Source organism: Lactuca saligna, chromosome 1, assembly GCF_052625555.1.
Source record: "Lactuca saligna cultivar CGN05327 chromosome 1, ASM5262555v1, whole genome shotgun sequence".
Taxonomy (NCBI): domain Eukaryota; kingdom Viridiplantae; phylum Streptophyta; class Magnoliopsida; order Asterales; family Asteraceae; genus Lactuca; species Lactuca saligna.
In genome coordinates, this window is record NC_136417.1 from 425,838 (window position 1) to 497,926 (window position 72,089).

Sequence of the window (72,089 nt, forward strand, 5' to 3'; positions counted from 1 at the left end):
TTTCAGTATTAGTAGAACATCATGCTAGTATAGAACTAAGGATCTAGGAGGATGCCTTATATGTCTGCTTTATGTGTTTCAGCCTTATAAAAATTGCATGCTAACATATAGTAGTCAGCAGTAGGATAGCCTGTTTAGGTTATGCCTGATAATATGAACTTAGCATTGTATGCAAGTATAGTTTCTCTCTTATAAGGATAGAACTGTTGGAGTGGTCTCCTATGTCTGAATGCTGCTTGCTTTGTGCTTTGTGGGACTCTAAGTGATGGGAGTTAGCCATCAGGTGAATGCGTCACGTCACATGTGAACAGGGTTGAATAATCTCACAGTGCTAGATTTAGCCCTATTACGCAGCTCTTGTCTGAGTATAACCGTTATAGGGATGAATTATTTACTTGAAGGATTATCTGAGCCTCACCGCATGTGATGGTATTCAGGTGATGACTAACTGGCATCACAGGGAGGCTCTTATCAGCTGAGGACTGGATCGGGTATAGTCAGAGAATTCCCTACGGCAAGCCTAGGATGAGAGTAGCAGAGACTATTAGCAGTAATAGTGACTTTGTGGAGTCAAGGCAGTACTTGAGGAAAGTACGGATAGATGTGGAAGGTAGTATGGGCCCATACTACTGGAAGCAGCGGATCCGTACTCAAATCAAGGAAAGTTGAGATGAGACCGGGAAACTTGTGGTAGTAGTGATTCCTCGAGATATATCAGTGTTCCTGATGTTTATTATGTTGTGTTTCAGAATGGTGGTATTACACCCTAGACCAACAGTCGGCAGTTCAGATGCCGGAGTAGGATCAGGATCAGGCCCGGAGGCCGGGCAGATGGATGAGCAGACTAGGGAGTTCCTCTCTTCAGAGATTACTCGCACCATACTTGAGCAGACTCCTGTGATCTTCGGTTCAAACAAGGAGGGTATCTTAGAGATGATGGACGAGAGGTTGAGCACCTTCCGTGTTGAGGTGGCGGCCATGATAGGGTCACGCACGCTCACTTTCAGGGAGTTCCGGGCATGCGGGGCTCCGGATTATCATGGGGCGCGGGACCCCATAGCGAGCACCAGATGGTTGGCAGATGTGGCCAACACCTTCCGCACTAGCAGATGTCCCGAGGGGGACAAGGTCAGATTGGCATCCTGTCTTCTGAAGGACAGGACACGAGATTGGTGGGAGGAGATTGGTCAGGCTATTGGGGATGATGCAGCCTTGGATGCCATGACCTGGGTAGACTTTACTACCAGATTCAGATCTGAGTTCGCACCGGTTATTGAGGTGCAACAGTTAGCACGCGAGTTTTAGGATCTTACCCAGACTATAGAGACGGTGGCGGAAATTACCGCCAAGTTCAGGGAGAGGGCACTTCTCGTTCCTCAGTACGCGACTGATGAGGAAATGAAGAAGGCTCGTTATAATGAGATGTTGCGGAGTGATATCCGCCAGTTCGTGAGCCGGTCCAACTGTAAAACGCTGGATGACATGATTACTAGGGCTCAATAGAGAGAGATTGACCTTGAGATGGAGAGGAAGAGGAAGCCGGAGGCGGCTCCAAGTACAAGGAATGCGGGCAAAAAGCCCAAGGGTTTAGATCATAGAGCTAGGAGTCAGCAGAGCCACGCTCGGTGTGGCAAGTGTGGGAGATTCCATGATGGGGTGTGCAAGGCAGGGAGTGCCGGTTGCTACAAGTGCGGTCGGACTAGGCATATGAGCAGAGATTATACAGCCACTACCACCGCCGTTACAGCATCAGATATGATTTGCTTCCATTGCAATCAGAGGGGACATAAAAAGTCCTAGTGTCCGAGTTTAGCTGCTGTAGGGAAGGTGTCAGCACCAGCTCCTGCTACTTTGAGGATTTCAGATGGCTGTTAGGGCCGAGTCAAGACGCCAGTGGCGAAGAGTAGGGCCTTTCAGCTAATAGCAGAGGAGGCGCGAGCGACTCCTGATGTGGTGATGGGTATGTATTTTTCCCCTATCTCAGTATCTATTTCTTCATCGTTTCTTATGGTTATATGTTTTGTATAGGGTCGTTCTCGATGAACGGCATCTCAGCTACAATATTGTTTGATTCGGGAGCTACCCGATCATTCGTCTCTCTTGCACTTAGCAAGAGGTTTAGCAAAGCTCCAGGGGAGCTAGATTGTCCACTTGAGGTTGAGATAGCGGTTGATAGGACCATTAGGGTGGCAAGGGTGCACAGAGGGTGTTCTCTACAGTTATTCGATGAGCAGTTTCCGATGGACTTGGTCCCTATTCCCCTGCGAGGGAATAAAGTCATAGTAGGAATGGATTGGCTGAGCCCTAATGGCGCGGTGATAGATTGTGAGTTGCAGTTAGTGAGAGTACACACTCCCAGTAGGGGAGAGATAGTGATTCAGGTAGAGAAGCCACAGCGCGGGCCAGTTCTTTGTTCAGCAGTGAGGGCAAGACACTACTTTCAGCAGGGTTGTGTCGGCATTATTGCCTATGTTTCAGATGCCCGGGAGAAGGGCAAGATGACAGTTGATGATGTTCCGGTGGTGCGAGACTACTCGGATGTATTTCCGAAGGAATTACCAGGGGTACCTACTGAGAGACAAGTTGAGTTCGGGATTGATCTAGTCCCTGGTGCAGCGCCGATAGCCAAGGCACCGTATCGGTTGGCTCCCCAAAAGATGCAGGAGTTGTCTACGCAGCTGCAAGAGCTGCTGGACAAGGGATTTATCAGGCCAAGCAGTTCGCTCTGGGGTGCACCGATTTTATTCGTGAAGAAAAAGGACGTGTTGCACCGTATGTGTATAGATTACCGGGAGTTGAATAAGGTAACGGTAAAGAACCGTTACCCACTTCCGAGGATAGATGATTTGTTTGATCAGCTGCAGGGAGCATCTTGGTTTTCCAAGATCGATTTACGCTCCGGGTATCACCAGATGCGGGTCAGAGACGAGGATGTGCAGAAGACCGTCTTTAGGACCAGATATGGTCATTATGAGTTTGTGGTGATGCCATTTGGGCTCACTAACGCTTCGGCCGCGTTCATGGACCTCATGAACCGCGTGTGCAGGCCGATGCTGGATCGGTTTGTGATAGTATTCATAGACAACATCTTGGTGTATTCCAAGACTCGGGAGCAGCATGAGGAACATATGAGAGAGGTGCTAGAGGTTTTGAGGAGGGAGAGACTTTTCGTGAAGTTCTCCAAGTGTGAGTTTTGGTTGCGCGAGGTGCAGTTCCTTGGTCACCTCGTCAACCAGAAGGGTATTTTGGTAGATCCGGCTAAGATTGAGGTCGTGATGCAGTGGGAGGTTTAGAGGTCTCCATCCGACATTTGGAGTTTCCTAGGATTGGTGGGGTATTACAGGAGATTCATCCAGGACTTCTCCAAGATAGCAGTACCGCTCACCCGATTGACCAAGAAGTCGGTAGCGTTTCGTTGGGGGACTGAGCAGCAGGTAGCATTTGAGACCCTCAGGTAGAGATTGTGCGAGGCACTGATTCTTACCCTGCCAGAGGGAGTGGAGGATTTCGTAGTCTACTGTGATGCCTTGATCACAGGTATGGGAGCAGTGTTGATGCAGCGAGGTCGTGTGATAGCCTATGCCTCGAGACACTTGAAGCCTCACGAGGCTAATTATCCTACGCATGATTTAGAGCTGGGGGAAGTGGTGTTTGCCCTCAAGATTTGGAGACATTGCCTTTATGGGATCCGTTGTACCATTTACATGGATCACAAGAGCTTGAGGTACCTTATGGATCAGCCGAATCTGAACATGATGCAGATGAGTTGGTTGGATGTGTTGAAGGATTACGACTGTGAGATCCTTTATCACCCGGGGAAAGCCAACGTAGTGGTCGACGCCTTGAGCCGCAAGGCAGTAGCGGCCCCGATCAGAGACATTTGTTTGAGGATGACGGTGATTGCTCCATTATTGGAGCAAGTTAAGGAGGCAGGGGTAGAGGGCCTCAAGGAGGAGAGATAGAAGTGTGAGAGGATCTGTAGGGTTTCAAAGCACTCCATGGATGATGGCAATGGGCCCCTTTGATGAAGTGTAGGTTAAAAGCCCAAGACTTGTCTTTTCCCTATAAATAGTCATGTATTATTCACAATTAGGGTTAAGAGTTAGGCAAAATGTAGCCGCCACGTTGTGAGGTTTCTTGTAGAGTTAGATTCTTATTTCTTAAGTGTAATTTGTTCCTCACAATTCAATAAATCAAGTGATCATTCGACATAATCTTCATATTTGTGTTTGTTCTTATTTTCCGCATCTTGTTCATCAAATCTCAATTAGGGTTTTAATCCCAACAAGTGGTATCAGAGCGGGTCTTTAAAGATCTATTGATTTTTAAAGTATCGGTTCTTGATTTGATGATTTTCTACACAAGATTTTGAAGACTTTTGGTGTTTTGGCGGTATGGAATCAAGATTTTTGTTCAATCTACTGTTCATGGGGGTTTATGTTGTTCATCTACTATTCATCCGGTATTTTTTTTAATCTGATTCATTTTTCTGTTCGTTTGGGATCAAATCATTTGCCTAATCCCAAATCAATTAATTCCATTGCTTTAAGCCGTTGAATCCGATCATATTTACTTTTGTTTTGGCCCAAAAGTTCAGTCCGTCACTGTTCAAAAAGCGTGTATTTGGTGATAATCCACGTCTCTTTTCTTTGGCCCATCTATCGTGTTCTCTGAATTCGCTTATTGCAATAGACTAAACTGGGTTCTGTGATCTTCTTTTCTTCAAAGCCATTTTTCTTCTTAAGTCGATTTTTATGATCAATTCCTTTATCAAGATCGATTTTTGATTTTATCTGATCGATCTGAGTCGGTACATTCATTCATTCAATATCAATTTTTGTTTCTTGTTTGTATCATTCGTTAAAGTTGATGATGATATGGAGATTCGGTGTCTTAAGGATTTATTAAATACAGATAAGGATGGTAATGAACTCAATTGAAGCACTTTTTGATCTTGAAATTGATATGAGAAGATTATTTAGTGTTTGTCGATAGTCAACGCTAAAAGTCAAAATTGAAATTAAAGTTTTTCTTTAAGCGACGTTCTCACTATTCACAATGGGTATCGAAATTAGAACTTAACTGAATTGTTTTGAGGACATGTTCGTAATTTCTGGTCTCGTAATTGTATCTTGAATCACCAATTGGAATTACTTCTATGTTTGGAATGCTTGAATTAAGGGATTGTCTTTGATTTGCACCGAAATCGTTTGACTCGGAATGAACCATCTTGGATTCGGAGTTACTATTGATTCGCGATCGGATCTATGATTGACTGATTTGTAGCGAAAGGTGTAGGTATCGGGAATTGAAATCGGGCTCAGACTTGTTCTTCTCCCACGATTGATCGACTGAGAACTTGTGATTGGATGTGGTTTTGATTCGCGTCGTGTTTGTGATGGATTGATTCAGAACGAAAGGAGTCTAAGAATTGGAAGTTGGTCGCGGATCGTAACTGGAGCATGGATAATCGGGAAGAACATTGGTCTAACGAAAAGTCAAAATTGTGAATCTTTTTGGAACAAATATCTTACTTGTGAACGTTCGCACTATGGATTCATGGTTGACATTGATTCCAGCGAACCCGTGATTGGATTCGGTTTTACTGGAGATTCGCATTGGATTTGATTGTTTCGGAGCGAGGGGTCAAGGATTCGGGGTTACATCGGCTCGATTGGTATTCACACATGTGATTGGATTCATTTTGTGGAGATTCGCTTTGGGTGTTGAATCAGCGAACTTGGAACGAAAGGTGGCACTAAACTCGGATTCGGAGTCCCATAGGCACGAATGACTGAAAACAAACCTTGTGCTCGGAGCGAAAGTCCAAATCAGTGTTGGCTCGAATTCGCTTTCATAGAGGTGTGCTCGGAACGGAAGTCTACACGGAGTTATTTTATTAATTGGAATTGGTTTTTGGCTTTTCGTTTACAAACGTTGTTATTAAGTCGCCGTTCCAGTGGGTCTTTTAATCGTCCGTCAATATTGGGGAAGAAGATACAATGTTACATTTTTGGTCCTTGCAACTTCATAGAATTGAGACTTTTGGTCCCTCTTGCTGTCACAGCTTGGCGATTATGGTCCAATTCCAAAAACTGTTACAAATGAAGGGAAATATAATGCAGATTTATAACTTTAATCCCAAAATTCCAGCAAGTGACAATTTCAGCCCATTTTTTTTTGAAAAAGTTTGCAATTCTAAAGGCTGGTGAATAGTTTTGAATTCTTTAACGCACATATTTTTTTTTGTGAAGAGAAAAATAAAGATTCCATCAAGTTTTGGCGATTCGGAAAGTCGTTTTTCGTGATAACGTCAAAATTTTCACGAGTTTTTCGGATTTTATACTTCATTGTGTATATCATTTTGTCGCGGGGGAGCTTAGTAAATTTTTATCCATTCAAGATCATTCTCATGACCATTTGAAGGCTTTATAATCATGTTTTTGATTATAAATCGGGGGAGAATTTGGTATGGCCATTCGAAATTGGATTTGTGACTTTTCATAGTTGAAGATTTTTTATAAAGCTTGTGGTAGAATTATGAAGGTAGCTTTTACAGCGGATGTTCTTCATTGAGCTCTGCTAAAGCTTTTACAGAGAAGTATCCTTTACAGCGGAAGTTCTTTATCGAGCTCTGCTAAGAACTTGTTATATCTCCGACTTCTTGTATTTTCTCGATCAAGTGGCGTTACGAATCTTAAAGTTTGGGTTGTTACATTATATTTTTCATGGATTATATCATTAGCTTATTTAAAGATCATTGTGACTTGGAAGGGGAGCTCTTCAAAGACAAGAAGTGATTCAGTTTCTTTGTTCTGAAATGGGTTTTTATGGCGGGTTTGGTTTTCATGAAGATTCTTTGGGATTACATTCGAAAATGAAGTTTAAAGACATTACTTCAGTGCTTGATTTACATATCCTAGAGCCCGTGTTTGAAGACTATTGAAGAATCAAGATTCGTGGATTGCTTCATCTATTCCTCGTTGCAAGATCTTTTTATTTGCTAGATGCTTGTTTTGGAAGTTAAAGCATTGTCATCCATTCCATACTTTGAGGGGGAGATTGTAGGGTTTCAAAGCACTCCATGGATGATGGCAATGGGCCCCTTTGATGAAGTGTAGGTTAAAAGCCCAAGACTTGTCTTTTCCCTATAAATAGTCATGTATTATTCACAATTAGGGTTAAGAGTTAGGCAAAATGTAGCCGCCACGTTGTGAGGTTTCTTGTAGAGTTAGATTCTTATTTCTTAATTGTAATTTGTTCCTCACAATTCAATAAATCGAGTGATCATTCGACATAATCTTCATATTTGTGTTTGTTCTTATTTTCCGCATCTTGTTCATCAAATCTCAATTAGGGTTTTAATCCCAACAGAAACGTGGGCCGAGTAGCTTCTTTTGACTATGATAGTAGAGGATTGTTGACCCTTCACGGGAGAGTTTGGGTGTCGTACTGGGGCGGAGTACGGCAAGTGTTGATGGATGAGGCCCATAAGTCTCGATTTTCCATTCATCCAGGGGCTACGAAGATGTATAGAGATCTTCGACCCTATTATTGGTGGCCCTACATGAAGCGGGATGTCGCCTGGTATGTGGAGAGGTGCCTGACATGCAGGAAGGTTAAGGTAGAACACCAGAGACCTCACGGCAAGATGCAGCCGTTAGACATTCTGGTGTGGAAATGGGAAGACATTACCATGGATTTCATCACGAAGCTTCCCAGGACTGTGCGTGGAGTGGATTCTATATGGGTTATTGTGGATCGGTTGACGAAGAGTGCTCATTTTATACCGACCCAGGAGAGCATATCAGCAGAAAAGTTAGTTGATATTTATGTGAGGGAGGTAGTGGCACGTCATGGAGTGCCTGTTTCAGTGGTGTCAGACCGAGATGTCCGTTATACTTCCAGATTCTGGAAGCGGTTTCACGATGAGATGGGTACTCGTCTCCATTATAGCACCGCTTTCCATCCTCAGACGGACGGACAGAGTGAGAGAACGATTCAGACTCTTGAGGACATGCTGCGGGCATGTGTTCTAGACTTCGGTGGTAGCTGGGATACGTACCTTCCGTTAGCGGAATTTTCGTATAACAACAGTTACCACGCGAGTATCGATCGACCTCCTTTCGAAATGCTCTATGGGAGGAAGTGCAGGACCCCGATTTTTTGGGGCGAGGTCGGTCAGCGAGTCATTGGAAGCACCGAGGTGGTGCTTAAGACGACAGAATTGATCTAGCAGGTTCATGGCAGACTACAGACAGCTCAGAGTCGGCAGAAGAGTTATGCCGATAGGAGGCATTCAGATTTGGAGTTTCAGGTGGGCAATATGGTCCTCCTGAAGGTATATCAGGTTTCGGAAGAGGGGCAAGTTGGGCCCCAGGTTCATTGGTCCTTTTAGGGTTTTAGCCCGGGTGGGTCGGGTTGCTTATCGGTTGGATCTTCCGTCAGAGCTTAGCCAGATCCACAACACTTTCCATGTTTCTCAGCTGAGGAAGTGTTTGGTGGATGAGTCAGCAATAGTGCCCATTAAGGATATTCAGGTTGATAGCAACCTGAATTATGTCGAGAAGCCAGTTGCGATCTTGGATCGGAAGGTGAAGACCTTGAGGAACAAGGTGATTCAGTTGGTAAAGGTACAGTGGCAGCACCGGAAGGGTTCTGAGTGGATGTGGGAGACCGAGGAGGAGATGCGGGGGCATTACCCCCAAGTTATTCTTAGATTTAGCAGCAGCAGACTTCGAGGACGAAGTCTGAGACAAGTGGGGGAGGGTTGTAACACCCCAATTCTAGTATGATATTTATATTGTTATTTATTGTTATATTTCTTCAAGTTTTTAACTCGAGGACTCAGTAGTTGGACTTGTCGAGTAGGGTCGCGCTTTCGAGCACGTTTAAGTTAGCGACTCGGCGAGTCCATATTCCGGAATCAGCGAGTCTGCCAGTCTGGATGAAACCCTAATTTCAAGGGTTTGCACCCTATTTAAACAACTTTTGGGGCCTCTAGTCAGCCCCCATCACCCCTTAGAGCATCATTCTCGAAACCCTAAAGTCCTTTTTGCATTTTGTGTGATTTTGGTGTGTTCTTTGAAGATTTTGAGAGATAAAGGAAGGTAGATCAAAAGGAGAAGAAGGAGATCCTAGATCCTTGAGGAATTTCAAAAGAAAGTAAGGTATATCTTGGCCCTTTTCTGTTTCTATGCTTAAATCTCCTTTGTGAAGCCATTAAAGTCATTCTTGAACCATTTCTTAGCTTAGTAGTAGCATAGAGGACTCATGGAGTTGATTAACCTTCAGATCTAGCTAAATTTGATTTCCAGGAGCTTAGATCTAGCTCCTTTATGGATCCATTTTGCATGAAAGCTCTAGATCTACTATTATAGTGTGCTTTTAACCTTAAAACCTTCATTTGATGTTATTTACACGTAAAGTTGGAAACTTTACGTGTAAATCAAGTCCCAGGAACCCAGATCTATTAATAGCATGGACTAGTTTCAAGCAGAATTGAGTGTATAGTATTTGCATGAATACGACTCGGCGAGTCGAGTCGCGAGTCCCCTGTGTTTCCTTTTTCGAGTTATGTCGAGTAGAACCAGTGAGTGAGAGGTGGATTAGGTGAGCTAGAGGGTTAGACTCATTCGTGGAAGAACTCGGCGAGTCAATGCCCTGACTCGGCGAGTCCAAGGCCATCTTCATACTTCAAGAACAGACTCCACGAGTTGTTCATACAACTCGGCGAGTCACAGCTAGAATGATCATCTGATGAAGGAGAACTCGACGGAGTTGTTTATACAACTCGACGAGTTGGATGCAGATTGTTAGAGTGTTAGTAGCGAAGAGGAACTCGCCGAGTTTGCACCAAAACTCGATGAGTAGTAGCGAGTGGAATCAAGGAAGTAAGAGTAAGGACTCAACGAGTTGGCGGTCCAACTCGACGAGTCAGGTCAACTGAATGTTGACTTTGACAGTTAGGTTGACTTGGACCAAGGGTAGGAGAGTCATTTTACCCTCAGTATTATTATTATCAGCATTTGATTGATGGTGCTCATGGATATTGTAGCCGGGGTGAAACCGGAGACGCAACAGACATATTCCAGAGCAGTACTTTCAGCAGCTAGGCTACGAGGTGAGTTTCCTTCCAGTAGGAATGGGTCTAAGGCCACAATGCCGGCCCGTTTAGTTAGTAGCAGTTTCCGGACTTCGGTCTGATGCAGTTGTTAGTGTGTTTGATGCCTTCGTGGCTCAGACAGGATTTATGTGTTATGTGTTCTGGGTTACGGCCTGACGTAGTATGCAGTATATGAGTTTATGATGATGTGTGTTATGCTAGTTGATATGTGTTTATGCTATGCTATGATCAGTTAGTTTCGGACTTCGGTCCGATGCAGTCAGTTCCGGACTTCGGTCCGATCAGTTAGTTCTGGACATCGGTCCAATGCAGGGGACAAGGTCCCAGTCAGTTCCGGACTACGGTCCGATGCAGTTTTCGTGCTTCGGTCTGATGCAGTGGGCAAGGCCCAGTACGTGTTTATATGTTATTGTATGGTATGTGGTAGTTTGGGGGAACTCACTAACCTTCGTTCTTACAGTTTCAGTTTTGGTTTCAGGTACTTCCGCAAGTAAGGGGAAGAGCTCGGGATGATGGCATCGCACACACCACAGCTTCAGTCTTTATCATGGGAGTTTGTTTTGATTCGTAGTTTGATTTGATACAGTTGTTTCATGACATTTTATTATGAGTTGAGATATTTGACGTATGGTTTTTATGATATGACAATCAGTATATGATTTTTATTACTATTTAAACAAAAAAAATTGGGTCGTATTTTGGGATGTTACACGATGGCACACGCCCTCATCATGTCCTCGAGGTTCTGAATAGTCCACTCGCTCTGGCCGTCTGTCTGAGGGTGGAATGTTGTGCTGAAGTGCAGTTGGGTGCCCAGCTCCTGGTGAAACTTCTGCCAGAAACATGAGGTAAACCTGACATCCCGATCTGAGACAATGGAAACGGGAATCCCATGGCGAGACACGATCTCGTGAATATACACCTCGGCCAACTTATCGGCCGACGAACTCTCCCATGTGGCCAAGAAATGGGCACTCTTGGTCAATCGGTCCACGATGACCCAAATGACATCAAACCCATTTGCCATCTTTGGCAGCTTGGTGATAAAGTCCATCGTGATCTACTCCCACTTCCACATGGGAATCTCCAGGGGCTGTAGCTTGCCATGCGGCCTCTGATGTTCCACCTTGACCATCCTGCAGTTCAAGCACCTTTCGACATACCAAGCGATCTCGCGCTTCATACCCAGCCACCAATAGCTCAAACTCAAATTCTGGTACATCTTGGTGGCCCACGGGTGGATGGAGAAGTGAGACTTATGAGCCTCTTCCATAACCATCTTCCTGATCCCGCCAGACATCGGAACCCAAACCCGATTATACCTGGTCAGGAATCCCCGACTATCCTGCACAAACTGGTGTTTTCACCCTTAATCCTTTCCCTCTTCAAATTTTCTGGTCGCATGCCCTCTATCTGGGCATCCCTGATCAAGCTCAAAAGCAGGGAGTCCACAACTATTTTCCTACTCGTCGAGTCACTCCTTTATCTTTAGGTTTTCTTTCCTTTTTAGGACTTATGAATTCAGGGTGTTACAATTTGAATTACTTCATGGGTTTTATCACGAGTGATCATGAGACGATTATATCATATATTCTTCAAACGGAGACGTGTGAGTTGTAGTTGCGCGTCGGTTGCACATTGACATATGTAAACGTACCAGTAACTTGGTTGTTATAAAACATATCGTTTTGTGTAATTTGATGAGTAAGTACAAGCAAGCATTTGGGTCGAAGTTTATCCATTCCTTTTACCCTATGTGTATAAAAGTGATATATGTGGGCCCCTCGATGATTTAGTGATGACAACCCTAAGTGCTCGGCCGGGACTGGACTGATTTGATTTGTTCAATTAGTCGGTCGTCATAAATTGGAAATTGGGAAACAACAGATGGACAGAGAGAATGATTATAATACATATCTCACTCCATATGATATGTAGAATGGAGGAATATATGATCCCTTATTTAATGGACACGTCATTGACTAGGTTAGAGTTCGACAACGACTTTTAAGAGCTACGATTGCTAGTTAGGATCTTGGAGTCGTATTTGTAATAATAGTTTTAAACTTATCTAAGTGGGAGACTGTTGGATTAAATGTCTAAGCCCATAACTATTATTGGTATGTACTCGACCCGAGAGTAGCATGGTCTATTTGGGTTGCATATCATCGGGACAATTTGTTAGGATGGACTTTTGAGAAAATAGGTTATTTATTATTTATTAATATATATTATAAGTTATAATATATTAATATGAAATCATATGATTTAATTAGTATTGATCATGAATTAGTTTGGAATTAATTTAGTGATCAAAAGAGACTAATTAAATCTATGGGGACTAATTATGATAATTAGTTATATTTATATGTGTTGGGATTATGATCCATGTTGGACCAAGTTTGTGTATGGATACATAAAGAGTTGGGCCACATGAACCATGGATCATAATACCCATGGGTATGTTTTTGGTTTATACCCATGACCCTTGAAATCCAAAATATAAATACACGCTCTTAACCTAAAAAACGGCTACATGATTGTTCTTGAAGTTCATGGGTGGTTTTAGGTGCATGGAAGTATCTCTCAAGTTCCAACTTTGTCCATGATGTGTTGTGACTTCATTTGAGGCTTTCACACTATTAGGGCTAAGGTCTTTAAGTCCAAATTCATCAAGTTCTACAAGCTACACAAAGAGGTAAACTTCTAACTAGTATTTTATGTAGTTTATATCATTTTTATGCTAGTTGTAGGCTTAAAGCTTTGGAAACCATTTGCATGTATAGTTAGTGAAAACATAGATCCAAAGCTTCTAGGGTTGTATGTGCATCATAGGATGTTGTAGTATACTAAACCCAACAGGATCCCCCCGGGGTCTTCCATACAATGCCATATTAACATAACGCATAATCCATCGACAATCCACATATCACAAAATGGGTCAGCCTTGGTTCCTTATACCCATTGATATAGTGAGAAGACTCACCTCTCGAATGTTGAACTGATAAGCTAAGATTATATATATCCCACATACTGCTCCTCTTCAACTTCCTGTAGTCATCATGCGATTAACTTGTCATAATCCCATAAATACCCTCAAAGTCAACCCTGGTCAAAGTCAAGGTCAACAGTTGTCACACCCCAAAACCGAGAACGACGGAAACGTTCTGGGGCGGAGGACGTCATGTAATGTATCACAACAATGTAAAGTAGTAAACAAGCAACAACATCATCCATTGCATTAATAGTATACTTTTAATTACAAGTGTGTTCTTTCATAGTATAAGACAACATAATGAATAATCAAAATAAAAGACGAGTCTTGACTGTTCCGTCTTCACAAAACCTGGTCGTCATACCTGTCTATTTGTGACCTGAGAATACAAGTTATTTTGAAAGCGAGTATCAACAATAAAGCTGGTGAATTCATAAGTATAAATATGTCTTTGATTTGTAAAACTGTGAACTAAAGATTTGTAAACATTTGGAGAAAAGTTTGTATAAGTATGAAAATGTTTGTAAGTAATTGTAAACATTTGAAAATCTTAGAAAATCCCTGTGATTCCTACTAGTATAGAAAGTAGTCTTCTACCAAGACCTAACTGCTTTGAAAGTAGTCTTCTACCAAGACCCGACTGTTTTGAAAGTAGCCTTCTACCAAGACCCGACTGTGCGACCATTATTATTATTATTATTATTATTATTATTATTATTATTATTATTATTATTATTATTATTATCATCTAATCTACCTCATTGATTATGTGAATATGACACATGGTAAAGGTATTAATAATTTGTTAACTGGAGTTTTATCCTGTTGTAATTGTCGTATATACAGTGTAAGTACTGTAGTATTTGTAATAAGTGACTACTTTTGTACTAATTTGCCTTAATTGAGGGTTAAGACATAATGTGATGGCTAAATCCCATACTAAACGCTCCCTGTCAAGAGATTTTGGGAACCAAACGCGACCCCTGCATGATTGCAAGCCGTGAACATCCACATTACTATGATCATGTATACCCAATATAACTATCATAAAGTATTAGTGATTCATTGGTATAGTTAGATCCTGAACTTGTTCCATGCTACAGTACCTTATTATGTCTGTTTTGTTATCGTGTATTGTAAACGTATTTATGTAAGTGTATCTATGTAAACGTATTCATGTAAGCGTATTCATGTAAGCGTATCTATGTAAGCGTATCTATGTAAGCGTATTCATGTAACATGTAATGTATTAGTATAGACTCATGAATGAACTGACTCTTGTGTGATTTCGTGTGCTTGGAATGGTAATTAGTATCTCCTAACTACACATATTATAGTTACTAGTAATGTACATGTATTACCGAAAGTATGCCTTTGCTACCCAAAGGTACTAAACTGACTGAGGGAACTTTTATGTCTATATACGTATACATGATATATAATTAATATTTAGACGACATTCAGACGAGCAACCGATGCCCCACGGCCACATCCCAACGAGGGAAAGGAAATAAAGCGACTAACCGTCCTAAGTCCTTTAAACATTATTTATATAACTATACATATCTAGGCATGCATTTGACAATATAAAAGCATAAAATAAGTTTTGTAAAACCTTTGAAAAAGTTTAATACTAAGAAACAATGACTTGATTTCAGTTTATAAAATGATTGAAAGTATTTTGTTTAATAAGACAGTTTAAGTATAAGGAAAACCTTTGTTTGAAACACATTTGTGACAGAGTTTGAAAGGAAACATACAGTATGTAAGATAGTTTGATAAAGAGTTTTAAACATATAAAAACGTTTAAGAAAGTAATTTGAAGAAATATGTTTGGTAAAACCGTTAACGTATAGTAAATCCATTTGCATGCTAGTTATTAATCATATGTGATTGATATAACAACTAGTATGATTTAACTTGTATCCCCCCCATAAAGCATTTAAAAACATTTAAAAGATTAATTAAGGGGTATGAACTCACCTGCAGTGAGTGGATCGGATGGAAGTGCCAGACAAGTGTTCGGTGTCAAGTGAAGACTTAAACACACACAATGATCCTAATGACATATAAAGACATATGTATATATATAATTAGTGATTATAACACTAATTAGACATGTATAAACATCCTAATGTGAGTAAAACACTCTGGTCAAAGTGTTAGGAGGCTATTAGGTTGCAACAAAGGAGTGCAAGGCCTTATAAGGGAGTTTATGGTCAATGGACCATGCTTGTTGGAGTTTACGGCCTAGGGGAGTTTACTCCTGGCCGTAAACTCACAATTGGGTCACCAAATGAGGCTTAAAACTATTATGACTTAATTGGTTAAGTGTTCTAAGGCTTAAACAAGAGGTTCAGTGGGTTTAAGGTCCAAGAATGGCCTTGTATGGTGTTTACGGCCTGGGGACCACTTCCCCATGAGTTTACGGCCATAAACTCATAGTATGACGTACCATTTCGTGTATTGAAGTCCCTAGTTCAATGGTGTAAGGTTCTATGTTAAGTTCAAAGGCTTACTAAGGTGTTAGGGTGTCATTTGCATTCTTAAAAGGGGTTTACGGCCCAAGAACATGTCTTGGCCGTAAACTCCTTTGATCACATGCTTCTTTGTGATTTCTAAGCCCTAAACATGTTAAACCTAGTGTAGAACGAGTTGGAATAATAGTACTTACGATCTAGGAGCTTGAATGGTCGTTTTTGGCCAAGAACACTAGTGTGTGTTCTTGGTGAAACTTGAAGATCTACAAAATGGAATGATTTCACGAATGAAATCATGGAAGATTACTAGTTCATGTAAGATATCAACTAGTTAAGACAATAAACTTATGAGATTTGAAGATCGGGGACGAAGATCGGGATGATGGTTGAGAGGATTTGGGCCAAGAGGAGGAAAGGAATGAAACAAATGGCCAGAACTTGACCTTATATGAGGAGTTTATGGCCCACATGGAGTTTACGGCCGTAAACTCCCATGTGGTGGCTGTGAACTCCTGGTCAAGGTGTTCCAGACTTGTTCTTTGAGCTATAGATTCAGCAGATAAACCCCGACACTTATTCCTTAAGTGTACAAGGCTCAAAACGCTCAAATAAACTCCTAATTGTGCTAAAAGATAACAACAAGGAGTTTGACTTTTAATGAAGTGTTTGACTGAACTAGATGGAAAATTTCAGGCTGTCACAACAGTCCATATTGACCTCAACTCGCCGAGTGCATCCAACAACTCGTCGAGTTCCTCCCGAGTTCATTCCACTGAATCCTGAGCCAACTCGCCGAGTTACCTTTTTGACTCGTCGAGTTCATCAATGTCTAGGAAGCCTAAAGTCCATACAGATCCAAACCCTAATCCTTCACTACACTCAATCAGAAGCTTAAAACGTGCAAACCCCACCTCGACTCGTCAAGTCAACTAAGGGACTCGACGAGTTCCTTCAGTCCATTTCATGTTCAGCCCTTTCCAGTGGGATCTAAGGTCCCAAACTTCAAATCTAACCTCCCATAGTGTAGATACCACGTAAAGTTGCAAACTTTACATGCATGCAGGGCCCTTCAAGGCCATAACATCAAAACTAGGCTTCTTACAAGGTTTTTGTGCATGGAAAGGGGCTAGACTATATAAAGTGAGCATCTTTATGTCATTAGGGACCTAGAGGGGGCCAGATCTAGAACCATATCCTTGTGATAGGTCTAGATCCAAGTTTGACTCCATTTTGCCCCAAAAATGGTCATTTACTTGCAAGCGAAGGGATCTAATCAACTAGAGATCAAGGTGACAACTTTATACCTCAAGATGATGGCTAATACAAAGTATATGTTGGATCTACTACTTCTCTCCTTGTTCATTCCTCCTCAAGCTATAGAATCCTTCACAAATACCCCAAAATTGCTAACAAAAGCTCTTACTCTCACTCAAGAAGGTACAAGGACGAATTAGGGTTTTCTCTGGCTAATAGGGTGATAAGGGAGGCCACAAGAGGCGGATTATGTTCTTTAAATAAGGTGCAAACCCTAAAATTAGGGCTTCTCTTTATAGCTCCTACTCGTCGAGTCGGGGCCTTCCGACTCGCTGAGTAGATCCCGAACCCACTTTCTCATAATAGTCACTACTTGACGAGTTAGAGCATCCCAACTCGCCAAGTCCATGCACAAATCCCTAAAAATCCATATAAATTAATCAATACCTGGAACATGTGTTACAAGGAATGCCGATTCTTCGGCCCAAAGATCTTGTAGCACATGACTCAAAAGTTTTGAAAGAAGTTGCATTTAATCCAACATCTGGATTTCCATTCCTTCACCGGGTATGTAATCTTTTGTAAATTTTATTATCCATATTCTTTATATAATCAATATTACCTTTTTAACCAACACACATGTATAATAAATGTGACACTAATCTATAGATAAATATTACCTTTGTGACACCGCATATAGCAACACATGTGGATTTGTGGCTCCCTACCGCAATACTAGGTATTGGTTAGCCGATTTTCTAAGAAACAAGGCTTTAAACTAAGGAAGAAAAGTTCAATCATGCTCATGCACAACTTATAAATGTTATTGAACGTGCATATGGTGTATTAAAGGCGAGATTCCAAATCTTAAAACGAATTACTCCTTATTCATTTCCAGTGCAAAGAGACATAATCGTTGTGTTTGTCGTTGTCCATAATTTTATACGAAAATTCAATATTCAAGATGATTTATTTACAAACTTTGAACAAAACAATATGGATAATCCTAACGTGCAAGATGGAGGAAGTGAGCGCTAACATGTATAAGCATACAATGGAGTTTAGAAGCTGTTGAATATATGGTTACTTTGAGTAACTAGATTGCTAATCAATTGTTTTTAAATAGTGAACATTAAATATATAGATGCAAAGTATTATGTTGTTTTTTATTTGTATTTCAATTTGTATTTGGATTTTGTATGAGAATTTGTATTTAGATTTTTAATGATGTATGTTTTGTTTAGATTTTATATGACAATTTGTATTTGTATAATTATTTTATCTAGCAAAGCATAAGAGTAAGTCAATCTGATAAACAATAAAACATCATAACTTAATTAGATGTGGATATAGTTATAACTTCCAAACCAATGAACTTCTAACCCAACTAACAACGGCCCCCCCTTTTTTTTTTTTTTTTTGGATCGATGTAGTGCAGGTCTAAATTGTTAGCTACCTAGACGAGTTCAAGGATCTAATAGTCGAATTTGATAGTTGGAGGACTCTGAGTTTACTTTTATAAAAGTGGCCCTTATTTGCATACCTAGACTGCTTAATATACCCTCGTCTAACGATACCGGCATTTTCTCCAGGGAGATTAGGGTTCAAGGAAAACGGCGGAGATGCTCGAGTTCTACAAATGTCGTAGTAGCTCAGTCGAATGGAAACCTTCCCCGATAGTTGCTCTAGCCACCAGCGTGGACGAATCTCAAGTCGCTGCCGCTAGGGAAGATGGCTCCCTTGAGATATGGCTGGTATCCCCTGGCGCCGTTGGTTGGCACTGCCAACTGGTATGGTCATTGCTGGTCTTCTTCCTCTTCTTATTATTCATATACCTGTTATCGCTACGGAATTAGGATTTTGAATTTGTTTCGTTGTTGTAGACGATACACGGTGACCCTAATCTGAGAGTGTCTTCGCTCGTATGGTGTAGTTCGGGTTCCTGTGGCTTAGCGGCTGGCAGGTTGTTATCATCAAGCATTGATGGATCAATATCGGAGTGGGACTTGGACAACTTGACACAGAAGGTTTGTCAGTATACATATGAATTTTGACGCTGTAAATATAAAACCTTATTTAGTGCCATGAAGAGATTAAATGGTCATTCACATGGGTAAATTATTGGCCGAAGAACTGATTGGAAGGTGATGGCTAAACCAGTTTTGTAATGCCGTAACAAATATTTAAGCTGTTAAATGGTTGATAATGGCACCTTGTTTATGTTACTTTTAACGACCTTCCGCAGTAATAATAATGCATAATTTGAGGTTCTGAAGTGGAGCTTTGAGACCGATGCATTGACATAGTTAAAATGACATATCACATAAAAAGTTATCAAGCAGTCGTTTGTAATTATTGAGTCTTGTTACTTGTTTAGTCTGGTCCTAAGGTCTTATTTAAGGTGTAGCTTATCTGATCTGTGCAGGTTGTGGTGGATCCTATTGGTGTTTCCATTTGGCAGATGGCTACTCATCCTATGTGTAATAATACAAAACAGGATTTGGGTTATCTAGATAATGGACATGCAGCTATCGGTGATGGTGATGGTGATGTGACGAGCGACAGTGAAGTGGAAGGTGATTCAGTTGAGTTATATGAAGAGCCGATTACCGGGAATGCATGTATAGCAATTGCCTGTGATGATGGATGTGTGCGTTTATATGATATATCAGACTCAGATGAGGTCACTTACCATAAATCGCTGCCAAGGGTCAGTGGTGAGATAGCATGGCTCACTCCTGTTCCTATTGCTACTTTTCATTCATTCATGGTTTGTTATTAATTTCATTTGTTGTTTGTTGTGCAGGGCGTGTATTAAGCGTCACTTGGAGTCCAGATGCAAGAAGGATATATTCAGGGAGTAGTGATGGGTATGTGCATTTCTTTAGTTATAATCTAGTACATATGTTATTTAATAAAAGGTTGAGTGGGAATTTCATTCAGGTTCATAAGATGCTGGGATGCTAAATCGTCTCATGAAGTATACAGAATCACTGTTGGTCTTGGAGGGTTAGGCGGTGGGTCTGAACTTTGCATATGGTCTTTGCTTGCGCTGAGGTAATTGGGGATTTGGGTGTGTGTGTGTGTGTGTGTGTGTTTGAGCTTATTAGCAGTTTGAATGCGGTTTCAGGTGTGGGACCCTTGTGAGTGGGGACAGCAGTGGCAGCGTTCAGTTTTGGGAGAGTTCACATGGTACTCTGTTGCAAGCACATTCTTGTCATAAGGGGGATGTGAATGCTTTGGCGGCTAGTCCTAGCCATAGCAGGGTGTTCTCAGCTGGATCAGACGGTCAGGTACTACCTGAATACTAATTATTTAATTTTAAATTGTACTTGGTTGGATGTTGTATGATATATATATATATTTATGTTTCAGGTTATCTTATATAAGGCCTCTGGTGACAAGTCTTGTGAAGCAATAAAAAAGAAGTGCAAGTGGGTGTATGTTGGTTATGTGAGAGCCCATACACATGATGTGAGAGCCTTGGTTGTTGCTGTACCCATAAGCCGCGAAGGTATGCGCATGCGTATGCTTCTCTGGGAATTTTGTTTCCAATTAATTACTTAATAAGGAAGGACTTGTGTTGCAACAGATTTATTGGTGTCGGGTGAAGAAAAGGTAAAAAGAGGTCGTGGCACTGGTGTTGACTTGAGCATGAGCTACAATAAGTGGGCTCATACGGGCATTCCCATGCTTATATCAGCTGGAGACGACACAAAGCTTTTTGCATATTCAGCCAACGAGTTCACCAAATTCGGTCCACATGATATCTGTCCTGCACCACAAAGACCAGCCATTCAGTTGGTGTGCAGTAGTAATACTAGTAATATGCTTCTGGTCCAGGCTTCAAAGTGGTTGGATATCTTTACGGTTGATGTGAAAAGAGGAGATGCTGTTTCAACTACTGATATGGTGGCTCGAGTGAAGAGCAAGAGCAAGAGGAAGATCATTTGCAGCTCCATGTCCTCTTCAGGGAGATTTTTTGCATACTCAGATCATGTGAGACCTTGCCTATTTGAGCTGATGAGAAAGGAGGAGGGAGGGTGGTCCATAAGTAAAAGGAAACTCCCACCATGTATACCTTTTGCCCATTCCATGATATTTACTTGTGATTCTTCTCGGTTAATGATATCCGGACATGACAGAATGATATATGTAAGCAATCCTTCTGTTTCTCTCGACTGTTGAGTTATGTCATGACTCATGAGAATGATGTGTATATATATATATATATATATATATATATATATATATATATATATATATATATATATATATTTCTTTTCAGGTTGTAGATGTTGGAACCCAGAAATTAAGTCATCGATTCACCCCATGTTGTAAGGAGTCAGATTCAGAATTACCACCTACTCAGCCTCCAATTACAAAAATGTTTGCTAGTTTGGATGGACAGTGGCTAGCTGCAGTCAACTGTTTTGGAGATGTCTATATATTCAATCTAGAGACACAGAGGTAATAATCTACTACTCTAGGGTCTAGCTAGTGTATGATGTATGTAGGGCTAATCTGATGTAATTTTGTTTTTCTGTTTGTGGAGAGCAGGCAACACTGGTTCATTGCAAGATTGGATGGTGCCTCTGTTACAGCTGCAGGGTTTAGTCCTGGAAATAGCAATGTGCTAATAATCTCTACATCTTCAAACCAAGCCTATGTTTTTGATGTGGAGGCTAAGAAACTAGGGGAATGGTCTAGACACAACACATTTATGTTGCCTCGAAGATATCAGGACTTTCCTGGAGAGGTTATTGGGCTCACATTTCCGCCATCTTCAAATTCATCAACTGTCATCATTTACAGTGCCAGGTTTCTTTCTTTTTTTTTTTTTTTTTTTTGTTTTTCTAACCGATTATTTGAGAGTGTTTGCTGATTGTTTTTGTTTTAATGGTTTGGTTTGTAGGGCAATGTGCTTGATTGACTTTGGGATGCCGGTCGGGTGTGATGAAGATCCTGATGAGAAAGCAATAACATTAAAGAAGAAGTTATTAAAACGTAAGCTGCATGAGTTGGAAGGTAAAAAGGGTGGTAGGAAGAATTTTGAATTTTGTGCGTTTAGAGAACCGGTTTTATATGTTGGCCATCTTTCAAAAGGTTCTGTATTGGTCGTAGACAAACCATGGTTGGAAGTTGTTAACAATTTTGATGCCCAGCCAGTTCATAGACATATATACGGGACATAAACCAAATCCCAAACCCAAACCCACTCTTTAATGACAGACAAAACAAATGGAGGGTAGGGGTAGGGGTAGGTAACTACTACTACTACTACAATTGGTTAGGTAGAGGGGCAGAGTTCAATTTTGATCGCTTTATTTCATATGGTCAATCATGTTGTGTAATGAATGTATTGCTTAAATCTTGTTGCCTTTGATAGTAAAATTCTTTTGCATGTGTACATTGGCTTTTTCATTATATGGGTTTCTTTTTCTGATTAATGCTGGGTTATCCATATTCTTCTTATTCGGGCCGTGATAATCATGGACCTAGCGAACTCATCAACAAGCTATTTTTACATGATTTTAGATAAAATATGTTTTAATGACATTTATTAATGTTTTCTGGCCGGAGAACTAATTGGATTGTTGCGAGCGGAACAAATGCGAAGTGCTTTTGAAGAAGCAATCTGTTACCAAGTTGTCTTATTGGGAATAACAATAGCATCTATGAATACTCAAAGTTTCATATCCAAAGCTACCTTTCAAGAAACTGTTTTAAGAGTTTTAGAAAAATCAACTCTTAGGCTGTACAATGCTTTAATGAGAAATAAAAGATATAATTTAAGTATGTTGCTATTTCTTGCATATATGTATACAAAATCACAAAGGTTGTCTTAGAGCTATAGTGGAATTAATGTTGACATCCTCTGTTATACTCATAATGTTCATCTCTATTAGAAAACTCGAAAACTGCCATTAATAATATTTTCATTCTGCTTTGTGCATTTTGTTTTCTTTTGACATTAAAAGTCCTTTTTGATATCTTTCTTGAGTGTATATAAAACAATTGTTGTATGTTCATATATTAAAAGTTGTAATCTTGATTCATTTACATTTTGATAACGCACGAAAGCGGTAAACATAAATCAAGTATTGTCAAATGTTGATTCACCTACTATCTGAAGCAATGTGGTGGGGTCTCCTATGTATTTTGTTATCACTAATGTAGGTCCTACACAATGATGCACCAACATATGTTAAATGCAAAAATAACAACATACTTTCATTTGTTTAATTCTTACAACATCTTATTTTTATTTACAACATCCATTGTTCTTAAGAAAACAGGTAAATTTGAATATTTGAAAGCTTGAAAACTTGATATTTTTGACAACATCCCATTGTTCTTAAGAAAATAGGTAAATTTGAATATTTGAAAGCTTGAAAACTTGATATTTTTGACTGATTAGGCTGTCTAGCTCCGACTTTGATCAACTCTGATTAAAATGGCTGACTAGCTCTAATCCTAATTGGTTCAAGATCGTCTAACGATTAATTCGCAATTAATCAGTCATCTAGATCGACTTTTGCAACATTGACTCTACTTCACAATAAAAGATACCAAAATGTGACTAGTAGCTCGTGGTTTTTCAACTTTTGACTATGCATTTAAAATAAAGAGATTATTTTAAGAGAAAATGACATTCCTGCCCTACAAAATCTTGGCTTCTGTTTTACAAGATGATTAAAATATAATTTACCTATTAAAAATTTCATTCACTTGAAATAATCGGTTTATACTGCCACATAAGCATTATGTGACATTAGGAAGGCCACATCCTTCTAAATGGCTAATATATGTTCTTTTAGTGGAGCAACATGTGAAATTTAGTGTTTAACACAACATCCATATGGTTATTCTTCCATATTCCCATATGGTAAACATGTATGATTATAAAATATAATTTAGGTATGCAAACTTCATTATAAAGTTAGAAAAATTAAATTAAGTAAAATGATTAAATCTTAAGAACATACAACCATACATTTTAGGAACATACAACCCAACATTAAGATTGAGTAAAAGGATTAAATTATTAGGAACATACAACCCTACATTAAGATTGAGTAAACTATCTAATAATCTAAAGTGCACATACTTCAAACAAAAAAGCATCAATACATAACAAATATATTCCATTGTAATTTTTAAAATATTAGATATTTTTTTACGATATAACTTATACATATAAGTTGGCTAAAATATCCAATAAGGCTCAATACACCATTAACCATCCTTAAAACCAACAAAAGTAAATAAATTATAAAGAATAATAAATATGATTTATAACACTCAATAATCACAATAATTTAAAATTTTCAAAAAATCCACCATTCATCATCATTGTTTACAAAAATAGTCATTGTATCAAAAGTATTATTTCAAATCAGAGTTTTCCCCCAAGATCCAGCGACAAAACAGGAAGCTGTGTACGATCACACATTCACCTTCACACAATCATCAAAAGTACCTGAAACCATAAACTAAAACTGTAAGCCAAAACTTAGTGAGTTCCCCCAAAGTACCACCACACAAACATATAAAGAAACAGATAACGGGTCCACAAGCTCGTGGTTGGATTACCCATGGCCCATAATCTTTCAGTTGCAATGCCCAATACATAACGAGTCCACAACCTCCTGGTTGGATTACCCCCGATCCACAACCTTCCGGTTGAAATCCCTGGCCTACAATCTTTCAGTTAGAATTCCCCGTTCTATTGACTTACAACACAAAGCAGTACAGTCTCTACCCCACCATACCATGGCGACATGCACATATCAAATAACATATATCCAACAACATATAATCATATAACCAGTTAACAGACTAGCAGACAGATCTACATATCACTACCACATAACAACATCCTATTTACCAGAATACCAATATAGTGGGCCGGGATTGGTGCCTTCGACCCACTAGTATAGTGAGGAAAACTCACCTTACAGTCTGACGAATAGTTGAACAACACACTGCTCCAAATACCGGCTCTATAGGTCACCTATTCAACAGATAGAGACCAAGGCTTAACTATAGCTCAAAATACCCAAAATACAATCGAGTCAAACTTGGTTAACAATGGTCAAAGTCAAAGTCAATGTCAACAGGTCAAGGAGTCAACTTGGTCCACTCAGCCGAGTATACGGGGCGTACTCAGCTCCTACGTTGGGTGTAATCTTGCTTTGACTGGAGTTGGGATTTTAACCATGTACGCATGACATACGCTGAGGTACGCACGCCGTACACTCAGAACCTCCTTTCCTCAATAAGAGCTTAATGCATTAAGCTCTCACGTCTAAATTTAAGATCCAAGGCCAAAATACCATTAAGAGTCATAAAGTTTCCAACTTTATGACTTTACATGCCCATTAAGTGCTTAATACATAAAATCCCAACTTCTTAACACCTTAAGACCTTCTAGAGCATGCATGGGGAAAAACTAAGCATCAAGACCACATTTTTTTTTGACTCAAGACCCCTCATAAGATTTGAAAGGACGAATTATTTGGCTAAGAGCATGCCATGCTCAAGAACCACCATAATTGGGACCAAAAGTGCCCTAAATGAATAATGGCTAGATTTACAAGATATGGTGATCAAGTTATGAGTTTTTTTTACCTCCTGGAGGTTGCTATCAAGGAGATAATCTTAGATCCAAGTTGCTTCCAAGCTCCAAGTTATTCTCACCATCTTCTTATTCTTCAAGAATACCACAAAACACAAAGATGAGCTCAAGATGCACTCTTCTCACTTAGGGTTAGCTAGAGGGTCATTTTCTTAAATGGAGGCTGATGAGGGAATGAGGGGATAATGGTACTTATATATGGACCAAACCCTAAAAATTAAGGTACATACGCCCTCCGTATGAGGTATACGACGAGCGTACTAAGGTCCTCCCCAGTATGCCTAGCGTACACAACGTACGCTCAACGTACTAATCTCTTGGCCAAAATTACCAAAATGCCACTATGGGCCATTCTTGCAATTTTTCTCAACCCCAAGGGTCAAAATGAAATATTCTTTCATACATAGGTTTAAAATTGAAAATATCTCATTATCATGATGTTATAGGTGTTGGATTAGTGTCTAAGCCCGTAACCATATTTGTCAAGTACTTGACCCGATTGTGCATGGTCCTTTTGGGTTGCCTTCACCAAAGCAACTTGACTGGAGAAATAATAGAGAAAGAGGTTATTATGATTTATTAATATGTTATAAGAATAATATATTAAAGGAGAAATCATAATTGTTTAATTAATATTGGTCAATAATTAATTAGGAATTAATTTTGTGATCAAGTGTAATTAATTAAACTAGAGGGGCTGAATTGTAATTAAGTGATAGTTACAAAATATGGTAATGGTTATCCTAGATATGGGTTAGAAAAATTCAAGGGATAAGATATCCTTGAAATCATCCAAAGGATAAGGATAAGGGTTTTCAAGGCTTATCTTATGGTTACTTGGTGGGCAAGCAACTAGATAAGGATAAGGACTGAAACCCTAATCTCTACACCTATATAAAGACCCCTAAGGCCATAAGAATTCATCCATGCCTTATCTAGGTTTCCTAGGAACGAATTTCACACCTCTTCCCTCTCTCTATTACCTCTCCATTTTCTCTTGGTGTTTGTGAGCCATTAGAGGTATTACACTTGTGGTACTTGCTTTCAAGGACAAGAAGGGTCAAGATTTAAGTTGTTATTACAATATAACAACAAGAGGTATGTGTTTCATCTTTCCTTGAGGATTTTGAAATTCTTAGAAGCCTTTTAGGGTTCTTCAAGTGTTCATAATGTTGTGTATCTAATAGTGAAAACGTAGATCCAATTCTAGGGTTGCATGCACACATATGATTGTTTGTACAAAACCCATCAGTGGTATCAGAGCCTTAGGTTAAATTGTTTTTAGTTAGTATTATACAATTATATGAACTTGACATATTAGGGTTTATAGCCAATAAACCCTAGGAGGCTAGAAATTTCGAGATTAGGGTTTCTATACCCTAATTTGCGAAAATTTGAAAGGGTTTTCAAATCCTTTCCTTAAGCCTCAAGAATTCGAAATCTAGGGTTTGCAAAACCCTATGATTTTCGAAATTAGCCTCCTCCCCATGATAAGATCCTAAATTTTAGGGATTTGGATTATCCTATATCTTGTAATTATCCTTTAATGGTTATATATGGTAATTAAAGATTTTGAATTATCCTATCCCATGATTTTCGAATTTTAGAGGGATTAAAAGGATTAGGATAAATTAATTGTTTAATTGGTAATTATCCTTCATGATTTAAATAATCCATTATGATTTAATAATTATCTTGAATTAAACTATTAATTTAAATTATTAAATCAAGAGTTTTAATATTTAAAATTTTAATTTAAATAGTATTAAATTTCGAAAATTTTAAAGTGAGATTAAAACCCAATTGTTTTGAAAAGTTTCAAAACTTGCCCTCAAGTTTTGGAATTTAAAAATTGATTAAAAGTTTAATTTAGGAATGTTAAATTCTAAAACCCTAGTATTGTTTTGAAAAGTTCAAATCACACCCTTATGGTTTTATTAATTAATTAAGGTGTATAATTAAAAGAAGTTTAATAAAACCATAAAAAGTTTTTGTTTAAAATTAAAAGTATAATTGTTATATTTGACCACCTAACATTTTAAAAGTTTAAAATACACCATATACTATATATAACATTAAAAGTCTAACATTGTATATATGTATGAGTAAAAGTCAGTCTTACCGTTAGTAGGCCTCATTCACGAAACTGGTCTATAAGGGGTGTTTAAGAAAATTGCCTATAAAATGGCGATTGAATGAGTATCCACTCTTACCCACCGCACTCTTGACTAGTGGAGGGTCGTTAGCCAAACGGGTAGGATAGGACAAAACTTTCCATTATAAGTATAATGAAGTACAAAAGTAACTAAATGTTTTACAAATTCCCAATCTTAGTTACTTAGGAAAAAGTGAATTGATGCAATTCCATGAAATTACACTTTGTGCCCTTGAGAAGACGTTAGTGGAGCGTGTGTGGTTTACCGGCACACTAAATGGTTCTAAGAAAAGGTAGCAAAGGGTGACTTAATGTTTTTCATAGTTCGGTGGAGCGTGTGTGGTTTACCGGCACATCGAATAGGTGACTATAACATGTGAGGGCACCATGTAAGTTTGCATGGTTATTCACACCCGCTTTGTGATCCTCGGCATCCCAGTCACAAACAAGAGGGGCATATCGAGATTTAAACGTGCCATTGAAAGTTCAATGAATCTCAAAGGATCTAGGAGTTTTCATAGATTTAAAACTTAAATTTCTTTTTCGTTTTTCGTGGTGGAAATTAGTGAATCGTCATTCACTTACCTTCAAATATTCTGCAATTAGGGTTACGACATCTCTCTCCCGAGTTGGGGAATATTGTGTTGGGTCCTAGCCTTAGTATTTCATTTGGGTGATTTACTAAGGACTCAATCAATCAACTAACTTGAATTTGTTTCTCCCGTTTTGTAGATGTCAAAGTTCGACAACTATGGTCTTCCCAAATCCCGTGGAACAAGCATTCCACATGAAGATGGTATTCCACGATTAGATCGAGGAACAAGAAATCATGCTTCACTTCATCCACCTCCTCCAATTGTTCTCCCTAACCCACAAGATCGAAGAATTGAAAGGTTCAATATCACTAAGGCCCTATTGGAAATGAAACATGAAGATGGTAAATCCGTGTGTGCTCACATTCTAGGAATGAAAAAACACATCGATAGGTTGATTATGTTGGGTGTGTCATTTCCCGATGAGTTGGCTGTGAACTGGGTTCTGCAGTCACTCCCTGAATCATATAATAAGTTCAAAAGAAAGTATTATATGATGGATCATGACGATAACCTCATTGACCTAACTTACATGCTCATTGCTGCTGAATCAGAAATGATTTGGCGAAGCAATGGAGCGTATTTGTTGGGAAAGTCAACCGACCATGCTTCCGAGGACGTTCTAAGATAAGCGACCTGCGTTTGCTGCCAAGAGAAAGGGCGTTGGATAGAAGTCTGCTCCAAGATCCCGAAGATTCCAAAGATGGGAGAGTCAAAGAGTATGGCTGTGCTTCAGGTAAAAATCCACTATCTAACTCCATTAAGTTCCTATTCGTTGATTCTTAATACATGATGTGATAAGATTGCATTTGAATGTTTTGCAGGATCGGTGAAAAGAAAGGAAGCTTGATGAAAGAGCAAGATGAGTCTAATCACAAAGAAATGGATCTCGATCGCATGGACTTGAAAATTAGATTTTGAGCTTATATATCTATGATAGAATTGTTAGGAATATTCGACTACATAGTTTTCAATGGATTTTGCATTGTAAGGACAAATGTTTTCCGTTGCTTTTATAAATAAAATAAATTTTGTTTGACTTATTTATTTATTTGTTTATTTCCTTGCAATGAAATCGTTATGAAAATTGATGTTTACATATTTCTACAACGAATGGATATGATTCTTATTTATGGAAGTGTCGAGAATTTACCAAATAGGGAGAGTTTCTTATCACCCAAATTTCAATTGGACAAAAATTTGGAATCACGCAACTTGGTTGCATGATGAATGAGAAATTTCATATTTGGAAATTAGACTAATTCGTTGACAAAGTGTCAAGTGAAGGACTAGGAGATCGAGCACACAAAGTTGTGTGTTGATCAAGCCCACCATAAGAGTAACAAAGATATTCGTTATGATTTACTAAAGGTTTAGTAAATATGATAAGATTCAATGTAATTCAGAATTGATTAAAAAGGTTTAAATCAATGGAAGAATGAATAAGAAGAATCAAGTAGGCAGAAAGATAAAAGGTTCTCCATTCTAAGAAGAAGGGAGAGTACCTTTTATGTTTTATAATAGGTCTTAATGATTAAGAACCATATCTCAAATGATCCTCTAAGTGAGTCTTAGTACAATTGTATGTTTAAGAAGAGGAATCAAGAATTGAAGAAATGGTTAAATCAAGAAGTCAATCATACTTCGTTCCAAAAAAAGTCTTAGAGTTAAGATTGTGACAATGAGTGACAAGTATTAAAAGGTTTATAATGTTCATTAAATGTGGAAAGTTGTGATGTCTTGGATAAGACAAAGACCGACTAGGACCAATTTATGAAGTGTTTTGATAAAAACTACACTAACTCTTGAATATTTGTTTGTCACGAAATGTTTATTGACAAGAGAATCTTATATGTAAAGGAGTCAGTAGGAGTCTTAATGGTCTTGAAAGGTTTCAAGAACAAATCAAATAAACCTTATCGATCATCACTAGCACACGAGTTGAGGTTAACAACCTATTGTGTTGACATTATTTTGTTTCCGTGCTGTTCCAATTGAGTTAATTATGCATGTGAGTCCTATGAGTTCTCATTTGAATGCATAACAGCCAAGGACCTTGATCAATGGAAAGTACATTGATAGGAAAAGGTGAGTTGCTTAACTACTTGGAAGACATGGTGGGCAGTCGTGCTACCATAAGGCAAGAAATCAAGATTAATAAAGTTCGGTCCATATGAGTTTGAATTTGTCATAAAACTTGGTTTTAACAAATTCACATGGATAGGAACACATACACCGTTTAAATCTAAGTGTCATAAGATTTCCTCCTTCATGAAAATGATTGTGAGAAAATGCTTTCACTAAGAAAGATTTTAAGAAGATAGTGATTGTAAAATTGCATTCTCGAATTCGATTATGGTTACGGTATCCCTTTCCATGATTTGAATTGTGAGGTTTGGCAATTAGTCTTAATTGTTTAGACACACATATGAACTATCTAAGGCAAAGGTGTATAAGTTCAAGAAGCATTGATAAAAGATTATCAAAGCACTAAGTATTACAAACATGAACTTAAGAAATTCAATAAGTATTGTTTTTCTGAAAGTTAAGCTGTTTATGAATACATGTCAAAGCTAGTGGGAGCATAAGTGTTATGTTTTATAATAATCATCATGATAGTGGGAGCATAAATGTTATGATTGTATGATTATTAAGGCACGTATTGCAAGTTGGCAATATTAATTATAGAAAACAAGAGTTATACCTTGCAAAGTCGTAAGGGTTGTAAAGTTGTTTTGCTATAATTAAGGGAGAGAATATTATGCTTCATTTCAAATATAAAGGCTTAGGTTGAGAAATGTTAATAAATTTAGTCAAAGGTACATAGTGTGTTCTTAAAATTTCGATTATGATTACGGCATTCCTCTTCAGAATTCGAATTTTGAGAACATAGCAAATAAAACATTATGCATCGTGTCCCATACGCGTCGGGTATAGTGTCAATTGCAAATGCTTTAATATTTGACCATTCTAAAATTTTCCAAATGTCTAGCGAATTTAGAGGGAAAAGGGACTAGAATCGGTTTTGACTAAAATAATTAAACAACTATCAAAGGACAATCCAAAGTTCGACAAGGATTGGTTGCTTGTGAGTAGTTGGAAGCATGGTATTGGATGGACCATATCGACATTATTATGAATAGAAAAGATTCTATTAAGAATGAGTTGTCATATGGAAAATATGGAAATGTTTCCATATTGAGTTTCAGTTGAGCGAGCAGAGGCAGGCACCGACGCAGTCGTAGCCGACACCGAAGCGGTTCAAGGCCACCGATTCTAGGTCTGGAGGTCAGCGATGCCACACTTGTGGGATGTTTCAGAAGGTTCATGCTGGATCTTATCGATACGGTGGTGTGTGACATAAATATGGCAAGGAGGGGCACTTTGCGAGGGATTTCCGCAAGTTAGCTCCAGTTCAGAGTATGAGGATTTGCTACCATTGTGATCAGATTAGCCATGTGAGGACCAACTGTTCGTTACATTGAGGATCATTGAAAGGGGTCAGTGCAGGGTAGAGCCCCCGAGGGCTCGGGGTTGCGCCTTCTAGCTCAATGTCAAAGAGGCCAGGGCAGCAACAGACAACGTGAATGGTACATTTCTACCTATTATCTTTGATTATGATTGTTTTATGCTCATATATTTGTACCTTGGTTAGGTACGTTCGTAGTGAACTCCTTGCCTGCTTTAGTGTTATTTGACTCGGTTGCGATTCGGTCTTTTGTTTCTTGGTCCTTCATTATGGAGTTTGCTTTGCCCATCGGGGAGTTGGAGTGTCCATTGCGAGTTTCTATCGCTAACGAACACGGGGATTCTGCTTCTTCAGTTTATCAGGGATGTGTTCTAGAGATCTTTAGGTTGTCATTTCTGATCGATTTGATTCCAATTCCTATAGGGGATGTCTGTGTGATCGTGGGTATGGACTGGATGAGTCGATTCGGTGCCATGATAGATTGAGAGGGTCAGCGTGTGGTAGTTCGAACCCTAAGTGGGGGATAACTAGTTATTTATGGAGAGGGCACCAAACTAGGTTCACTATTTTGTTTGGCAGCCAGGGCTCAACGGGATATTCAACACGAGTATGCGGGTTATTTGGCGTATGTGGTGGATACGCGGGTCAGAGATCAGGGTTTAGTTTCAGATGTTCCAGTCGTAAGAGAGTTCGTTGATGTATTTCCGGAGGAATTACCAGGAGTGCCTCCTGAGAGGTAGGTGGAGTTCCAGATGAACCTTGTGCCAGGTGCGACTCCTATTGCCAAGGCACCATACCGATTGGCACCGCCTAAGATGCAGGAGCTATCATCTCAGCTGTAGGAGCCGCTAGGTAAGCAGTTCATCCGTTCGAGCAGTTCTTCGTGGGGAACGCCAATTGTTTTTTCTCAAGAAGAAGGATGGTTTGCATTGGATGTGCATAAATTATAGGGAGTTGAACAAGTTAACGGTGAAGAACCTTTATCCTCTTCCTTGTATTGATGATCTTTTTGATCATTTTCAAGGTGCATCTTTGTTCTCCAACATTGATATGAGGTCTGGATACCATCAGGTCAGGGTGAGGGAGGAGGACGTGGAGAAGATCGCGTTCCGGACTCGTTATGGGAATTATGAGTTCATGGTGATGCCATTCGGGCTCACCAACACGCCTGCGATATTCATGGATGTGATGAATCGGGTATGGAGGCCAATTATTGATCACTCAGTTATCGTGTTCATTTATGATATCTTGGTGTATTCTAAGACTAGAGAGCAACATGAGGAGCATCTTTACGAGCTTCTAGGAGTCTTGAGGCGAGAACAACTTTATGCTAAGTTCTCGAAGTGTGAGTTTTGGTTACGAGAGGTTCAATTCCTTGGACACCTCGTTAACTAAGATGGGATTTTGGTCGACCCAGCCAAAATTAAGGTGGTGATGCAGTGGGAGGTTCCGAAATCTCCCTCAGATATCAGGAGTTTTCTGGGTTTGGCAGGGTACTACCAGATATTTATTTAAGATTTCTCCAAAGTTGCAGTACCCCTCACTCGTATGACGAGGAAGGGGTCGATTTCTTGTAGAGCCCTGAGCAGCAGGCAACATTTGAGACCCTTCAAAAAAGATTTTTGCGAGGCCCCAGTCTTGACCCTTCCGGAGGGAATTGAGGATTTTGTGGTTTTTTGTGATGTGTCCATCACCGGCTTGGGAGAAGTCCTCATGAAGAGAGGACGAGTGATAGCTTATGCTTCATGGAATCTAAAGACGCATGAGATGAGGTACCCCACACACGATCTTGAGTTGGGGGCAGTGGTTTTTTCTCTCAAGATTTGGAGGCATTACCTTTATGGGTGCGTTGTAGGGGTGTTGTTCGGGTAATTTTTTTTCGAGTTTCGGGTAATTTGGGTTGGGTAATTCGGGTTTTTCATGTTTGAAAAAATACCCATTACCCTACCCAAACTAAATTCAGGTAATTCGGGTATCGGGTCGGGTTTGGGTAATTCAGGTATTACCCGATATATATAATTTTTTTTTGAATTTCACCTGAAAATAAATATAATGAAATAAATACGTCGTGCTTTATTAGTCTTGTTTATATAAACAAACGAGACATACATGAAGTTACTCAAGCTTTGAACATTGAGATTTTTTAATCAATAATACCTAAGATATCAAGTAATTTTTAACAACTTAATCTAATCTAATAAGATGTTAAAAAAACAAATACTTAAAGATCTTAATTTAAAACTTTAAAATGTTTAAGATAATTGAAGCCATAAGTTTGGCCATGTTCTGAAGTTTCTTCAAGATAATGAGTTTGTTAGTTGCTATAAAAACTATAATCTAGAAAACAGTTAAGTTTTAAAGAACATGATGATATATAAACAATTACTTTTAATATTGTTAGTGTCATATTATCATAATAAATGGATTCATGTTTTACAATAATGCTAGTTAGTTTAAGCGTGATCAAATACCTGCTATATAGTACAAGCTCTACAAAACAAAAAAAAAATTCGGGTAATTTGGGTATACCCAAAACCCAAAAAATGTACCCTTTACCTGACCCCGAAAAAAATCGGGTTACCCGATTACCCGAAATTTTTTAACCGATACCCGATTTACCAAAAACCCGAAAAATCGGGCGGGTAATTCGGGTATCAGGTATTTTTGACAAGGCTAGTGCGTTGTACTATCTACACAGATCACAAGACTTTGAGGCATATTATGGATCATCCGAACCTGAACATGAGGTAGCGCAGGTGGCTGGACATAGTTAAGGACTACGATTGCGAGATCCTAAACCATCTAGGTAAAACGAATGTGGTGGCGGATGCCTTGATCCGTAAGCCGGCTGGGTCTTCTGTTTCGATGATGTGCACGAGGATATCTATGGATTCTACACTTGTGGGTTTGATTAGGAAGGATCAGACTGAGGGTGTTCGAGAAGAGAATTGGAAAATTGAGAGGATCAGGGGAGAGATTACAAGATTTGTGCCTGACAGTCATGGATTGTTGAACCGTTGCAGTCGGGTATGGGTTCCTATGTCTGATGGGGTCAGATAGATTTTATTAGAAGAGGCTCATAAGTCTCATTTTTCTAGTAATACGGGGGCCACCAAGATGTATCAGGATCTGAGATTAATCTATTGGTGGTCGTGCATGAAGTGAGAGATCGCAAGGTATGTTGAGAGGTACTTAACCTACATGATAGTCAAGGTCGAGCATCAGAGGCCGCATGGAAAGTTGCAGCCTCTGGAGGTTCCCATATAGAAATGGGATCAGATATCGATGGATTTTATCACCAAGGTTCCAAAGATAGCAAGGGGTTTGGATGCTAATTGGGTCATCGTGGATCGATTGACCAAGAGTGCCCATTTTCTGGCAATTCGGGAGAGCTCGTCGGCCAAGAAGTTGGCTGGTGTGTATATTCGCAAGATCGTTGCTCGCCATGGGGTTCCAGTCTCTATTGTTTTGGACCGTGATGTTTGGTTCAACTCCTATTTCTGGCAGAAGTTCTATGAGGAACTGGGTACGAAGCTGCATTTCAGCACATCTTATCATCCACAGAACGACGATCAGAGTGAGCGGACCATTCAGACTCTTAAGGATATGTTGTGTGCGTGTTTTATTGATTTTGGTGGGAGTAGGGACTCCTTCCTATCCCTTACAAAGTTCTCTTACAAAAACAGCTTTCACTCCAGTATTGGTGCTCCGCCTTTTGAGATGTTGTATGGGCGGAGATGTCATACCCCATTCTGTTGGGGGCAAGGTTGGTTACAGGGTGAGGGTTTGAACAGAGGTGGTTCTGCAGACTACCAAGATGATTCAGCAGATCAAGTAGCGGTTAAAGATTGCTGAGAGTTAGCAGAAGAGTTACACTGACTGATGTTGATCTTAGTTGGAGTTTTAGGTTGGTGACTTGGTGTTACTGAAGGTCTCACCCTGGAAGGTTGTGATCTGCTTGAGGATGAGGGGGAAAGTTGGGTCCCCGATTTATTGGACCATTTTGGGTTATTTCCAGGGTTGGAAAGGTTGATTACAAATTGGATCTTCAAAAGGAGCTCCGTCAGATTCATAACAATTTTCATGTTTCACAATTGTAGAAGTATGTGTTGGACAAGGATGTAGTGGTTTCATTAGATGACATTTGGGTTGATGAATGCCTGAATTATGTAGACATGCCAGTGGTGGTTATGGAAAGGAAGGTAAAGAATCTACAGAACAAGGGGATACCTTTGGTAAAGGAACAGTGGCGGCATCGGAATGGATCTAGTGGACCTAGGAGTTGGAGGCTGAGATGCGGGAGCATTATCCGAATTTGTTCATCGCAGCAGGCTTCGAGGACGAAGCCTAGCTCAAGTGGGGGACAGTTTTAACATCCCAACTCTCAGGTGTGAGATTTATGGCTTAAAACACAAATTTTTCTTTGGAACTTGATATTTGCATAGTTAGTCTTATATTAAGCATAGATTTTTATCATTTATTAGCTAATTTATTGCATTTCATGGACAAAAGATACTTAAAAGTTCTTGTATTATGTTTTCAGTCCAAAGTTGAAGCTTGAAAGCGAAAGGAAGTAGGAGAAGCGGTTTGGAGCTTGGGAATTGAACAAAGAAGAAAAACCACCAAAAACAACACCTACTCGGCGAGTAGGGTCGTCTACTCGGTGAGTCCGAGTGAAGGATCGAGAATATAATGAAAAGATAAAGACTCCGTGACTTACCGTACACGAGATTTAAGTTATGGACTCGGCGAGTCAGGTCGAATCTATATATACGACTTTCCAGATTGACATTCAACATTCTGGGACCCTTGGGGAGAAGTAAGCTACGAATCAGAGCCAGGAGATACCTGAAGAACGAAGATACAACCTAGAATTCAATTCCAAAGGAGATTTGAGGCAAATCTACATCATTCTACTTAATCATGGCTACAAAATTAGAATTCATTTTTATGCTGTTTATTACCTCAAACATGAGCTAAAACTATTAAACTTCTGTTTGGGGATACAATATTGATACTATGGATTGATTATTATGGTAGGATTAATTCAATGTTGGTGATTTTGTTGATTTTAGCTTGTTAAAGAACCTTATGTGTGGATAATAACTATTTTTCTGTTAATAGGAAGATAATTAAATAGTATGAACATCTTTTAATTATCAACCTCATATGTTATGTGACCACTTTGTCATATGTCTAGGATTAACGAACATGAAACTAGAATTAATAAGAAAAATAGGTAAATTCGTGTGTGAGCTTGTATGATGACCATCAATAAGAAGTTAACTAAATGACCAAATTAGTTAGCTATTACAAGTCTAAATTAACCCGAATAAATAATCTAGTGAATTAAATTAAATTAGACAACTGATCACTGTTTGAGTTAGTTTGTTCTCTAAGGATTAGTACAGGGAATGTGAATCTAATTAATTGAATTGGTAACCAATAGAAGAATTAATCCATTTCACTATTACCATAATATCAACCATAGGATCAATTGAGTTGAACTAAACAGAAGTCCTTCTCATTATTGAATTTAGTTAAATCTTTTCTTTTCTAGTTTTTTTAGTGATAGTAGTAAGTTTCTAGTCTTGTAAAACTAGAGAAAAACCCCTACTTATTAATTAATTTAGATAAAATTAGTTTTTAGTTTTAATTTACCGTTCCCTGTGTTCGATACCCTACTTATTTAGCTTTACCACAATTGATAGGTCCACTGCTTTTGTGTGTTTGTTTTATAATTAAAAGTAGGTTTAAAACTAGTTGGTTTTACACACATCAAGTTTTTGGTGCCATTGCCGGGGAACGGTTCTAAATTAGCACTAATTTTTATTTTTATCGATCCTTTCTGTGGGATTTATCTCATACAAAGTTAATTCTTAGATAATTCAGTGATTAGTATAGGTTTTAATAAATAACCGTTTTATTATTTAATTAGAAATTTTTTCTGTTTTTGCCTTGAACTCGCCGAGTGCACTCGTGCCAACTCGGCGAGTCCATTGCTGTTACAGTTTCAATTTTTATTTTATTTTTGTTCTTTTTACGCGTTTTTTTATTTTGCTTGCAGTTGTTTCATGACCCGAGGATCTGATACACCTCTGGTCCCTCCTCTAGAATACTCGGAATCCGCACTTAGGAGGAACAAAGGAAACGCCGTTGGAGAATCCGTTTCTTCAAAGAACTCGCCACTAAAGAACCTCAAGTCCGTTTTCAACAAGAAGAAGAGTAGCAAATCAGGAGCATCCAATGCCTATTTAGCAATCGAAGATCAGACTAAAGAGGACACCAAGTACGAAACCGAGGGAGAAGAAGATCTCACTTTCGAGCACGAATCCGACTTTGAAGACGAGTTAGCTCTTACCATGGCTAACATCGATGAAATCTCCATGGGGGAATGGAAGAAGAGGATGCGTGACGACACTGGACTGGGACTTGTGTAACCCGCAATTCCCGCTACTGCTACGTTTGAACTAAAGGGCCACATACTTGCTCAACTTAAGGAGATTCCCTTATATGGAAAAGACCACATAGATGCCTACAAGCACTTGGATGAAGTAAATGATGTGGCTGACCACTTCAATGTACCAAATGTGCCACGCGAGACTCAACTACTTCGCATGCTCCCAGTCACATTCAAAGGTGTTGCAAAAGACTAGCTCAACTCATTTCCTCCCAGGTCAGTCACCACATGGGCAAAGATGAAAGAAGAGTTCATAGACCATTTTTGCTAGCCTTCCAAAATAGCCAAGTTAAAGAAAGCTATTGCCAACTTCGAGCAACAATCCGGAGAATCTCTTTATGAGGCGTGTGAAAGGTACAAAGGTCTTCTCAGAAATTGCCCACACCATGACCTTAATAGCCAACAAGAAGTTTCCATCTTTTATGATGGATTTAATGTCACCACAAGGCAATTGCTCGACTCGCAAGGTCCGCTCACAAGGAAGCCACCCCCAAATATTAAAGAATTAATTGAAGAATTCTCTAAACATTCTAGAGAATACCACAACCCAAGAAATGAAATAAGCAGGGGGGTAGTGAGCTCGGAAAATGATGACATAGTGGTGATGATGGCTAAGCCCGATAGTTTAGATAGAAGGATGAAAAAAATGGATTAAACGATCCATGCTATTCAAGTTGGATACGAGAACTGTAGTGGGCCTCATATCATGAAGGATTGTGACTTAGATGCAAATGGAAACAAAAAGGAGCAAGTGTTTTATTCAAGCAGTGATCGTTACGATGAGAATTGGCGGAAACCAAAGAAGGAATGGCTCCCATATGAAGAATACAAAAAGGCGAAGGAGGAGAAATACAAGCAGAAGGAGAGGGGGTTTTATCAAAAGGAAGAATCGGTTAAGGAAAAGAAGGCCGATTTAGAAGAAATGTTCACTAGATTTATAGCCGCGTCCGAGAAAAGCCATAATGATCATGATGCTGCAATACATGAGACTAGAAATATACTTCGGAATCTCAAGCATCTATTCTCAAAATTGAAAAATAGCTAGGACAACTTGCGCAACAAGTGAACAAGAGAAGACCGGGTCAACTTCCGAGTAAAACCGAGAATAATCCGAGAATGGAGAATGTGAGTGTTGTGACCTCCAGCTTTGGAAAAAATTTCACCCATGCACTGATGATGTCCAAGTTACATGTAGAAAAGACAGAAGATTCGGATCCAGCAAAACCCGACCAGACTCGCCGAGTCCCTCTTATGGACTCGACGAGTCCATGCCCTGATGACAAAACTGCTGTTTCCTTAAGGCCTTACAACCCTCCTCTGCCATACCCAATCAAATCCATACCTACTGAGAAGGTTAGAGCATATAAAACTTTCACGGAGCATTTTAGATCCCTTCAAGTAAACATCCCATTTGTGGAAACAATGCTTCAAACACGCAAGTATTTTAATTTGCTGAAAGGTCTCTTTGCTGCTAGAAAAGATTTAGCTGAAGTCGCGGAGATAGTAATGAGTGAGCTACCTGAAAAGAAGGGCGATACAGGAAGCATCATAATTCCTTGTCAATTTGGAAATGTACTTGCCACTCAAGCGTTGACCGATTTTGGTGCAAGTATTAACTTAATGCCTTTGTCTTTCTTCAAAAAGCTAAATTTACTGAAGCCGAGGCCTGTGAATATGAAGATCCATTTGGCAGATAAGACGAATATTAGTCCAAGAGGTGTTTGTGAGGATCTCCTCATCATGGTGGATTAGTTTATATTTCCCGTAGACTTTGTAGTGCTCGATATGGAGGAAGACCCCCAAATTCCAATTATTTTGGGGAGACCATTCCCGAATACCGCGGGTGCATTAATAGATGTACGCGAGTCGACACTAACATTGAGGGTAGGAGATGAGACAACAGTGTTTAAAGCTCTACCAAAAGTTAAGCAAGAAGAAGGAAGAAAAGAAGAAGTCTCATTTGTTAATTTGGATGATGACATACTACAGAAATAACTTGATCTATTACAAGACGAAGATCCAAGTAAGTTTTTGCTATCTTCTGGAGAAATTGGTGATGCTGGCAAAGACCTGGAGGAAATAGAGAAGCTTTCGGAAGGAACCAATTCAGAAAACATGGTGGAATGTGATGAATTTTCTCCGACTCGCCGAGTCGCTTTCATGGAGTCGACGAGTCCAGTCGAAAATTACAGCAACTTAGCCGATTTTGATCTGCTTGTTACCAGCTCCCTGCATGCTCTAGACATGAATATTTTCCCTAATTCTACAGAAGATCAAGCAACAGAAGGAGGAAAGGATGGTGATCTTCAACATGTTCATGTAGCATGTCTCGATTCGATCATACAAGAAGATGAGGACAATCCAATTGAAGAAAAGGCTAGCTTTGGAGAAGAGGGAGATGCAACGGTTATGAAAGATGATGTTGATGACCCGTTCATTAATTCACATATTACCAAACCTCGAGCCCAATTTTTTACCAACTATGAAGTAATAAAGTTTAAAGAGAAGGGGGTGAAGAAGAAGAAGATGAGGAACGGGTAATTCATGCAGCGGAAGATGATGCTATAAGGAGAAAGAGAGAAGAATTAAGACGAGCTTACAAGAAGAAGATGCGCACTTACAAGACAAAGTATAAACCGCAAAAGATTATGCGTGCATTCTCAATGCAGGAGGATGAAGAAACGTAGATGGAAGGGAGTCCAACTAACTACTCCTTAAAAAGAAGCGCTTGGCGGGAGGCAACTCGTTACTAGAGTTTGCTTTCTTTTATCTTTTTAGTTTTGTTTGATTTTTTGTTTTTAGGATTTTATTTTCGTCATCTAAATCATTAGGCATGACTGCTTGAGAGTGCGTATGGACCAAGTGTGGGGTGGAATGAATTTTTATGACAAAATGAAATATTCTTTTGAACTCACGACCAGACTCGCCGAGTCTGACCTTGACTCGACGAGTCGGTTTTAATTACAGAAAAAATTTTAATTTTTACATCTGGTAAAGTTAGGCTTTTTAACCCTAATGAGATCATTCTTTCAACCCCTTACTCGACGTGCGCCTCTTTTCTTGTCTCTCTCAAGCATTCAACATCTTCTACATTTTTTCTTCTAGATTTTCAAATTCCATCAACAAAGGTACTTAATTTCTTCCTTAATTCTGTTAAAGCCATGATTCTTAGATGATTTAGGGTGTCAATTTCATACAATACATGATTTTCAAGTTTAGTGAATTTTTAGGGTTTTGATTTACTATGAATTGTGTTATTTTGGATGGTTATTCTTGCTCTAATACATCTTAGGAACATCTAGGGACAAAACCCTTGAAAAATTTTCAAGTTTTTATGGTCAAATTTGGCTCGACACGTCGACTGACTCGCACTGTTCGAGCGACTCGCCGAGTCGTTCATGGACTCGACAAGTCCAGTCGGGGACCCAGATGAATAATGTTTTTTAATGTTTTTCTGTATTTGCTGGGTTATTTGTTCTTTATTTTGCAGGAATCATGTTTTTCAGAGGACAAAGCTCGAGAGGAAACCAAGGTGATTTTCCTTGGTTGAATTTTCCTCCAATTGAATCGGCTTCAACAATGACGAGATGGAAGAAGAGGCTGGTTGATGTCAGAAAGAAAGAGGTTTATGTGCCTAACAGGATTGATTGGGATTGGTTAAATAGTGTCCGATATGAAGAAGAGTTGGCGCCTTGCCTTGTGAAAGAATTTACTTATGAAAGGGAGACGATGATATGTGATGGATGGAGCCGGGTTTTTAGAATTCAAGAGCCGGTGTATCAAGATCTTTGCTGGGAATTTTTCTCCATTGTGTCTTTCCGAGGAGGAGATGAGTGCTACCACCCCACGAGTTTTAGTTTTTGTCTTGGGGGTGAATACCATCAATGTGCGGTTATTGAGCTTGCATGTCGAATGGGTATTTACGACCAATCATTGGTTACTACTGCTATCTTCTGCGCCTTTTTGGAACAATCTCATAAGGTGTTTCCCGACGGTGTTACAAGTACCGGTTGGTGGAACACAATCGCCAACAAAGTGTATATTCTGAAATCGGCTCAAGAAGGGAGCATTAGGTCGCCCACACACCGCCTCATACACCACCTTATCTCCACTACCATCAATCAACGGAAGGATGACGGCAATGTGTCCAACCTTGATGTATTTTATCTTTGGAGTATCATCACGCCCGACACTTTCTGCAATATTCCATGGCGTTTGGCTTCTTATTTGTCGGAGGGTGCAGTCAAGGATCGCAAAACGTCCAAAATTAATGGTGGCATGTTCGTGACCCGACTTGCCAACTCGTATGGGTTGATGACCCGTGGAGCTTGGAATTTGATGTCAATGGTTCATGCTCTTCCCTTTAATCCTATTCTTTTTAGGAGGGCGAGAATTATTGAAGACTAAGGTGGTGGTCATTATGCTATCCGAAGTGACGATCCGATAATTCGACCCGAGGCACCGGGAAGGAGAGTTAGATCGAGATGCGAGCGGGAAGTTGAGGAGGAGCTGCCGGTGATTCTGGTGGATAATGAGGATGTACCAATGGATTGGTACAATGTTGAGATGATGAGGCTCCAAGATCAAATGGCGAGGGGCATCAATTTTAGCAATGAATCCCACGTGCGGCTTTTCAATCATTTCCATATTCCGCACATTGATGGGGGTAATTTTCCCTACATTCCTTCATGGGACGAGGTCATTGATGCAAGGAGAAGTGGAGCTGGTGGAAGTGGAGCTGCTCATGGCAATGATGATGAGGAGGAAGATTAGTTTTTTATGTTTAATGGAACAATTTTCATTTTATTTTTGTTTTTGATTTGTTTGGTGTGTTTTGAATTTTTGGTGGAACTCTAAAGTATGTGTTTGATGTTTTATTTGCCTTGATGACTTTCAGATTTTGAGTTAGGAATGCTTGCTTAAAGGGTTTAGAGTTTGAGAGAAAGAGGAAAAAGAGTGGAAGAGAGTCAAGAAAGGGCGACGTTTAGAGCTAAGGTGTCAAGTCCGGTTCTAAGGGTATTGAGTAAACAATTGTAGGAGTTGTGGGAAGTTATTAAGCTTTATCAACAACTGGAAAGAATGTAGAAAAGTTTTTTTTCTACCCAGCGGTCGACTCGCCGAGTGCAATATACCTACTCGACGAGTCTCCCTTTGTACTTACACATTTGAGGCTTTCCGCGACCATACTCGACGAGTCATCTATATGAATCGACGAGTCACTTGTTTTTTCACATTGGAGACTGCTGATTCGATGCTGATGGCTGCACCACTTGACCATTTATTCTTTGTAATCAATTCCTAGAGGTTTTGTATTATTTTTCCTGCACATTTGAAGCTACCCACATGTGATTTGATATCTGAGACATGGATGCGCTATTTCCATGGATAAAGTCAATTGAAGATGGAGTTGAAGAGAAGAGATATCGACTTAGCGACTGCTACCCCAGGGGAGTTTGTTCCAATTCTCTCTACATTTCATGTTTGTTATTTTTCATGCATAACATGCAATGAGGGCATTGCATAAATTAAGTGTGGGGTAGGGGGTTGATGTCATCTTAGTAAATATAGAATCCTAATATCCTAATTTAGGTTAATTTTTAAAATTTGAGTATACCAAAAATATGACTTAGGAATTAATTTAGGAAATTTTGGTAAAAAATAATTAGGATTCCATGTTAGAATTATGTTGATAATTGCATGAAAACCCAAATGTTTAGCTGAGCCTATATACGTTCTAGTGCATTTGTGGCTTCCTTATTCTAGTGAAATCACAGGACAAAAACACGACCTTGCTTAGCCCGAGGGATGCAATATGTTTAGCATCGTGTACAAGAAATGTATATCCAAGAAAATTATTATCGTTAACCAATAAAGGTTGAAATTGAGCACCCCTGCTTAAGCATGTAGGGATTTGAGTGAAAAAAAGTGAGGTACATGTAAAAAAAAAGAGAGAATTACAAGAAAAAGTTTGAAGAATTTTTGGAGCAGTTAAAGTGAAGTTCAAAGATCAAAAGTTCTGAAGAAATTAAAAAAATTGAAGATACCAAAAATCAAACAACAAGGTGGTCAGTTCATAGAAATCAAAGATCAAATGTCAAAGACATGAAGAATTCCAAAGAGCTCCAATATGGTATCATAAATTGTAATTGTCTAGATTATGTATGCTTGGGTTGCTCAACCAAAAATACCTTGAGGTTAAGAGGTTTTCTGAGGATGGATTCGGAGGGATGCATAAAATGAGCATAGTTCAGGGTGAGTGGGCGAATGTTTATGAGGATTGTGAGTATTTGGAGTATGGGGGGTCCTTAGGAAAAATTTTAGACACAAATGCATGCGTTGCAGTCTTGGCATAATGGCTGGGTTATATTGGAGTTGTCATATGTGATTCTAATGTGTTAAAATTCGGTTTTGCTTCGGGGCAAGCAAAAGTCAAGTGTGGGGTATTTTGATATTTGCATATTTAGTCTTATATTAAGCATATATTTTTTTTCATTTATTAGCTAAATTATTGCATTTCATGGACAAAAGATACTTAAAAGTGCTTGTGTTATGTTTTCAATCCAAAGTTGAAGCTTGGGAGCGAAAGGAAGCAGGAGAAGCGGTTTGGAGCTTGGGAATTGAACAAAGAAGAAAAACCACTAAAAACAACACCTACTCAGCGAGTAGGGTCGTCTACTCGGCAAGTCCGAGCGAATGATCGAGAAGATAATGAAAAGATAAAGACTCTGTGACTTACCGTACACGAGATTTAAGTTATGGACTCGGTGAGTCAGACATGGACTCGGCGAGTCGGGTTGAATCTATATATACGACTTTCCAGATCGACATTCAACATTCTAGAACCATTAGGGAGAAGTAAGCTGCGAGTCAGAGCCAGGAGAGACCTGAAGAACGAAGATACAACCTAGAATTCAATCCCAAAGGAGATTTGAGGCAAATCTACATCATTCTACTTAATCGTTTGTTTTCCATTATGGCTAGACAATTAGAATTCGTTTTTATGCTGTTTATTACCTCAAACATGAGCTAAAACTCTTAAAATTCTGTTTGGGGATACAATATTGATACTATGGATTGATTATTATGGTAGGATTAATTCAATGTTGGTGATTTTGTTGATTTTAGCTTGTTAAAGAACCTTATGTGTGGATAATAACTATTTTTCTGTTAATAGGAAGATAATTAAATAGTATGAACATCATTTAATTGTCAACCTCATATGTTATGTGACCACTTTGTCATATGTCTAGGATTAACGAACATGAAACTAGATATAAGAAAAATAGGTAAATTCATGTGTGAGCTTGTATGATGACCATCAACAAGAAGTTAACTAAAGGACCAAATTAGTTAGCTATTACAAGTCCAAATTAACCCGAATAAATAATCTAGTGATTTGAATTAAATTAGACAACTAATCGCTGTTTGAGTTAGTTTGTTCTCTAAGGATTAGTACAGCGAATGTTAATCTATTTAATTAAATCAGTTACCAATAGAAGAATTAATCCATTGCACTATTACCATAATATCAACCATAGGATCAATTGAGTTGAACTAAACAGAAGTCCTTCTCAATATTGAATTTAGTTAAATCTTTGCTTTTCTAGCTTTTTTTTAGTGATAGTAGTAAGTTGCTAGTCTTGTAAAACTAGAGAAAAACCCTACTTATTAATTAATTTAGATAAAATTAGTTTTTAGTTTTAATTTACCGTTCCCTGTGTTCGATACCCTACTTATTTAGCTTTACCACAATTGATAGGTCCACTGCCTTTGTGTGTTTATTTTATAATTAAAAGTAGGTTTAAAACTAGTTGGTTTTACACACATCAGAACTCGTCGAGCTGATGGCCTTAGACTCGACGTATTGGAAGCTCTCAACTCAACGAGTTGTTAAGAAAAACTTGATGAGTTGACAACTGGTTTTGAAACCCTAAATTTTAGGATTTTGCAACCTATTTAAGCAACTTATGACTCATTGTTGGCCTCCCTTATCGTCCCCTAAGTCCATAGAAACCCTAATTTGCGCCTCATCTCTCATTTTGAGTGTGTGTGAGCTTGGAGTGTGATTTTGGTGTTCTTTTGGAAGGAACTTGAAGCTTGAAGTGGATTGATTCAGAAGAAGGATTTAGATCCGGGATTTTCATTGTTGCTGCAGTCATTCTGAGGTATAAAGTTGATACCTTGACCATCCCTTTGCTAGATCTCTTCATTTGAAAGTTTATGACCATTGTTAACCCATTTTGGGACTATTTTGAGATTTGAGCATGGTATGAAGTTATGAATTCAGATCTGGACATCTCATGGCCTCCATGGACTTAAAGTCACCAACTTTATCAAGTCTTGGCCCTCCTTCATGCTCTAAGTCCCTTAATAAGCTTGTTTTTAGTGTTCTAGCCTCTTGATGCCATACATGGACGTAAAGTTTGCAACTTTACATGGTATTTCATTTCTAAGGGATCAGATCTATGGTTTGTGGTGTAACAGCCCGAAATTTCCAGGTATTTATTATTGGTGCATTTTTGAGAATTGTGAGTGGACTCGGCGAGTTGGAGCTCGAACTTGCCAAGTAGGATCGCGATTTTGGATGCGGGTTCGCGTCTAGACTCGGCGAGTCCAAGAGTGGACTCGGAAAGTCCACGCTGTGTAATGAAACCCTAATTCCCAGGGTTTGAGACCTATTTAAAGGGCCTTATGGCCGTCATTTGTGCTCACCCATCCATAGAGAGAAACCCTAGAGTGCTTGAACGTTTTGAGAGAGAAAGGAATCCATTCTTGACTTTTGTGGTGTTGTTTAGCAAGAAGAAGGAGGTCCTAGCCAAGAGGAAGCAAAGGAGGTTGCTATACTGTGGATTTGAAGCTTAGATCATCGAACTTGAGGTATTATTTCAGCTCATCTTATGTTTTATGAAGTATATTTGGATTTAGGGTTTCTTGTGGCCTTTGTTGGGTTGATTTGATGCCCAAATAGTCCCTTTATAGTGATGAGGCTTTGGATCTGGATCCATAGAGGTCCAGAGAGCCTCACTCATCAAGCTTTATGAAGAGCAATGGAGGTTATGACCTTGAGTTGTGGTATTTGTGGCTAAATCATCATATATGGTCATATAGATGTTGTATGTACATCAAGATAGCGACTTTACGTGATTAATAAGCTTGGAAGGACTGGATCTGTGAGTTAGTGGAACATATCTGACCTTAGGAGTGAGTTTGAGTCGTTGCATGGCATGGACTCGCCGAGTCCGAAGAACAGACTCGGCGAGTAGCATGAAGATTGCCCAGCACCACTCAGCGAGTGGTCTTGCCGAGTTGAGGGATTGACTCAGTGAGTCAGGGAGAGTCAGAGTGGGTTGACAGGTGGACTGAGTCAAGCTGGGACTCGCCGAGTTGTTCTTGAGACTCGGCGAGTTGAGTCGTGGAGGCCCCACAACTCATGCCAGGTGGAACTCGTCGAGTTAGGAGAATACTCGACGTGTCAAGTGAGGATCCCAAGGAAATCAGTGTATGCGCTTAGACTCGAGTCGCTATAGTGCACTCGCCGAGTCCGGTCAAAGTTGACCGTTGACCATTGACCAATGTTGACCTATGTTGACTTGTTAAGGGATAGTTAACCTTAGTTGGGAAAGTGTTAATTAGAGATGTATTGTGTTATAGGAGGACTATAGCTCGGGAGATCGAGCACTAGTGATTTCAGGGATTTACGAATTACCGAGACACGCGAGGTGAGTCTTCTCACTATACTTTACCTTGAGTAGGTAAATAGAGTTATGTGAGACAGTGCTTGTATGCTATATTTATATGTTATGTGTTGCGTTGCATTATTCTTTATGATTTATGCTGTGCATGTTTACAGAGTTAGAACCTGAGGGTTCACAGAGTTTGGGTGCACAGACCTACAAAGTTATAGCCTCGAGTGGCTAATATGTGTTATATGTGGTATTTTGGGGAACTCACTAAGCTTTGTGCTTACAGTGTTTGGTGTTATTTGTTTCAGGTACTAGTGACGACCGTGGGAAGGCGCCGGCTTGATCAGTACACACGCATGGGATTAATGATTTTGAGATCATGAGATTTTTGTATTAGTTGGATTGAATGTTCAAATATGGTTGTTTTATGAATATTAAGTGAATTATGTTTTATAAAATTTGAAAAAATTTGTTTTGAAATTTACGATGTTACAAGTTGGTATCAGAGCCTTGGTTTGAGGGATTCGGGTACACCTTCGGGAGTATTTGAACTCAAACTGAGGATTTGGAAAATAATTTCAAAAGAGAACCAAATTTTTCTAAAAGTAAAAGATTTTTAGAGAAACTTAGAGAAGAAACGTGTGTACGATCAGTCAGCGCCCGAATGGTGATTTCCCAAAATACCCTTATATTATATGTGTATGAAAATTGATATGATGTATTCTCTTGCTAGAGTAGGCTAGGTATTCCTACTAGGACTAGAGTGCCCTGATTTATGATGCCTTAGCCTAGGGAGAGGTGAGCTGCTATGAGATGCTTGAGAGTGAATAGGTAGCAGCGAGGAGCTTATGAGAGATCTGTTAGAGAGTGATAGAGTACTTGGAAATTGGGATCCGAAGAGGAGGATTTGGGGTGTATACTGAAACGGTGTGGATAGTAGTATTGGGCCCGTACTACTGAAAGCACCGGGGCGGTATACGGTCCAAGTAAGAACCTTCGGAATGCCAAGGATCAAGGAGGGATGAGTTGTCGAGTGTGAGTATGCTCAAGCGGATTCTAATTTATCATATGTTGTATTTCAGAGGTTGATCATGGTGAGGACACGTCATATGCCGGAGGGCATCGGGGCTAGTGATGAGGAGATCTAATCAGTTTATCATTATTGTGGGAACTCGGATAGGCATCAATTGAGATGTGATTCTTGCTAATATTTATGGGCCACATGACATTGGTGATCAAAAAATCTTATAGAGGAATCTGAACTCGATGAAACGATCAAAACCAGGCAATTGGCTTTTATTTGGTGGCTTCAATACAGTTAGGAGGAGTGATGAAAGATTCAACTCTATACTCTACTCGGCGAGTGCATCCACCTTCAAAAAATTCGTTCTAGATGTGGAGCTTAGAGACTTTAGCATGGGTGGTGAAAAATTCACATTTATGGCTAGAGTAGGTGCTAAAACAAGTAAAATAGACATGTTCCTCACATATGAAAACTTTCTTAATGCCTTTCCATCAATTGTGACCACTGTACATACTCGTGAACTGTCAGATCACAGCTCTATAACCTTGATATCCCAAGACACTAAATTTGGACCACCTCCATTTAAACTACTCAACTCATGGATACTAAAGGATAGACTTGATAATACAGTTAATATGGCATGGGAAAGCTTTGCATGCTATGGTACTCCAGACTCGTATTTGGTTGTCAAACTCAGGTATCTGAAAGGGGAGATAAAAAATGGAAGAAGCAATCAGATAAGGCAGAAAATCAAGAAATACTACGAATCAAAGATGATGTTGCACAACTCGAAAGGTTGGCGAAATCTAGACAGTTAATTGAGGTTATGCTCGCGACATGTAGTCATGGGCTTCAAAGAATCCAAGAATTAGAAAAATAGCGATATTAGACCTGAAAAAGAAATCTTGAGTCAAATGGGTTGTGGAGGGAGATGAAAACACTAAGTTCTTTCATGGCTATATAAATGGAAAAAGCAGAAGGAACAAAGTCAATGGGCTGATGGGAAATGGAAAATGGGCTACTTTTGCAACCGAAGTCAAGGGTGAAGCTCTACGATTCTTTAAAAATTAATTCACTGAGACTCACGTTTCAAGGCCCAAGTTCACTAGCTCACTCCTGAAATCAATCTCCATGATGGATGCAATTAAGTTAGAATCACCCTTTAGTCTTGAAGAAGTGAAAGTTGCAGTATGTGCTTGTGGTGGTGAGAAAGCACCTGGACCAGATGGATTCACGTTTAAATTCATTAAAACGTACTGGGATACTCTGAAGTGTGATCTGATGAACTTCGTTTTTCAATTCGAAAAATTTGGAACCATCGTTAGGGGGTGCAATTCGTCATTCATAACACTTGTACCCAAGGTAAAAGACCCTTCCTCTCTTTCTAACTTCCGTCTTATCAGCCTCACTGGTTGTATGTACAAAATTATCTCGAAGATCTTACATATACGCCTCAAAACGGTCATAGGAAAGGTCATTGGTGACGTCTAGTCTGCATATGTTGATCAATGAGATAACCCTAGGGTAGGAGCATCCTTGACGGTCCGATGGTGATCAATTAGATATATTCATGGGCTAAAAAGGTGGAAAAGAAAATCCTGCTTTTCAAGGTGGACTTCGACAAAGTATTTGACTCAATAAACTAGGGTTATCTTGATTCTATTCTCGCACAAATGGGATTTAGGAATAAGTAGGGGATTTGGATTCTTGGATGCTTACAATCTTCTCGCACCCCGGTTATTATCAATGGTTCTCCGAATGATGAGTTTGAGATCTCAAAAGGTGTTCATCAAGGTGATCCTCTTTCCCCGTTCCTCTTCATCATAGCAATGGAAGGACTCAATGCGGATTTGATGGAGGCTAGAAATAAAGGGATCTTTAATGTTGTTAAATTACCTAATAATGGGGCCATTCTCACTCATATGTTTTATGCTAATGATGCATTGTTTGTGGGTGAGTGGTCTAGATCTAATCTTAGAAACTTTGCTCGGATCTTAAGGTGTTTTCATGTTGCTTCTGGATTAAAGGTAAATTTTCACAAATCAAGAGTATTTGGAATTGGTGCATCAGTAAATGGAAACCTTGAATTGGGCCAACATCCTTGGCTGTGAAGTGGGTTCCTTTCCCTTTACGTATCTTGGGGTACCTGTAGGAACAAATATGAATCTCATAAAAAAGTGGAAACCGATTATCGATAATTCTCAGCCAAACTGTCCTCCTTGAAGTCTAAAACCTTTTCATTTGGTGGGAGATTGACACTGATAACTTTGGTGCTAGGAGATTTACCCACTTATTTCTTTTCCTTATTCATGGCACCCATCGTTTTCACAAAGACATTGGAACGGATACAAAGAAAGTTTTGTGGGCGAAACAGAAGACAAAAAGAAGATCCACTAGGTTTTGTAACACTCTAAATTTTCAAAAAAAAAAAAAAATCATTTTCAAATCACATAAAAATCAGTATCACATTTTCTCAAAACCACATTGTATCAATTGTCAAAAACACAAATCAAAAAAACAATTGATAATATCCTAGAATCCACAACATAGTCTCGAACAGGTGTGTACAATCAAGTCGGCGCCTTCCCGCGATCCTAAGAAGTACCTGAAACACATATCACACAATATGGTAAGCACGAAGCTTAGTGAGTACCCCAAAATACCACATATACAAATAATAAGCATCTCATGACTATAGCTCGGCATGGACCCTCTGGTCATACATCTCGGTGAGGACCCTCCGGTCTCACGGATCGGTGTGGACCCTCCGTTCATGTGTCTCAGTGAAGACCCTCCGGTCTCACAGCTTGGGTTGGACCCTCTGGTTTTGTATCTTAGTGAAGACCCTCCGGTTTCACAACTCGGTTTGGACCCTCCGGTCCTAACTCGGTAAGGCACAGAATAATATAACATATATCACAAAGACAAAATGCATAATATCACATAAATAAGCATAAGCACATAGGACCCTCCAGTCAATAACTCAAATAAGACCCTCCGGTCACTCAGTATTACCACTCAGGTATGTATAGTGAGAAGATTCACCTCGTAAGTAAAGCAAGTATGTCTCGTACTCGAACCACCGATCTAGCCTCCGCCTAACATATATAGTAATTAACTCTAATTGATAAACAACCCCTAAAGATGTTAGGCTAAGCCCACTACTAATTCTCAAAATGATAAAAGACCATTTTACCTTCCCATGGCCTCTAAAGTCCACAGTTTGACCAAACCCTAAAAGTCAATAAAAGTCTACACAAGAGCGTACGCTGGGTTTACAACCCTTTACGTTGGGCATACTACTCGCCATGCATGCGTCGAGAAACTTCATCGATGCGCTGCGTGTATCTAGGAGTACGCCCAACGTACATCCCAGACTTGCTTGACCCACTCTCCTGGTCTTAATCCGTTAAGACCATAGCTATAATCTCGGATCTGGACTCACTAAAGGCTAATACTCCAAAAATTTTGTGACTTTAAGCCTTTGCATGGCTGAGAAAGTCTAAAACTCATAAAATCTCACTCCTTACTCACAAAAGTTCTCAAATATCATGCATGGGGAGATCTTGACGTCCAAGATCCCATTTTTATGAGTCTACTCCACTAGAGACACTTAAAGGGACAGGTATTCGGCTCTAGAGTTTAACAAACTAATAAATATTCAAGCTTTGGGAGATAAAACCTAAAATGGACCACAATAAGCACAAATCAAAACAATAAGAAAGCTTTGAGATTGATACCTACAAATGATGCACCAACCACAGGGAAACTTAGATCCAAAGCTTGGACTTCAACTCTACTCTCTTCAAGTTGTTCACCGAAAGAATCACACAAAGGACACTCAAAAGCTTCAAATGGCCACTAAAGCTAAGAAAATGGAAATTAGGGTTTTGAGGGGGTTGAAGATTAGAAATGGTGGTCAGAAATGAGGCCATCATGTTCCTTAAATAGGGACACACCACACTATTAGGGTTTTCAGTTTGAGCCTAGTACGCTGACCGTACCTTCTGGTGCACGCAGCTTCCGTGTCCAAATCACGCACACGAGTACGTTGAGCGTACACATGCGTACGCCCTGCATACTCAGCTACCACCTTTTCCCAATTAAGGTTAAAACTTGACAACTATAATAAAGTACGGGCTATTGAGATATACATGGTCTCGGGATGTTACAATTCTCCCCCACTAGAATCAGACTTCACCCTCGAAGTCATCTTCTAGAAATAACTCTGGGTACTACTCCCGCATCTCAGAATCTGGCTCCCAAGTCCACTTGGATCCCTTCCGATGATGCCACTGGACGTGAACCAAGGGCACCTCTTTATTCTTCAAGACTTTCACCTTCCTATCCAAGATCGCTATCGGCTTCTCAATGTAATTCAGGCGTTCGTCAACCTAAATGTCCTTTAATGGGATTACTGTCGTCACATCGGCCACACACTTCCTTAGTTGGGTGAGAGAACCCCTACTTCTCTAATACCTTTACAATAATATTACTCCAAACATGCTACATGCATATACATATTATAATTTACAATTGTCTGGATACAAACCAACTATTATGATTTTTACAGAATTTTATATGTTACATAACTTTCCAGGAATTTATACATGAAATACAAAAGTTTTAACATTATCTATTTTATATCTTCTAACAGTACATAACTATATTGGATGCTTATCATATGCAATAATTAAACATTGAGAGGGACAAGCGGGTGATGCTTAGTGAGTTCAATAACAGTTACAATATAATGTTATGCCATATATATATATATATATATATATATATATATATATATATATATATATATATATATCAATATAACAGAAACAAAGAGGGACAAAGAACAACAAAAGCAGATGAGTATCATATGAAAGGCTTTCCAAATCAACCAATAATTTGATTCAAAGATATACAATCAATGAGACATAACATATTCAACTTGATATACATCGATAAAACTTCAGCCCAAGTGGCACAGAAAATACAATTATCAATTTGCTAAAATATACAGGCTTTCAGCCCTACCTAGCATGTTGCCAATACCAAAGTGATACAAGTCATTCTCTACATGGCCAAAGGCACGAAGCCAATACCAAAGTGATACGAGACATGCTCTACATGGCTAAAGGCTTCATACCAATACCAAAGTGATACTAGTCATTCACTTCATCATCAAAGGTATAGCTCCATTATCATAATAACACGGGAAAGCACATTGCACATATAACACATAACATACAATTGTCCCTATATTGAACTCACCGTGAAATATCCGATTGATAAATTGTTAATTTGAGCAGCACTTCGTGTCTAAAAATGACTTTCTTTGATGAAACCGTGGTTTTTTTATTGAAAACCGGACTTGTGTGGGAAGAGTTTCAACTTGAAAATATTATTTTTCTTGGGTTTCGGTGCGTTGGGACTTGCTTCGGGTGTTGGGACTTGCTTCGGGTGTTGGGGATGTTTCCTAGCCTTCAGGGGCTGTTAGGGTAACTTGAGAGAAAATATGGGGGTAAAAGTGGGAAAAATGTAAACTTAAATCGGGAAGCCTCGCACCCTATTTATAGTGTCAGAAGCACCTTATTACACTGGGAGTAATTAGCAAGTTATGCGGGGCATACACCTTTACTAGCCATTACACTGGGCGTACACTTGCAGTACGCGGGGCCTACTAGTAAACGTGGCATATGCTCGGTTTGCGAGCTACAGACGTGTCGCACTTGTATGATACGTGTCCATTGATTATAGTATGTCGGGCGTACGTTTGAAGTACGTTGGGTGTATACATTTGTACGCTAAGCGTACCATTTGGTATGCTGGGCATTCTTCCAGCCTCGAAGTTTGTGCCTAAAATTTCAAAAATTCATATCTTTTGCACACGAGCTCCGTTATTTACGTTCTTCATATCCACGCGTAGGTGAAATTATACTCTACAAATATCGTTTAGACTCTGTCGGAACATTTTAAATTTATTTTTAATATTATATTTTTAACAGACCAGGACAGTAAAAGTCCGTTAAAAATTCATAAGTTCTTCGTTATAACTCGGATTTCAGTGAGGTTTTCGTTTAAATGTTTCTAACGAGATAATTTACAACTTTCAATAACATTATTTTACTGATTTCCAACTTAAACTTTTCATTTTCGTTAATTTCAATATTTGACTTTTTTATCAGAATCTCATAAGACTTCCTATCACTTTCTGACTGATTCTAAACATAGTTTTACTTCAATTCTCGTAAAAACTATCTTGTTTGAACGCAATGCTCAAAAACATATATTACATATTAATATTCACTTTTAAGCTATCTAGATTACAAAAGATGATAATTATACATGGTCATTAACGTGTATGTTACAAATACCTCCCTCTTTTGAGGATTTCGTCCCCGAAATTACAACGATTTAAACAAATGGGGATATTTCGCTCTTATCTCATTCTTATTTTCCTAAGTATAATTTGGGCCTCAATGGTGTTTCCACTTGACACACAATTCAGTCATTCTTTCGTTTACGATCTCTTCAGGATCTTCTACATATCTTAATTTATTATCCAGTTTCACCTTGGGTAACATGACCGTTTCATCATATATGCTTAAACATTTATGCAGATAACTCACATGAAACACATCATGAATACCTGCCAAATCTTCCAGCAATTCCAAACGGTATGCTTGCTTACCAATTCTCTGGATAATTTTGAAAGATCCAACAAATCTAGGACTCAATTTTCTTTCTTCCCAAATCACATAATGCCTTTCCATGGGGATTCCTTCAGCATTTCAAAATCACCCACCTAGAATTCTATGGGTCGTCTCCACTTTTTTGCATAGGACTTCTATTGATCCCGGGCCGCTTTCATTCTTTCTCGTACAATTTGAATTTTATCAGTGGTGTCTTGAATCATTTCAGGGCCTTCAAGGATTTTCTATCCTACATCACGCAAACATAATGGAGTACGACATTTACGACCATATAATGCTTCATATGGTGGTATTTTGATTGAAGTGTGGTAGCTGTTGTTATATGAAAATTCGACAAGAGGTAAGTACATGTCCTAATTACCACCAAATTCCATGACACATGCACGAAGCATATCTTCCACTGTTTGTATTTTTCTCTCCATCTGACCATCTGTCCGGGGATGATAAGTTGTGATAAGAGCAATCCAAGATCCTAATTAATGTCCATATTTGCCCAAAAATGAGAAGTGAAGCAAGTATCACGATCGAAAATAATCTTTAGTGGCAAACCATGTCTTGTAACAATTTCAACCAAGTATACTTGTTCGTATTTCTCCATTGGAGCTGTTTCACTCATGTCAAGAAAATGTGCACTCTTAGTCAGTCGGTCAACAATTACCCAAATGCTATCATTCTGTCTCGTAGTCTTTGGCAATTTGGTAATAAAATCCATGGACAGCTCCTCCCATTTCCACATGGGAACATTAATACTTTCTGGACTCTCGTATGGATTTTGGTGTTCCAATTTGACTTGTAAGCACACTAAACATTCCTACACGTATCTTCCAATGTCTCTTTTTAATCCAGACCAACAATAATTAGCTCGTACATCAAAGTTCATTTTACTTGTACCAGGATGTATTGACCACTTAGACTTATGGGCTTCATCCAAAATCTTCTGTCTTAATCCACCAATCTCTGGAATCCATAGCCAATTCTTAAATACTTTCAGTCCATACGGATCATTAAGCAAAATATCAGCATAATGTACCATCCCTTCCTTCTTCACATTTTCTGGCTTTAAGGCCTCTACTTGCCATTTCTTTAGTTCATCAAGAATAGTGAACTATACTGTAGTGTGAGTAATAACCTAACATACACTTTAATGATAAACCTTCCTGCTAAGCATCGGCACCTACATTGGCTTTTCCAGGATGATACAGTATTTTACAATCATAGTCTTTGATCATCTCCATGGCTCATTGTTCTCTCATATTCAAAGTTTGCTGAATGAATATATACTTGAGACTTTTTTGGTCAGTAAACAATTGGCATTTTGTACCAAAAAGATAATGCCTCCAAAGTTTTAGTGCAAATACTACTGTAGCGAGTTCGAGGTCATGGGTGGGATAATTCTTTTCATACTCTTTCAGTTGTCTTGAGGCATAGGTTATTACTCTACCACGCTGCATCAACACACAACCAAGTCCCAACCTTGAAGCATCGCTATATACGGAAAAATCATTATCACCTTCTAGGAGTGATAAGATCGGAGCATGAGTCAAATAATATGTTAGAGTTGAGAAAACTTTTTCTCGGGCTATACGTGAAAGGTACAGCTATACGTGAAAAATATTTAATGAATCTCCGGTAATATCCTGCAAAACCCAAGAAACTGCAAATTTCAGAAGCATTACAGGGTGCTTCCCGATTCTGAATAGCTTCAATTTTAGTAGGATCTACTAATATATTGTCACCACAAATCATATGGCCAAAAAACTGAATTCGGCGAAGCCAAAATTCACATTTTGATAATTTAGCATATAGTTTCTCCTTTCAAAGAAGTTCTAATATTACATTAATATAAATGGCATGATCAACTTCAGAGTTGGAATAGATTAGAATACGATCAAAGAATACGATGACAGATTTATCGAGCATTGGGTGGCATACCCGATTCATCATATCCATGAATACACCAAGAGCATTTGTCAATCCGATCGGCATGACAAGGAATTCATAATGCCCATAACGAGTATGGAAAGCAGTCTTCAGTACATCCTGCTCGTGTACTTTCAACTGAAGATAGCCAGACCTTAAATCAATCTTCGAGAAATAGCTAATACCATGAAGTTGATCAAACAAGTCATCTATGCAAGGTAATGGATACTTGTTCTTCATAGTTACCTTATTTAGCTCATGGTAATCAATACCCATTTGTATCAATCCGTCGTTCTTCTTGATAAATAATACCAGAGCACGCCAAGGAGAGGTAGGGTTCCCTTGATATCTGCTAACCATGCTCAAAGCGAAGGCTACATCAGGGCGAGTACAAGTCATAGCGTACATGATTGAGCCAACTGCGGAAGCGTATTGTACTCGGCTCATTTCTGCTATCTCAGCTTCGGTACTCGGACTTTGAGTCTTACTCAACTTGGCATTTCCTTGTATCGGTAATTCTCCCTTCTTTGAGTTTTCCATACTAAAACGTTTTAGTACCTTCTCTAAGTAAGTATTCTGACTAAGTCCAATTAGTCTCTTACTTCTTTCTCTTACTATCCTTATTCCCAAAATGTAAGAAGCCTCTCCGAGGTCCTTCATAGCGAAACACTTCCCGAGCCAGGACTTGACTTCCTGCAGAGTCGGGATGTCGTTCCCTATGAGTAATATGTCATCGACATATAGAACGAGAAAGCTTACTATACTCCCACTGGCTTTGACATATACACAAGATTCGTCTTTGCTTCGTACAAATCCAAACTCTTTGACTTTCTCATCGAAGCAAAGATTCCATCTGCGAGACGCTTGCTTAAGTCCATAAATGGACTTCTCAAGCTTACACACTCTATTCGGATGCTTCGGATCCACAAACCCCTCTGGCTGAGCCATGTAAACATCCTCAGCCAACTTTCCGTTAAGGAAAGCGGTCTTGACATCCATTTGCCAAATCTCATAATCATGAAATGCGGCAATTTCTAGCATCACTCTAATAGATTTAATCTTCGCAACTGGTGAGAAGGTCTCATCATAGTCAACTCCGGGAGTTTGAGTAAAGCCCTTCGCGACCAATCGCGCCTTATATGTGTGTACGTTCCCATCCACGTCGGTCTTCTTTTTGAAGATCCATTTGCACCCAACGGTCTTACGTTCGGGCACATAATCAACCAAATTCCAAACTTGGTTATCGTACATGGATTGGATCTCGCTATCCATTGCCTCTTTCCATTTTGCAGACTCCGGGCCTGCCATGGCTTCCTTATAGCTATTAGGTTCATCAAGATTTACTAGTGTACCATCACTAATATACGTGTCCCCTTCGGTAGTAATATGAAAACCATAAAACTGGGGTTGAACTCTAACTCTATCGGAACGTCTGAGAGGTAAGGATTTGTCAATCGGTTCAACCAGACTTTCCTCCTCGGGTTGAATGCCAGCGGTAGAGGTTCCTTCATCTATCGACTCTTGAATCTCTTCAAGTTCGATTTGCCTCCCACTGTCTCCTTGGCTTATGAGTTCTCGCTCTCGGAAAACTCCTCTCCTCGCAACAAAGACAACATTGTCTTTCGGTCTATAGAAGAGATATCCAAAGGATGTTTGCGGGTAGCCGATGAAAATACATCGCTCACTTCAAGGTTCAAGCTTGTCGTGAGTATCTCGTCTTACGAAAGCCTCGCAACCCCAAACCTTGATATGTGCCAACGAGGGAGCTTTCCCTGTCCACATCTCGTGAGGTGTTTTGGCAACCTTCTTAGTAGGGAGTCGGTTAAGGATATGGGCGGCAGTCTCTAAGGCATACCCCCAAAAGAGGATAGGTAGTGAAGCACGACTCATCATAGAGCGAACCATATCCAATAAGGTTCGATTACGCCTTTCTGCCACACCATTCAACTGTGGTGTCCTAGGAGGTGTCAATTGCGAAACTATTCCACACTCCTTGAGATAATCGTGGAATTCAAGACTTAGGTACTCTCCTCCTCGATCGGATCGAAGCATCTTGATTTTCCTGCCCAATTGATTCTCCACTTCATTCTTGAACTCTTTGAACTATTCAAAGGTGTCTGACTTTTGCTTGATTAAGTAGATATACCCATATCTACTATAGTCATCGGTAAAAGTCACATAGAAGCGGTTCCCATCCTTCGTGGTTGATCTAAAGGGTCCACATACATCGGTATGTATTAGGTCCAATAGCCCCTCACCCCTTTCACAAGTACTCGTGAAGGGTGACTTAGTTATCTTTCCAAGTAAACAAGACTCGCATGTGTCATCTTCCCTAAGGTCGAATGACTCCAACACTCCATCCTTTTGGAGTTGTGCTATGCGTTTCTTGTTGACATGTCCAAGACGACAATGCCACAAGGATGCTTTATCCATACTAGTGGAAGAATCAATATTCAAAACATCATTTCCTAAGTTATCAACAATCATAACAGTTTCATATATTCCATTACATGGTATAGCTTCAAAGTAAAAGACACCATTTAGATAAGCCAAAATAGAACCATTCTCATTATTAAAAGAAAATCTAAATCCTTGTCTATATAAACCATGAAATGAAATGATGTTTCTATCCATTTCTGGCGAATAGCAACAATTGTTCAAATCTAAAACCAAACTATTCCTAAGCACTAAAGAATACACTCCAATCTTGGTCACAGGCGACGATCTTCTGTTCCCCATGATTAGATTGATCCTTCCTTGCTCTACATCCCTACTTCTTCTTAGTCCCTGCACATTAGAACAAATGTGATAACCACAACCGGTATCAAGAACCCAAGAAATAGCATGATTAGAATCGTTAGATTTGATTGTGTATATACCTGCGAAAGATGGCTTGATCTTTCCTTCTTTGATCGCTTGTAGGTAATCCGGGCAGCTTCTCTTCCAATGTCCTATCTTGTGGCAGTGGTGGCACTCTGCCTCCTTTGGGTTGGAGTAGGGCTTAGCGGGATTAACTTTGGTCCCACTAGAAGAGGCACCATCTCGGGCTTTCACCTTGCGATAGTTATTCGATGAAGCTTTCCTCTTCTTTCCCTTCCCTTGACCAATAGCCAAGATAGGAGCAGCGGACGGATTGGGAGTAGGTGCAACAGACTTGTCCTTGAAGTTGCTCTCAGCGACCCTCAAGAGACCTTGGAGTTTGCTTAGGGTGACCTCTTCTTTGTTCATGTGGAAGGTCATCCTAAATTGGTTGTACATTGGAGGCAAAGAGTGAAGCACCATGTCGATCGCCAAGTCTTCACCGAAGTCAACATTTAACTTGCGAAGGCGGTCGACATACCTTTGCATCTTTTGCAGGTGCACGGTAAGAGATTCTCCATGACCCATCTTAGCGGAGATCATGTTAGTGAAAATCTCGTAACGCTCTTGTCTCGCGTTTTGGTGGTATCTCTACAACAAGTCTTGATGCATCTCGTATGGATACATGTCCTCGTAGGACTTTTGGAATTCGGAGTTCATGGTGGCGATCATGATGCAATGTACCTTCGTTGCATCTCACTCATGAGTTTCAAAGGCGGTGATTTCTTCGGGAGTAGCAACTTCGGGGTTGATTTTCTCGAGCTTCTCATCGAGGACATACTCTTTATCCTCATAGCGAGCAATGGTGCGAATGTATCTTATCCATTCACTAAAGTTCGTTCCATCGAAGGTGACCTTTTGGCAAAGGCTCATCAACGTGAAAGAACTAGCAGCAGTGTTGTTTGCGTTCGACATCTTCAATTAGAAAAAGGACAAAGATAGATTAGAATAATAATCCCTAATTATCACCCAATAAGAAAATTAGGGCTAGGATCCAACAATAACATTTACATACTAGAAAAGGGATGCCGTAATCTAACATGCAAATAAATTGAAGGTAAGTGAATGACGATTCACTAATTCTCCATTACAAAACTCAAACTATTAGTCCTAAGTGTTTTTGAGAATTCCTAGGTTCGGATGAGATTCATTGAAACTATTCAATGGCATGTTTAAATCTCGATATGCCCCTCTCGTTTGTGACTGGGATGCCGAGGATCACAAAGCGGGTGTGAATTACCATGCAAATTCACATGGTGCCTTCATTGTAACGATCACCTATTCGATGTGCCGGTAAACCACACACGCTCCATCGAACTATGATAAACAATTAATCACCCTTTGCCACCTTCGCTTAGAACCAATTAGTGTGCCGGTAAACCACACACGCTCCACTAACTTCTTAGCAAGGTGCAAAGTGTAATTTCATGGGATTGCATCAATTCACTTTTCCTAAAGTAACTAAGATTGGGAAATTTTTAAAATGTGTAGTTACTTTGTATTTCTTATTATACTTTTAATGAGAAGATGAGGTTGCCCTATCCTACCCGTTCGGCTAACGACCCTCCACCAATCAAGCAAGCGGTGGGTGTGAGTGTACACCCATTAAGCGCCATTTTATAGGCCGCAACCTTATACCCACCTTATAGATCGACTTCGTGAATGAGGCCTACTAACGGTAAGACTAGCATTTAGTTATACATATATATATTATTCTAGTAATACCATATTAGCATAGGGTTGTATTTTAAACTTTTCAAAATCTAGGGTTTGAAATTTAAGTTGTCTAAATTAAAACTTTTAATCACAAATATAAATTTCAAAACTTTAGGGTAGGTTTTAAACATTTAAAACATGAATGATCAAATAACAAATAATTCCAATTAACAATTAATATCATAATTATCTTTATTTGATTTATCCAAGATTTCTTTTAAGATAATTATCAAAATAATTAATCATTTATCACATAAGGAAATTAAATATTTTATTAGATGATAAATATCTTTAATTAGATCAAGATTATAGTCATATATATAAAAAAAAAACGGATTAAGGTTGATCTAATATGATTAAGGTAAGTTTCCATAAGATAAACATGAAAAAATCCCGGTTTTGCCTAATCCAGACGCCCGGACTCGCCGAGTACAGGCCTACTCGCCGAGTCCACTTTGGAACTCGCCGAGTCCATGACTCATAAACCCAAAATCGAATTTTACAGGTTTGTTTCAGTTAATCAAGCAACAATTTAAAGAAAACCAAGCTAGGCTCTGATACCACTGATGGGTTTTAGCCATAAGAACTTTCCTATGTGCGCATGCAAAACCCTAATGCTTGGATCTAGGCTTTCTAATTTAAACGTGCTTTTAATCCAAGACTTCTAATGGCTAATTAGGTTAAATAACAACATTGAAATAGATCTAGAATCATACCTTTGGATTCCTTGTTGATCTTGTTGTCTTGGAGCTTTTAGAGTCACAAATGTCACTCCTCTAATGGCTTACAAACACCAATAGCAAGCAAGATGATTTAGGAGAGAGGAGAGGGGAGGAATTCGGCCAGAGTGTATCTACTTTAGATGGTGTGTCGAATTCCCTCACCCCTAGGGTCTATTTATACTTGTAGACTCCTTAAGGGTTACAACCTAAACCCTAATTGGATAATCTTCTCTTAAGGCTATCCAAATCCATTCCATAGATAAGCCTTTGGACGATTTTAGCTATCCTATATCTCATAGAATTCGTCCAAAGCATATCCCAATGGATTTATAGTCTAAAGTTTAACTATCAAACAATTGACAGTTTATACCCCTTTATTTAATTAATCTCTTTAAGTCACCAAATTAATTCCAATTAATCTATGACTTATATTAATCAAATAACCATATATTATTCCTTATAATATTTACTCTCTCTTAACAAATCATCCATCAAGTTGCTATGGTGAAGGCAACCCAAAAGGACCATGCACAACCGGATCAAATACTTGCCTATTATAGTTGCAGCCTTAGACACTATTCCAACATGAGAGTACATCTGAATCCCTTAAACCAAGGCTTTGATACCAACTTGTAACACTCTAAATTTTCAAACAAATTTTCATTTTCAAATCACATAAAAATCAGTATCACATTTTCTCAAAACCACATTGTATCAATTGTCAAAAACACAAATCAACAAAACAACTGATAATATCCCAGAATCCACAACATAATCTCGAACATGTATGTACAATCAAGCTGGTGCCTTCTCGCGATCCTGAGAATTACCTAAAACAAATATAACACAACACGGTAAGCACGAAGCTTAGTGAGTACCCCAAAATACCACATACACAAATAATAAGCCTTTCATGGTTATAGCTCGGCATGGACCCTCCGATCATGCGTCTCGGTGAGGACCCTACGGTCTCACGGCTCGGTGTGGACCCTCTGGTCATGTGTCTCAGTGAAGACCCTCCGGTCTCAAAGCTCGGGTTGGACCCTCCGGTCATGTATCTCAGTGAAGACCCTCCGGTCTCACAACTCGGTTTAGACCCTCCGGTCCTAACTCAGTAAGGCACAGAATAATATAGCATATATCACAAAGACAAAATGCATAATATCACATAAATCAGTATAAACACATAGGACCCTCTGGTAGATAACTCAAATAACACCCGCCGGTCACTCAGTATTACAACTCAGGTATGTATAGTGAGAAGACTCACCCCGTAAGTAAAGCAAGTATGTCTCGTACTCGAACCACCGGTCTAGCCTCCGCCTAACATATATTGTAATTAACTCTAATTAACAAATGTCCCCCAAAGATGTTAGGCTAAACCCACTACTAATTCTCAATTGGACAAAAGACCAATTTACCCTCCCATGGCCTCTAAAGTCCACAGTTTGACCAAACCCTAAAAGTCAATAAAAGTCTACCCAAGCGCGTACGTTGGACGTACTACTTCGCTATACATTCATCGGGAAACTTCTTCGTTATGTTGCACGTATCTGGGAATACGCCCAACGTATGTCCCAGACTTGCTTTTCCCACTCTCCTAATCTTAATCCGTTAAGACCATAGCTATAATCTCATATATGGACTCACTAAAGGCTAATACTCCATAAAGTTTATGGTTTTAAGCCTTTGCATGGCTGAGAAAGTCTAAAACTCACAAACTCTCACTCCTTACTCACAAAAGTTCTCATATATCATGCATGGGGAGATCTTGACGTCAAAGATCCCATAAACCCTGGAGTTCAACAAACTAAAGGGACATGTATTAGGTTCTGGAGTTCAACAAACTAAGCTTTGGGACATAAACCCTAAAATGGACCACAATAAGCACAAATCAAAACAATGAGAAAACTCTGAGCTTGATACCTCCAAATTATGCACCAACCATAAGGAAACTGATATCCAAAGCTTGGACTCCAACTCTACTCTCTTCAAGCTCCTTCTTCACCCAAAGAATCCCACAAAGAACACTCAAAAGATTCAAATGGCCACTCAATCTAAGAAAACAGAAATTAGGGTTTTGAAGGGGTTGAAGACTGTAAATGGTGGCCAGAAATGAGGCCATCATGTTTCTTAAATAGGGACACACCACACTATTAGGGTTTTCACTATGAGCCTAGTACGCCCAGCGTACTAGGTGGCTTCTGCATCCAAATCATGCACATGAGTACGCTGAGCGTATACATGTGTATGCCCTACGTACTAAGATACCACCTTTTCTCAATTAAGGACCAAACTTGACCACTACAATAAAGTACGGGCTATTGAGATATACCTGGTCTTGGGGTGTTACAGGTTTCATGGGATAAAGCCATTACTCCAAAATCAGCGTGTGGGTTGGGTATGGGGTCAATCCGAGCATTAAACATCGTCCTAATGGTTAAGTGGTGGTGACGTTTGAAATTGGAAGGAGACATACTATGGGGTAGAGTCATAAAAAGCATCCATGATCTAAATGATAAACCTCAGAATTATATGGCTAATAGAAAAATCAGTGGGGTATGGAACAACATTGTGGCGACAAAAAAGGACTTATAGAAAAATGGGGTTGAACTCGATGACGTACTCAAACTAAAGGTTAAATCTGGTGTCAATACCATATTCTGGATAGACAAATGGATTGGTTCGACATTGTTAAATGTCAAATATCCTTCTCTCTATGCTCTAGATACTAGCAAAAGTGCACAATGGCTGACAGGTTTTTTGAAGGTTTTTTTGCAAGTTATTGGCAATCATGTCCTTACAAGTAAGTCTAACTTCAAAGCTCAATAACCTCCGGAACGATCTATCTTCAGTACAGCTGGTCAATGGAGCTGATACTTGGGAGTCCTCCTTAGATAAAGATGGAGCTTTCAAAGTATGTGATCTAAGGTAGAAAGTTGATGATCAATCTGGAATAACTCAAAATGTTCCCACAATCAAATGGAGTAAGGAAATCCTTATCAAGGTTAACTGCTTCTTGTGGCGAGCAATTCAAAGGAGGATAGCTTCAATGATGGGTCTTAGAGCTAGAGGTATCGAGACTCAAAGTACTATGTGTGGCGCATGCATAAATGGAGAAGAAGATGCAGATCATATTTTGGTAAAGTGTCCATTTGCCAAAGATGCGAGGGATAAAATCTTCAATTGGTGCGGCATACATAATCAATCGTTCAATAGCATTGGCGAACTACTCAGATTTGCTGTAAATTGGGGGAGGAGTCCTAAAATGGAAGTTCCGTTCCATACCATCTGTTATGGTCTAGTTTGGAATCTATGGAAATATCGTAACGATCAGATGTTCAATCAGGTGTTCATTGATCCTTCGTATGGTGTAGAGCATATCAAATCAATTTTATATATGTGGGTTAAATGTAAGGGTAAAGGTGGTATATGTTCATGGGTAGAGTCAGTGTTCTAAAAGGCGCGCCATGGCCCGCTCCTAGGCACGCCATGGCGTGAGGCGTGGCTCCGCCGTTACGAAAAGTCTCATAACATTGTTGTTAGGCGTAGCGCGTGGCAAGGCGTGATATGGCGCGCCATAGCGCGTTATGGCGTGTTATGGCGCGTGTTTTTTCGTTTGAGACACGGTTTTTTGCTCTTTTTTTATGTCTTTTCTAATAGGAGATATAAGTATTGTGGTTTTTGTTAAATTTTTGTTACTAGTTATTGATCTAACACTTCTAAAAAGTAGTTATATTTAATATAAAGTTATATTTATGTGGTAATATAATTTTAAATTAATACAAAATCGTCGTCTTACATCACGCCTTGAAAAACGCCATGACTCGACATGGCTCGTTAAGCTTGAGGCTTGACCTTGCCGCCACGCCACGCCACGCCACGCCTCACGCCATTTAGAACCTTGGGTAGAGTGGTCATCATCACCATTTTGTATTTGATAACTTTTAAACTCTATTTTTGTTGCTCGTTTTTTTCTCCCCTTGATAGTTACTTACTAGTCGGAAGTTTTGATTTTTATTAATAATATTTGCTGTTGCACAAATAAACTAGTTAAATATTAAATGAAAGTATAACAAAAATAAACTAGTTAAATATTAAATGAAAGTATAAAAACACTCCGATAAAACCACATGAGCCCTTTATTAGATTGTCAAAAACAAATGCACCAAACGAAGTTGTTAAAACCTCTCTCTCTCTCTCTCTCTCTCTCTCTGTGAGAGAGATATGGCAGCTACTACTACAAGCTCCTCAAATTGTAGCAGCTTTTTCCACACCGGAGGTAATAACGTAGAGGCCAGCAGGGGCCGAGCAGCTCCATCCCACCAGGGGTGTGCAAAGGTAGATGGGGTGGCTATGTGGCTCATGAATGGTGTTGCTAATGTGTTTTTCGCATCCCTCCAAAGATGCTCTTGCATTCGTATTGCCACCGTCGATGATCACGAAGAAGATTCCAACGACTTGCCACTGATTTTCAATGATGGGAATCTGCGGCATCATGATGGTATTGGTAATACCACCACCACCTGGAGGAAAAGAAACAAACCAGGAAAGGCTCGAGTGACTTTGCTGAGGAATAAGTATAACAAATCAACGACTACAATATAGATAGCCTTTGATTTGGTATGTAATTTTATTCTTGCTAAGTTAAGATCATATGGAATTACATATGATTTTTCTGTTTGTTTTTGTGTTTGTATCATCTTTTTGAAAATACCAATGAAGAAATAATGGGAAAAAGCTAAACAAATGTGAGCTGTGTTTTACCTGTTAATGAGAGTAATGTTTGTGAATTATGATCGATACAACTAAATATTCCATTTCTTGTGAACCAATAATTGATGCATATCCCTATTCCCTCATGCTCATGATCATGATCATGATAATTAATTAAATAATAATCATTTTTATTTCATACCTTTTTCTCAATGAATACAAATCTTATAAAATTTACTAACATTTCTGTTAGCCGTAGAGATTATCTATGATATACTCAAATTTTTGTGAATTATGATCGATACAACTAAATATTCCTTTTCTTGTGAACCAGTAATTGATGCATATCCATATTCGCTTACTCTCCATAGATTTTCACGTAACTGTGAGAATCACAATATAAGTTGTCAACTAGGAATGATTGTCTCTTGGCATTTTCTTGTTTCTTAAGTCATTACAAAAGTTAAAGACGGGGATATGCACCTGCATCATTTTCCCCTTTTATATTATAACATATACAATGTCTTCAATGTCAACTCAAATACATAATTAAATTAAAATAAAACACTAGAGAACATTTTACCTATAGATTTTTTTTCAAACAAAACACACATGTATAATGCACATACCTTTTTAGTTAAACGTTTTTCTATTTATGTGATGCAAATTTTATGTTATATTTAATTTTTTTTTTTCAAATATAGATATGGATATAGGTTAAAAAATGAAGAATTTACATATTTTTAGTTATTTTTTTCGATAAAAAACAAGCTTTAAAAAGCATTTTGCCAAATAATGTGCATATGATGCACATGTTACATACTCTTTTTTTTCCGAATATCAATATAGAAAGAGGTTAAAAAAGATGAATTTAAATAAATATTTTTTTATATAAGATAAACTCTACAATAAAGGTTGAAAAGTAGTCATATTGATCCTAAAAAAATTAGTGATCATAAGAACCGAGGGAGTGGTGTCACACTCTTTCATAAAACCACAGTGGTACATAGGCATCTTGTGTGTTTTTATCATATGAGTATCGTTTGTTGTCATACCCAATGAGTGGTGTCACACTTAGAGTTTTTTTTTATTTATTTAATAAATAAAAATATTATTTTAATTAATTAAAAATAAAAGTACCATAAAATTGCATAACTTAAAAAAACTATTAATTTAGAAAAGCAAACTAGAAATATTAAATCTACAACATAAATAAAGCAAACAAAACAAAAAGAAGGAAAAATATAAAGTGTTTATGAGTTTGTTTGGTTAAAAATTTATAAGATTGGGAAGGTTTAAATAGTAGTGGGTAAAGGTTAAAAGGGAAAAAAATTAAATAAATTTCTATCGTTATCTGTCATTAAATTGGGAAAATGGATAAATACAACGCTCCCAAAGATGGTAAAATATAAAGTGTTTATGAGTTTGTTTGGTTAAAAATTTATAAGATTTGGAAGGTTTAAATAGTAGTGGGTAAAGGTTAAAAGGGAAAAAAAATTAAATAAATTTCTATTGTTATCTTGTCTGTCATTAAGTTGGGAAAATGGATAAATGGAGCGCTCCCATGGGATACCATAGTGCGGCTCTAGTCGCACCCTAAACACAGTCAAGATGTGATGTTGGTTCTTATGTGGCATACGAGGTGTACCAAAGGTTACAAAGTCAGTGGTCCTAATGGAATCAACTTTTATATATATATATATATATATATATATATATATATATATATATATATATATATATATATATAGAGAGAGAGAGAGAGAGAGAGAGAGAGAGGGAAGGGGGGGTGGGAGGTTAAGATCATTATGAGGTCAAAGATTTTTAAAAAGCCAAGAATTTTTAGAAAAAAAATATAAAAAAAATACTTTGACACATCAATTTTTTTTAATAATACCAACAATTAAGTCGCTTATTAAACTCTAAAAACATAAAACAAATTAATTTTTTGTGCATTTGCATAAAAATAGTATGCAAAATAGTATTTTTTTTTTTTCCAATGTTTTAAGTTTTTAATAAGCGAGTTATTCGCTAATTTCTTTTAAATAAATCTTTCAAATTATATATATATATATATATATATATATATATATATATATATATATATATATATATATATATATATATATATATATATATATATATATATATATATATATATATATATATATATATAATGTTATGAGAACTCAAAGATTTGCGACAGCGTAAAATAATTAATCTGTTTAACATTTTTGAAAACCAACATCACTATAGGAATTCTATAGCGGCGTCTAAGTTGGATCTCATCTAGTCAAAAAAAATGACGGACATTTAAAAAAAATGTGCATATATATTCCTATACACATATTTTGTAATTTTTTTAAAAATATTAAAAACCAACACCACAACGAGACAATAATATGAGTGTTTAATTGAATCACAACTTGAAAATGTTTATATATATATATATATATATATATATATATATATATATATATATATATATATATATATATATATATATATATATATATATATATATATATATATATATATATAGGGTTAGGTTAATGTGATACGGCTTAATTTTATGAGATCGTGAGGTGCAATCCTATCCATTCATTATAAAACAAAAAACATTTTCAAAATGGAAAATAATTGAAAATTTTCGAAAAAATATTTCAAATATTATTTTCGATATTTATATTTTCCAAAAAAAAAAATTAAAAATACCAAAAAAATTATATAAAAAATATAAAAATACCTTATTTTATATATTCTACATATCTGAGAAATCTAGTATAATATTATAACATTTTAAAAATCACATTACAATATTTACAATGTAATATTCTATTAGAATAATTCACGAATTTTTCAAAAAAAAAAAAAAAACCGGTAATTTTTTTTTTTTTTTTTGGATTTTTCCTTTTATTATGCATTTCAAAATTATTTTTAGATTTGGTCTCTTGGTTTCACAAAATTAGAATTGTCTCAAATGAACCTAAATATATATATATATATATATATATATATATATATATATATATATATATATATATATATATATATATATATATATATATATATATATAAAGGAGGGTTCAATTGAGAAAAAAAAGTTGAAAATTGGGGAATCATTCTCAGCCAATCATTTATTTTTTCCGCAAAAACCTCCAACGTACCGGCGGAAATACGAAAGTAATGCACATGTGTTTTCCAACAAAACATATTTCCTTAAACTAAGCTAATCATTACTTTAATATATACAAAAACATAGTTTTTTTCGTTTTTTTTTTAATTTTTAGTAGCTATTTTTATCAAAAAAAAAATGATTTTAGATATATCAAAATTCATGATTTTTTATTCTTTACAAAGAGACATCCATATTGATATAGTTTTAAGATAAAATAAAAAATTTAGTTATTTTTCTATTTTCAGCCATCGTTATTCATAAGTGAATAAAAATGCAACAAGTTTTATTATAGTACATTCGTTACTCACTTATGTATAAAAAAAATATGATTTTTTTTACAATTGAAATAGCATTTATATATGAATATAGCATATAATAAACATAGTATATTCATATTTTAATATTTGACTACGCATTCACTTGTGAATATTAAGATGGTATATTCAGTTATGAATTTAGATGGTATATTCACTTATGAATATCAAATAATATTTCATATGTGAATATTATATAGTATTACATCGTATATCACATGTAAATATTACATAGTATATTCACTTGTGAATATTAGATGATATATTCACTTATGAACATTACACAGTGTATTCACATATGAATATTACAAGTTATATTCACGTGTGAATATATTCACTTATGAATATTTGAAGGTATTTTGACAAATATATATAATTTTTATATGTTATTTATTTATGAATAATATACAGATTTGCATATTTGTTTTTTTTAAGAGACTCTTGTAATTAAAACTAAAATGGTGTTTACCAGCAAACTAAATGACTTTTTGTAACTTGCATATTTGTTAATAATCATATACTGATTCAGGTGAGAAAACATATTCATATGTGAATATAACGTGGTATTTTAGTTTATGCATTTCATCAAACAGTTAGAGTGCATACAAGTTAACAATTTTAAAAATGTTAAAAACATAAAGTTATCAATTCCAAATCATCATATACTTCCGATTTCGACTTCTGATGCGACATCCTATGTCTGATCAATTTCTCATTTTGATTTTGATTTCCGAAAATCTGATTGGGAACCTGTGAGTACCGATTCTGAGTCCTTCAATGTCGACTGTGACTGAGAGTCCAGAACTCCGATTCCAATTTCATGAACAGTGAAGAAATTCCGGTTTAGTTGAAGAAATCTGGATAATTATTGAAGGTTGGAGGAAAAATTTTGATGATGAACGAACTGTTATCGAATTTTCTATAGTTACGTATTTGAGATTGAAGGTTAATAACATATTTACAAGTTTGTCACCGTGTCTTTTTATGCTTAGATTAAATGAGTGGCTGAGACTGATTCCTCAATTCTCAACCTTTTTTATTTTCTCAATTGAACTCACGTGTGTGTATGTGTGT

The 72,089-nt window shown here is 38.3% G+C and overlaps 1 protein-coding gene and 1 non-coding gene across 2 annotated transcripts; one reads left to right on the forward strand and one right to left on the reverse strand.

The window, feature by feature from the left end:
• The first annotated feature begins 18,419 nt into the window (after window positions 1-18,419).
• On the forward strand, window positions 18,420-22,265 carry LOC145021180 (WD repeat-containing protein PCN-like). Its single transcript, XM_078976775.1, has 11 exons — window positions 18,420-18,645; window positions 18,739-18,882; window positions 19,281-19,572; window positions 19,662-19,725; window positions 19,799-19,912; window positions 19,986-20,148; window positions 20,231-20,369; window positions 20,448-21,010; window positions 21,144-21,325; window positions 21,416-21,676; window positions 21,771-22,265. The coding sequence occupies exons 1-11, from the start codon at window positions 18,478-18,480 to the stop codon at window positions 22,048-22,050; spliced, it is 2,370 nt and encodes a 789-aa protein (XP_078832901.1). The 5' UTR covers window positions 18,420-18,477; the 3' UTR covers window positions 22,051-22,265.
• Window positions 22,266-38,459: 16,194 nt separating this feature from the next.
• LOC145028022 (small nucleolar RNA R71) lies at window positions 38,460-38,566 on the reverse strand. Its single transcript, XR_013675779.1, has one exon. It is a non-coding gene; the product is annotated as a small nucleolar RNA R71 (small nucleolar RNA).
• Between the last annotated feature and the right edge of the window lie 33,523 nt (window positions 38,567-72,089).

Excerpts from the sequence above, each read along its gene's own strand:
- LOC145021180 (XM_078976775.1), top strand. The coding sequence starts at position 18,478 with ATGCTCGAGTTCTACAAATGTCGTAGTAGCTCAGTCGAATGGAAACCT. Across the intron at positions 21,011-21,143 it reads GACATGACAGAATGATATAT|GTTGTAGATGTTGGAACCCA; the intron begins GTAAGCAATCCT and ends ATTTCTTTTCAG. Across the intron at positions 21,326-21,415 it reads TTCAATCTAGAGACACAGAG|GCAACACTGGTTCATTGCAA; the intron begins GTAATAATCTAC and ends TGTGGAGAGCAG.